Below are 70,548 nucleotides of genomic sequence, written 5' to 3' on the forward strand. Positions count from 1 at the left end.
TATGGCTGTGGGCGGGCGCTATGGCTGTGGGTGGGTGGGCGCTATGGCTGTGGGCGGGCGCTATGGCTGTGGGTGGGTGCTATAGCGGTGGGTCGGCGCGTGCTATGGCGGTGGGTGGGCGCTATGGCTGTGGGTGGGTGTGCGCTATGGCGGTGGGTGGGCGCTATGGCTGTGGGTGCGCGCTATGGCGGTGGGTGTGTGCTATGGCTGTGGGTGGGTGTGTGCTATGGCTGTGGGTGGGTGCGCGCTATGGCTGTGGGTGGGGTGGGCGCTATGGCTGTGGGTGCGCGCTATGGCTGTGGGTGGGTGGGCGCTATGGCTGTGGGTGGGTGGGCGCTATGGCTGTGGGTGAGTGCGTGCTATGGCTGTGGGTGGGTGGGCGCTATGGCTGTGGGCGGGCGCTATGGCTGTGGGTGGGTGTGCGCTATGGCGGTGGGTGGGCGCTATGGCTGTGGGCGGGCGCTATGGCGGTGGGTGAGCGCGCGCTATGGCGGTGGGTGGGCGCTATGGCTGTGGGTGGGCGCTATGGCGGTGGGTGAGCGCGCGCTATGGCGGTGGGTGGGCGCTATGGCTGTGGGTGTGCGCTATGGCTGTGGGTAGGTGCGCGCTATGGCTGTGGGTGGGTGCGCGCTATGACTGTGGGCGGGGTGAGCGCTATGGCAGTCGGTGGGCGCGCGCGCTATGGCGGTGGGTGCACGCTATGGCGGTGGGTGGGCGCGCGCTATGGCTGTGGGTGCGCGCTATGACTGTGGGCGGGTGAGCGCTATGGCAGTGGGTGGGCGCGCGCGCTATGGCTGTGGGTGAGCACGCGCTATGACTGTGGGCGGGTGAGCGCTATGGCAGTGGGTGGGCGCGCGCGCTATGGCGGTGGGTGAGCGCGCGCTATGGCGGTGGGGTGAGCGCGCGCACTATGGCTGTGGGTGCGCGCTACGGGCATGCAGAAGGCAGGTGTTTTAAGTGTGATTTGGAGTTTGGGTTGAGCAGTGGGAGCTGTCCCCAGCCATGAGGACATAGGCCTGACGGGTGGGTGCCACGTGCGCAGTGAGAGACCACTGGACTCTGAACACCCTGAGACGGCAGGAGGGATGTGGCTGGGAAGTGGGGCGGGGGCGTGGGGGATGCCGGGCTGCGGGAGGCTTCAGGCTGGCTCCAGGCCTTGCACACTAGGGAGTGCCCCACATGCCCGGTGACAGGAGCACAAGGCATAACAATGGCCAGCCCCTTGTTCCCACTCTCTCCGAATACCTAAGTAACATGGTCCCTTCCTGGAGGGAGAAGGACGATCCCTCCTGCTGCATGATGGGGCCAATTACATCCTAACCCTTCCCTGGCCAGTGGTGCCCTCTGTTGAGGACAGGATGCGTGTGGGTCTGGGGCCTGTACTGAGGGAGTTAATCCCATTCTGTTCCTTAGCTCTTCTAGTGCCATAAGCCAGACAGTGCTGCCCAGGGGGTTGAAAATCCAGAGGCCGCCTCAGTCCCCGGAAGGGGAGGAAATTTGCTCCCATTGCAGGCACTTCCCCTGCCAAACTTGTGCGGCAGCACCGGGCAATGCATGGCCCCATTTCTCCCAGGCACCTGGGATCCTGCACGTCCGTAACCCTGCGGCTTGGGGCAGATCGTAGGGAGTAACTCCGCATCAATACAAGGGAACCTCAGCTGGGTTAAGCTGCTGCTGTTTGGGCTCAGACTGGGTGGGATTTATTCACCCCCCAGCACGAGGCCTTTCCCCCCTCTAGCTCCGGCACGCTGCAGATCTGGTCGTCACAGCTAGTGCCGGAGAGGAAGGGCAGTCCAGGGGGAGGGGCTGGGGATGTGCATTTGTGCAGAGCAAATCCCTTGTGCAGCCACCGAGGAGAGGCTAGGGGGGCGTGGGGAAGAGGGCAGCCCCCCATCCTAGCCATGGGCTGGGGAGGGGCTGGATACCTCGCCATCCACATGCAGCCCAAATTCATTCCATCCATCCATCCTCCCTATCCAATGTAATCCACTTCCCCACCCACCTGCATGGCCCTCATCTCCACAGCCTCTGCCAAGTCCAGCGCTACGCGACGAAGGGAATTTCACCTACCCCACATCAGAGCACCCGTTCGCTTCCCTGGACTACAGTGACCCCTGCACATTGACACGCAGCGGGGGCCGAAAACGGAGAACCTGCCGCTGGGCTGACGGATGCTCTGTCCCTTCCCTCCCCTTGTTGTGCGGGAAGTCCCAGGCATCGATCAAACCACCAGTTTAATAGGACTCGTAAAACCAAAGAGGCAAAGGCTGTAATGGAACACCGGGCCTTAGGAGCCCACACAAGATTCAGGATGCACTTGAAAGGGAAAAGGCGAATTACGGAGTCAGGAGATATTTCACAGCTGTTCAGAGTATTCATGACTGTTCTCTAGGGCGTGGGGTGTGGGAAGGGAGCCAAATAATCTCGCCACGGCCTCCGAGCCAGAGCTGAGGTGACTGGCGTAGCAGCCCGGCTGGATTTCAAAAGGGCAGAGCAGTGCTCGGGGGAGGACGAAGGGAACGGCTTAGGGCACGTAAGCGGGTTGTGGAAACTGCCATCAAGCTGGCGGGGTGTTCTCCAAGCACTGAGGTAGAGAGAGGCAACTTGGTAAACTGATAGAGTGAAAAGAGCACCCTGGAAACAGGGGAAGGCTGGGAACCAGGGGGCCTGGATTGCAAACGAGCTTCTGGAATGTTCTGTCCCTGCTGGGGGTGCAGAAACTGAGGGCTGCGGAGGGTTTGGCTAGAGCGGGGGGGGGCAAACTTTTTGGCCTGAGGGCCACATTGGGGTTGCAAAACTGTATGGAGAGCCGGGTAGGGAAGGCTGTGCCTGCCCAAACAGCCTGGCCCCTGCCCCCTATCCACCCCCTCCCATTTCCCGCCCCCTGACTGCCCCCCTCAGAATCCCCGACCCATCCACACACCCCGCTCCTTGTCCCCTAACTGCCCCCTCCCGGGACCCCCCTCCCCTAACTGCCCCTGGGACCCCACCCCCCAGCCACCCCTCTGCTCCCAGTCCCCTGACTGCTCTGACCCCTATCCACACCCCAGCCCCTTGACAGGGCCCCTGGGATGCCACGCCTATCCAACCCCCCCCCCCCCCCCCGTTCCCCGTCCCCTGAGCCCCATCCACACCCTTGCCCCCTGACAGGCCCCCCTGGGACTCCCACGCTTATCCAACCCCCCCATTACCTGACTGCCCCCCAGAACCTCCGCCCCATCCAACCGCCTCCTGCTCCCTGTCCCCTGACTGTCCCCCGGGACCCTCCACCCCTTATCATGCTGCTCAGAGCAGCATGTCTGGCAGCCGTGCCGCCCGGCCGGAGCCAGACACGCTGCCACGCTGCTCGGCAGGAGCACGCTACCCATGCGGCAGCATGGCTGCGGGGGAGGGGGGAGGGCAGGGGAGGGGCCGGGGGCTAGCCTCCCTGGCCAGGAGCTCAGGGGCCAGGCAGGACGGTCCCGCGGGCCGTAGTTTGCCCACCTCTGGGCTAGAGTGTAGCCTGTAAGAAACCATTTGATGTGTGGACCGTGCCTAGCCCAGCAGGGTCCAGAGCCCTGACTGGGTCACTGCAGCACAAACAGGAATCATTCTGGGGAAGTCCCAGGGCCTTTGTGATGTGGGAGGGCAGACTAGATGACCCCTGCTGGCCTTAGACTCTACGAACCTATGAAATGAATAGTGATACTAATATGCGACGACCTAGAGAAAGGTGGAAAGTTTGGGGACACCTCTTCACCGCCTGTGTCGTGATCGTTGGGACTCACGCAGCGCCTCTCAATCCGAGGACTCCTTGGTACTTGGATTACAGCTGGACTTGAGAGGCCCCCGCCAAGATGACGATCACCGTGCTAGCTGTTGCACACACACCCAGTAAGACAGCCCCTGCTCTGAAGAGCTGGCAATCTAAGTAGACAAGACAGACACAAGAAGGATTGTTTAGCTCCATTTTGCAGATGGGGAACTGAAGGAGAGAGAGACACATTCAAGGTCACACAGGGAGACCCCCACGGCCTTAACCGCAAGACCATTCTTTCTTTGCTCAGGGCTTTACAGCTGCTCCTTTATAAAATCTCAAGGTCAACCCCTCCCCCTCCCATCCCCGCCCCCTGGATCCTGATCAGCTGAAATTTGGGCATGTCCCCAGAACGCCAAATTCATCCAGGAATGTATTTCATTTACCTAAAACGTCAGTTATTTGGGTGCCCCACCACACATTCCGATAGCTAAGGTTTAGCCAAAGAGCGGTCGTATCATCCAGCGTTGAAAAGCACTCAGCTCTGGGGAGGAACACGGCCACCATTTTAACAGCACACGCTAGTATTAGGCCATAGCTTAGTAGGGGAAGTGAAGCGGAGCCACCATGCCCAGTTTAACATTGCAGCCGAGGGGCAGAAGAGTGGAGTATGGCGAAGACCTTCGGGTGAACACCCCCGTTCCTGTAAAAAAGCGCAATAGAGTCTATGCTGACCGCTAGTCGACAGGACCTCCGTTTTGTCTGAGCTGATGACCAACACTGGAAGCAGTGTGGTCGTGCTGGTGAACGATGTGGCATTTTTTCCCAGCTGTGGTTACAACAAAGTGGGTGACACAATATGTCTCCTGGGAAGAGCTTGTTCCCCTTTTGCTCTTGGGAGGCAGTATGGTGTAGTGGGTAGCACAGCTGACGGGGATTCAGGAGACCTGCGTTCTGTTCCTGGCTCTGCCACTGGCCTGCTGGGTGACCTTGGGCAAGTCACTGCCTCCTGCTGTGTGCCTCAGTTTCCCCATATGTAAAATGGGGGTGATGGTCCTGTCTTCCTTTTGCAAAGGACTTTGGAATGTAGGGATTAAAGTGGTGAGAGCTAGGCATTATTAACAAGAGCTATAGAAAGAGGGTTCAGTAGAGAGGCAAGGGGGGCTAGAAAGGAGGACAGAACAGGACAGCTAGATTCTCCCATGGGAGTTGGGCACCTAACTTGCTTCGACTCCTTTCAAAATTCCCAGGCCAGAATCCAGCTGTGCTGCTGTGGGACCATGGGAGAGTCACTCCATCTGTCGGGGTCGTGGTAAATGCTCCCTCGGTGGAGCAGGGCTAATGAAACAGCATCAACCACAGCTGAGTTCGTTTCTGACAGCTTCACTCTGAGCTTCATGTTTAGCGAGTCCTCAGAGAGCCTCGGACAACGGGCAAAGGAGACGAGGAGCAGCGTGAATTATTCCTGGTGTCAGCAAAAAGGGATTCGGGGGGGGGGGGGGGGGGACAGATCCTCTGCTGGTGTAAATTGTGACAGCTCTATTGATTCCAATGGAGCGATGATGTTTCACACCAGTCTAGGATCTGCCCCGTTGACTGCAGTGGAGCTGGGATATTTTACACCAGCTGGGGACTTGTCCCATTGAGCACAATGGAGCTGGGACATTTTACGCCAGCCGAGGAGCTTTGGAAAGCTCGCAGCAGACACCCAAACTATCAGCTCGACTAGGATGGTACAAGGCAAAGCTTGTCGCAGCCGGTTGTGTGGAAATGATGCCAAAGGCCAAGGCCAGCTTGTGGGAGTTACACCAAACATGAGCCTGTAATGGAAAGCGCGGCTGTAGAGCGGGAGGCCGTGCCAATGGCTCGTATTGTATAGCTGTTTACAAGGTGCAGCCAGGAGCTCTTCAAGGCTGAGACATAAACACAACCCAGTCCTGAGCCATATGTCCCTCCGCCCCCCCCCCCGGTACAATCACTGGGACATTCAGGGCTCAGCGCCTCTGAGGACTTGGGCCCAGATACTCATGTACGTGTTTGGTTTCAGTGAAGTTGGGAGCCTAAATCCTTTTGGGGATCTGGCTTTAGCACTTTGTTCCCAAGTCGGCCTGTGATCGCCAGGTGCCCGGCGTGTTGGGTGCGCCTGGGAATCGGCTTACAGAACTGGGTTCTCATTTCTTTTTCCGGTCCTTTTTACCCTCTCGGAGAGTGCAGAGCTGCAGGGACGCTTGGAAAGGAACGAACCACCGAGCTCTGTTATTCTCTATCCAGGCACTTCCCTTGCGCGCGGCGCTGCAATTCTACACCTTAGGCACATGGCTGTGATGGCAGGTTCTCTGCACGCACCGTGTATGTCCCGCATTTTGAAAAAAACAGTCGTTGGATCAATCTGTTCGTAGCAGACAATCTGAACAGCCCTGACTGCTTACAAGGCCGTGGCCAGATGACTCAGCAGGAACCACAGCCAAGTGGAGTCGGCGTGGGTTTTTCCTTAGCCCCAGAAATCAAACTACCACCTTAACACAAGCAAAACCCCTGGCCTGGGGCTCACCTCACTCCTGGGAGCGGGGCTGTGGGTCCCTGTCTTCCCAAAGGCAGCCTCAGCCCTCTGCCTCCCGCAAGCAACCCATTATAGCCCTGAACATCCGTGCAAGGGGAAGTGGAGCTGAGGTGAACCCCTTGTGCACCAGGGAATGAGTAGCACCACCTGCGTGCATGGCCCCATCCGGCCATAAATGCCCTGCGCGGACAAGGGAAAGCTTCTTCAACAGGACGTGCCTGACGCCGTACTCTACTGCTTCCTAAAATCAGCTTCAGAAGGACACACGAGGGAGCGTAAGTCCCACAGCCAGGGACTTGCTACTGAAAAAACTCTGCCCTGGGCCTCCCAGGATCCGCCACTAGGACCTAGTAGCAGCTCAGCTGATCTCTGCCCAGACACCTGCTCGCGGCGTCAGTGGGAATTCTACCCACGTCCCGCCTCTGCCTAATGGCCACCCAACCACCAGCTGCTGGACGCAACCCTACGTGGCTCTGCAGAGCACTGTAGGGCCTGGCCCTGCTTGCCTCTTCCCGCCCACAGAAGGTCCTGTTGACTCAATGGGGCCAGTCCCATGAGGCAGACGAGCAGGTTTGGGGCCTGAGGACTCAGCAGCATTGTTTCAGTAGCGTCCATCTCAGAAATGACCTCAGGTCACATGGCTCTTGCTGACAAACACACTCAGGGAGGTCGCTCCACAGGCTCCCAGTTTGCTGAAGGCCAATACCTGGAAATCAGGAGGGCAGGAGAAACAAATAGTTTAACTCTGTCTCTCAGTGACTGGCCCTGAGCCTTGGGATAATTCACGCAGGGGCCTCTCTAGCTCTTCCCTCCGCTGCCACAAACCAGTGGGTGATCTCCAGGTGAACTCACTGGCTGAGACCCAGCGCGGCATCATCAAACATCGGCTTTGGGTGTCTCCGGGATCGTTCCCAGCCAGGTGAAGTCTAGCTAGGCGCGCCTCAGCACAGCAGCCGCGCGTTCTGCCCTAAAGGCCGGTTGAAGCCGCCGAGTGGATGCAGATCAAACATTTGCTATCACGTGCACAAGGAGGAACGGGTACGTGTCTCAAGACATTATTCCGAGGGTGCTGCAATGGCAATAAATGAGAACGACCTGGGCACCAACATCCTTCTTTAAGAGAAGAGGCGATGTCCTATAGGGGGGTCGTCCTATAGGGTTTTTGTACAATGTGCATGTGTGCCCAGCGTGTCATTCCTCTGGCTAGTGAGTGGCCTGCTAGGGGTTAACAACCTCCTACTGCTAACAGGGCTAGTCCTTTAGCTCATGCAGTAAAGCCCCAGGCTGAAAATTGTGGATTCAAATCCTGCTAACAGTCCCTAGGGCAAGGGAGGTGTTTATACCTGCCTACCAGTATTATTACAAAACACCCTTTGGTTTACAGTAACAGCGTGACTGGAGCAGTTATTTAAAAGGATATTGTCTATTGATAAGCATTTTTACGTGCCCATCAGCGTAGTATCTGGGCATCAACAACAGTGTAGGAGAATTGGGCCCAATCTTGACGTCTTTACGCCATGATTTCAAATGGCGTTTTGCCGGAATCCTGATGACTAAGTATTAAACTGAGTAAAGATTTCAGGAGTCCGCCTCGTAGTTTAATAACATTGTCTCTTCCCCAGGGCCGTCAAAAGAAACACTCCACGCATATGAAAAATTCCAGAGCTGGGTTACCGAGAGCACTTTTGATTATTCCACAATTGAATTCCTTTTCTGCTCTAGCTGCCGTTTGTTTGTCTATTGTCTCCACTTCGCTCAGCCTGGCCGGTTTGGTTTCTTTTTGATTTCTATTTATAGTCCGTTTCTCTTGCGCATTCTCAGGCACTACTAAGCCAGTGCTGTGGTGTTAGAATTTCCAAGATAGCAGGGGAAGGTTTGACTCTTCAGTCTGTGCCACTCACCAAAACAAAAAAACAAAAATATAGGCAAGACCTGGTTTTGTTGAAACGTTAAGAAAATCCTGACAGTTCCATGTGGATTGTCTATTAGGTTTCATAAAATGGCTTTTAAAATACTCCATTTTGGCACAGTCCCTTTAAACTGGAAATGGACGAAGCTTGTTGTATTTGATATGGGCAATGGCATGAGGCTATGCAGAGCCAGATTCTGAGCTGGAGAACTCTGTGCAGCTCAGTGGGAGAGGTAGCGGCTTTAAGCTGCTTCTGTGCTCCCCCGGTCTGGACTGAACTGAGTTAGGTCTTTCCCAGGCACAAATAAGAGTGGCCCCAGGGCTGCTCTAAATTGCAACGGTTGCCATTGACAGCTGGGGATCTTTGAGACATGGGGATATCCCAGCCATGCCTCCTTTTTCCCCAGCCACTGTCCCTGTATGGCTGCAATGGAGGATATCAGAGCAGCTACACTGGCTCTGTGTCCCTAGAGGATCCCCTTACACATGAGTGATCCTAATGTGGCTGGTTACACCAGCTCTAGGACAGCTTTGTGCCAACGAATCAGTGCAAAGCTCCCTAAACATAGCCCTGGCTCTAGCCCACAGGCCCTAGTCCAATAGTATTTGCCAAATACTGTTCAGCAAAACACTCGAGCACTTCCCTATTCAGCAAAGCCCCTGATTTACGTGCTGAATTAGGCACATGCTTAAAGTGAAGCATGTGCTTAAGTGCTTTCCTAAATCAGTGACAATGGGCTTTATTTTAGCTTTGTGACACATGCACAAACCACTCCCATGGGTTAGGAACATGATTGTCATTTGAAAACATGCAAGGAATCGCTCCAGCAAACAAACAGCAGCCTAAGGCATATAGACGTTCAGGCTTTCTAGCTAGTTACACACGTATCCTGGGCCCAGATCCTCCATGGGAGTGTGAGGGGATCCACTCACTGCTGGTGGCGCCTCCTCCAGGCCATCCTAGGGATTAGTTCTGCCAGGCATCACACCCTCCTCTGGTGGTGTCTTCACCCATTCTGTCGCACCCTGCCGCCCCTCTCGCTCCAGGAACTGCAACCTCCTCTTCGTGACTCAGCCCTCCGGCTAGGTCTCCATATGGATTCCCCTTCCAGAGGTAGCAAAGTTCATCTTGACCACTGGGCTCAGGCAGTCTTCCTGCTCACTGCCTCACCAATGCCACTTCAGCAGCAGCTGGTAGGGGGACCCGGGCTTGCCCTCCTCTCCCCTCCGGTTCTAGCTCAGGGGCCCTCTAGTCAGCAGCCAAGGCCCGCGCTGTCCTACCTTGCTGCTTTCCCCTGAGCCTTCTCCTACCTTTCTGGGTTCACCAACCTCCCACCTCCCTTCTCTAACGGAACAATTGCAGCCTACTTCCGGGCAGCTTCCTTCGGTTGCCTGTTCCTCCTCAGCTGGGCTTCATTTTTCAGCGGCAATTTGGCGGCAGGTCCTTCCCTCTGAGAGGGACCGAGGGATCCGCTGCCGAATTGCCGCCGAAGACCCGGACATGCCGCCCATTTCCGTTGGCCGCCCCAAGCACCTGCTTGTTGCGCTGGTGCCTGGAGCCGGCCCCGTCCCTGGCTTTTCCTCCAGCTGCAGCCTGGGAAGTTAATAGGCCTACCTGGCCACCTTAACCCCTTCCTGTCCTGCATGAGGTGGACACCCCATCACAGGAGTGAAATGCCTAAATACCTTTGAGGCGCTGGGCCCTAGTTGCCTTATCTGTTGACTATGTGTATTCGACCCAGTCAAGCAGACCGGTTTTGAAGCTTGGTGACTCTGAAAAGTCAGGAATTCTCTCTAGTTGCCCTAGAAATTGCCAAACACCCATCACTGACCCCAGCCCAGTATTCATCCAGCAAGACACAAAACCTACTCCCTGTTTTAAGACGAGAAAATATCATCATTATCTTGAAGCTTAAAAGAAACACCGACTGCCGCGTTAAGAAGGATTGTGCTTCTATTCCTTCAACGCTGTGATCCGTTGGATTTTCAGTACCCAGCTCCGTTGCGTACAAGGGAGCTGACTTGCCAAAGATCTTTCCCTTTAATAGTGCCACTGCGCTGCTGACTTCCTGCTTTGTAGCGGGAGCAGTGCGATGTATTCAGAGGTACTTATAGCAGTGAGCAGTGCGTGGCAGGAGCAGGTGGGGTAGAAAAGTTCCTGTTTGTGCCAGAGAAAGTGAGAGCTGGTGAAGGGGGCAGAGTCCTCTGGTGAATCTATTTTGGATAGCTCCATGCAGCTCTGCATTGCTGTATGTGGTGTTCAGGCACTCCAGTGGTAGCAGCTACATTCGAAACAGACTGAGCCTGAGAAAAGAGTGCAGTGAAATACTAGGAAGTGGGCTACCTGGGTTCTATGCCCATCTCTGCCATTTATTTTCTGTGTGGCCATGGTCAAGCCACGTCATCACTCTGTGCCTCAGTTTCCCCCTCTGTTAAATGGTGTACGGATGCTGCTGCGGGAAAGTCGCCTGGGACACGTTGCTCAGGGGAGCGGCGCAGAAGTGCCCTCGGGTTTCTACTTTTCAAACGCATCTTTTTTTGCTATTGCACACCCAGCGGGGCAAGTTCAGCCCTGGAATGAAGTCAGCCCAAACCAGGGCTGGATTTGAGCAGCGCAAGCGTCTTCATATAACAGAACCAAAACCAAAACACTCCCTAGCGACCAGCCCTTTGGATCGAGGGCCACGAAGCTGCAGTAAATGCCATCCCAAGGCAGGTGGGAAGACCAAAAATCTCAGCTCAACTCCCCCCTGGCTGGCCCCTTCTTTGCCTGACACAGCAAGAGAGCGCCCCCTCCTGGCCTCCCAAGTCACTTGCAATGGTTGCTGCCTCTTTCAAGGTGCTGTCAGTTGTAACAGCAGCTAGAAGGTCACTCTCTTTATGGCACTCGGCTGAGCAAAGATTTGAGTCTGAGTCCCGCTCTCCTAAGGGCTGTCCAGGCCAAGCACTGAGTGCCAGCGCTAGCTCCCCTGTTCCCCATGACATTTCTGCACATACTGTTTTTATTCTCTAAAGAGCAAAAGACACAACAGTCCCCTTGAAGGGGACTGGGGAGTCGGGCAGGGCAATCATTGTTGCAGTAATTGGAATTGCCCGAAGAATAAATGAGCCGCATGTTCTAGTAGCCCAAAGAGATGGGCAGAAGGTAGGGTGACCCGCTGTCCGGGCGTTATCCGGACCGTCCCAATATTAGGGGCTTTGTCTTAGAGATGCAACTCTATCCTCCCACCCCTGGGGAAAAAAGTCCTGATTTTTCACACTTGCTATCTGGTCCGCCTAGCAGAAGGGCTCTTATAAACGTGGCCGGCGCTTTGGAAATGTGACTCATTCGGCCGATCGGGGAGAGGTAGTTCAATTGTAGAAAACCTTTTAAGAGGCAGAAGGGATGACACTGTGGAGTGAAGTGCAAGCTTCCTTAGAAGGCTAATGGATCAGCTGCAGTTCTGCAGGGCTCTCTCCCTGGCCCCAGATCCCTGGGGAATAGGAGGGGATCCAGACCTCACTGATTTAAATGGCATTTTACAGTGCTCAGGATCAAGCCCCTAACTTGGCCTGATTCAATTCCCCTCTCAGTCAATAGGTGTAATTCCCATTGATTCCAGTGGCGCTGGATCAAGCCCTAAACCACCCGAGGTCCTTTTCTGCTGCATCTTGAAGCTTTGCGTGGACTGGAGGATACACAGCCTGCTGCCCTGGTTCATTGTAGGCCTGTCCCAGCCTCCCTCTCTTTAAATCACCAACCGCACTTTGCATCAGGGCCCACTGGCATTTTGCAGGCAGGCCTTTTCAGTGCTGAGGGCCATTTGTCAACAGTGCCCCGGCTTCCCCGTCTCATGTCAGCCGGACGGTGAGTTCAGAGTTTCTCCTTCATTCCCGACAGCCAATAATTATCTCCATTTCCTTTTTCTCTTTATCAAAAGAGGCCATTCTTCAGCCAAAAGGGATTACCTGAAACTGTACATCATCCGCTGACATCATGCACAGTGGGGGGAATCTACCCCTCCGGGCAAACAGCCATCACCCGGCACCCAGCAAGTCCCCCTCTAGCCCATAGTGGTGCATAGCCCCCTGCCCAGGGGTGGTTCTCACCCAGTATGCGTGAAGGCTCCCACACAGCCGGCATCCAGGGGCTAGGCCGGGGAGGTCTCCTTGCAAAAGAGCTTCTCCTGGGTGTGCTGCATGCATTCCGGCCACACTGAAATACTGTGATTCATTCAGCAACCGTGCCACTTCCTGTTCCCTCGCCCCAAAATAGGAGCCTAAAAATAGATCCTCTTTATACGTCTGGAGGAGAACTGAGTTGGAAAAGCCCGACATAAAGTGGCCTTTTATTACGCGCTGTTGGAACTGCACAGCCCAGGGACGATACAGTCAGCGTCGCTACTGTGCTGGAAATGAACCGGGTCTGCGAACTGTGTTTCTCCTTGTAAATTAATGAATCTACAGGGTACCTGCAAACCAAATAATGATCCATCCAAAGTACACTGTTATGGAATGGCTCGTCTGTATGGGCACTACTACCCTCTACTGGATAGACTCAGAACTGCTCAACTGTGTGGCACAATCTCTACATTACAAGCAGCAAATGGGGAGTCTCCTTTTGCTCATGTAGTAAAAGTCTGTGATTTTGGAGTTGCGCTCTCAGTAGACTGCGTGTGCAGGGCATCAGTGTGGACAGCTGAACAAAAGCCTCTCTTCCATCTGCAGCAGCAGTGGAAATAAAGCAAGCCAAATGTAGGCTGCATAAAGAATGAGACAGATAATAATACTGTAACAGCAGGTTATAAAGCAATGGGCTGTGCTTGTCTGCAGGGTGTTCAGTTCTGGTCACCGTGTCTCAGAAAGGGTCGAGGAGAAATCCAGGGGTTTCACAGCTGGGAAATGAAAACGACTAGAGGTCTGGATAAACTTCCACTGGCATGAAGAGAGGCTGAAAAGATTGGGGTTGTTTAATTCTGAGAGGAGATGGATAAAGAGGCCCAATGATAAAGGTTTACAAAATAAGGAATGGCACAGAGAAGGCAAATCAGATGCTGCTAATCACCCCCACACACACACACACACTATCAGTTATGAACAAGGGAACATTCAAGACAATTGGAAGGCAGGTCATTTCAAATAATAAAGGAAAATCCATTTTTTGCTCAAGGCACAATGAGCCTGTGGAACTCATTCCCACTGGATATCATTGAGCCTGAAAGCTCAGCAGGATTGAGCAAAAGCGGGGAGGGATAGCTCAGTGGTTTGAGCATTGGCCTGCTAAACCCAGGGTTGTGAGTTCAATCCTTGAGGGGGCCACTTAGGGAGCTGGGGCAAAATCAGTACTTGGTCCTGCCTAGTGAAGGCAGGGGGCTGGACTCAATGACCTTATAAGGTCTCTTCCAGCTCTAGGAGATGGGATATCTCCATTTCTATGAATAATATGAACATTCAGAGGACTTTTTCACAGCAAGTTTGGATGCGCTATAAACCCTCCTGCTTCAGGGCATAAGCCAAGCTCTAAATATCGGAGATCAGGAAGTAACACCCCATTAGGGCAGTTTATCCCAGGTCTGCCTCCTGAAGGCTTTCCTGCACCTTCCTTTGAAGCAGCGGGTGCTGGCTATTGTTGGAGACAAAATCCAGGGTGGGATGGAGCCCAGGTCTGATCTGCTATAGCAGTTCTGTTCCTAGGGAGTTTTTTCCCTAGCTCCCGGGCCAGTGACCGATGTTGGAGCTGACGGCTCTGGGTTCTAGTCCTGGTGTAATTGGCTACTGTTCTGCAACACAGGAGTTTGTTTCACAATGCAGCCGGGGAAAGGCGGGGTGGGAGGCGTCTGGTGTATGCAAAGGTTAGGGCACCGGTGAATCACTGCTGGGAAGGCCTTTGTCTTAGGAGGATCCTGTCAGGGTTGTTTCCTGACCTTTGAGACGTGGAACATACCTGTGCCTGATTTATACCATTAACGGAGATTTCGAAGGCTAATGAAGTCATCTCCACTTCCTCTCGCCTCTTGATTGAGACCAACGCTCCTGCTTAGACCTGTCTCCACAACAGTAATTAAAGGCTTTATTGAGCTGAGGGAGGGAGGGAACCACGGTTCATCCTCAGGGTGTTTCCTGAGTGAAAGGGACAAAGGGGGGTGAGTGGTCTGCTGGATTAGCAGGGACCCACTGGGAAATCCGAAGAATCAGGGGCCCTTTCAAAGAGATTTCCCTTTCCTAGGCATTGCTGCAGCACTAATTAATAGTAACAATCATTTTTATTAATTATTATATCTGAGGAACACTTTGAGCCCACCCCAGCCCCTCTTGGATTTCAGCTGTCCTTCCCCCTGCTGCCAGGCCAGCAGAGAGCACATGAGTATGGCCCTTCGTTATCAGTTTTTCTTTTATTTAATTTTCCCCAGGAATTTATCAGTGTTTATTACAACAAAAAATGGTGAAAATCAGTGCAAAACATTATTTACACTTTTTCTGGGTAAATATCGGGTTTATTTTGGTGGACGGAAAGATGAGGGGTGAGGGGTGGGGGGAAGTCTTCCCTAGATTCATGCTTTGAATCCCGTTCGTCCATGTGGTTTGCTGCGGCACTAAAACAGAGCTCGAAACACAAGGCCACCTCTGAGTTTAAGAAAACAAGATACCGCTAATCCCCAAATCAAACTTGTCATCTGAATAAACAGGTCACTGTTGTAGACTTGGAACTATTAGCCTACAAATATTTACATTTAAGAATCGGGCCACACCGTTTACAGTGCACACATTCAACGTCAACCTTTTCTCCTGGTTTTGTTTCGTTAAAACTTTCACATACGTCCTTGTGTTCTGAACCGTATTCTGGTACAGATGGTCGTTTTCTTCCCATTTTAGCGTGTCAAATCTTTAAACCCTTATCTGCCAACAGCTTGAAATGTGTACGTGGTGGGCGTGAGATTCATCAGTACGTTCAGATGGGCACGCGCTTCAGAGCTTGCGGGCGTGTTTGTTTATTGTGTGTATCTTCTAGCCTAATACATGGCCTTACTTCAACAGGCAGCTTTGCATATGCACACAGACTAATGCATTATCGTAATACATAGAGCTCATGCAATGTATTGCATTTTCCTAATAAAACAAGTGATTGTTTGTATATTCGAATGATACAAAAGTAGGGTGAAAATCAGAAAAAAATGAATACTACTTTTGGTAAAACCCGCACATTTTTCAGTAAAAATCAGTTTAATCTGGAAACGAAGGGGCTTGCACATGAGGCAGTTGTCCCAAGCAACCCGGGCTATCATTCCAGCTCACCGCCTTGGCAAGGTCAGGCTTGACAAAGCCCTGACTGGGATGATTTAGTTGGGGATTAGAATAATAGAATCATAGAATATCAGGGTTGGAAGGGACCTCAGGAGGTCATCTAGTCCAACTCCCTGCTCAAAGCAGGACCAATCCCCAACTAAATCATCCCAGCCAGGGCTTTGTCAAGCCTGACCTTAAAAACATCTAGCCTTAGGTCCTGCTATGAGCAGGGGGTTGGACTAGATGACCTCCTAAGGTCCCTTCCAACCCTGATATTCTATGATTCTAAGATTCCCCATAAGAAAACTTGATCCTAGTAGGGAAGCTCCCAGCCATGGGGCTCTCTGCATTGATAGACTCCTCAGCTCTGGGGCTCCTCACACTGGCATGATTCAGTCACAGGATTCCCCACACAGGCCCTGGAAATGGGGTGCTTCTGGCATCTGAGGGCATCTTCTGGGTGCTGATGGGCCGAGACCACTGCTGACCAATACTGTCTCATTGTTTCCTCATACTGCCCCGTTGGTCTGGATCCATCTGTTGTCTCTTGTCATAGACTTAGATTATACACTCTTTGGAGCCTGTCTGTTTGTTCTGTTTGTACAGCACCTGGCACAAAGGGGCTCCCAAATGCTATGATAATACAAATCATCCTCCTCTAAGGTGGCTGCTGGGACTACCGTCGCAGTTGGATGAACAATCAAAGCGTCGGATAAATGTCTAGCAATTCAGGAGCCTGATTGACCCTGGGTTACTCTGATTTTGTGCCGGCATAACCCCATTGATTTCAATGGAGTTACACCAGTGTAAATCTGGAGCAACACGAGGAATACTTGCTCTGGAATTGCTGTTGGGCAAGTCAGCCTGAAGCCCTTCAGGTTCTGGTTTGGGTTCTCGCTGACCGGAGAACCCTAAATGCATCATGATGTCATCTAATAGGTGTCAGGCAAGGGACCTTGGTCCACAGGGGAAAGTCAGGCCCTGAGTGGCACTGGCACTCAGCATTGGCACTGATGTAGCTATACTGGGGCAAACCACTCCTGTGGTCAGGTTGCACTGGTGTAAAGTGGACCTTGCACCAATGTAATTTACTCCAGTCATTTACAAGAATGAGTTGGGCCACCATGAGCCCCATCTCGCGCCCACACAGCGCGTCTGCTTTCCGGGGTGACCGCCCTGCAGCTGAGTCAGTGCAAACCTCCCCCAGGGCATCGGACCTTGCGTGTCCAAACTGGCCACTGGCAGCCCCAGAGTCCTGGAACAACCACCTCTGCCCCTATGCTGTGGTCGGCTTGGCCATGCCCCAGAACTGGGGACGGACCCTGATAGAATTGGAGGCACCCAATTTGGAGAGTGCATTGGCAAATGTATGCTCGTGGGCTTGATTCTCCTTTGCCCTGTACCTTGGGCCAGTGCCCAGTGGCTGTGAAACACGCCCAGATCCGAAGGGTAGCAGGCCGCACTAGCTTTGCTGCACTGTAAATGACAACACAAGTGGCAGGGCTCCTCCGGATCAGCCCCCCTGGCTTTCCTTTTGCCGTAGCTGGAAAGCAAAGACGCCAGCCTGGCCGCAGCTGTCAGATTTCAAAGCCACTTTTTTACGGTGCTGAAATTTCACAGTGGCTTTCCTACTACTCCTAGCCCAAGCTTTCTGGCCTGTGCTTATGGCCCAGGCCTAGAACCCAATGGATCATAAAGCTTCATTTCCCATAGTTAAGCGCCAGTTAACACATACGTGACAGGACCCTCACTGCTCCGCACTTTATTACGTGTGTGGGGTGGGGACACGCAATTCCTCTTTTATTCAGTCGTTACTTTAGCTTCAAGGGGACATTATTTTCCTCCCCCACTTCCTTTCTCACTTGCAGCATGAAATCAAGATTAAAAACACGACCCAGGGCCTACGGAGAAGGGGCGCTCGCCTAAAAAACACCCCCACACTTTTACAGCCCTTCAAGTGTCCATCATAAAGCAATTGTGGGCTCTAAAAACAGCTCCCCTTGTAAAAAAGCAGCATCCCACCCAGACCTGTCATTTCACTCCAGCAGCAAAGAACCACCTGGCCTCAGCCCCTGGAAGTAGGTAGCAATCATTGGGATAAAAATGGGTTTATTCCTCCCTATAAACCCATCTTGTCATTTTCAGCGGGGAGTGAAATTGACCAGTGATTTTCCTAATTAACCAGAGGTGTCAACTCTCCCTCAGCAGAGAGACCCATTCCTCCTCTTTTCTTATTGTCATGACACTTCCTCCTTCTTGCCCACCATTTGAAAAGAACTCAAATTGAGCTGAAAGGGGAACCAGACAGGACCAAAGGGCTAGATCCATCCAGTCTCAAATTTACTTCTGACTTCAAGGGGAGCAGGATCGGGCCCTTGCTGAGCAGAAAGAGGGAAGGTGACTGGGGGCTGAATCAACGTGCAGGGGCCATCGGGCTGCTGCAGCTGCAGAGACAATGATTAGCACCTGGCAAAGGGGCAGGTGTCGCTGTACTGCCAGGCAGAGGCTCTGAGGGTGGGTTCGGAGATTGCCGGCTGTAGCAGAGACATATTTGAGACAGATAGGAGAACAGACAGGGATGAGAGGAGACAGAGCAGCATACTAGGAAGGGAGAGAGATGCTAGCTGAGGGGGTCAAGGATGAAACAAACAATGAAGGCCAGGTCCTGGATCCTCAAAGGTATTTAGGTCTTTTGAAATCAATGGGAGTTAGGCACCGAAATACCTTTGAGGATCTGGGCCTAAACTCCCCTGTTACGTTGCCAGGCGATGACTGAGACAAGCTGGCCCAGGCAGCAGCCTCTTGCATTGATAGTTACCTGTGCTGGCTTGCTCTCTGGAGAAACAAAGGCCGCCAAGCTCTGGGGCTGTCGCTCCAGCACCTTCCACCCGCCTGACCGTCGCTCTGAATTTCTGAGACGTGGAAAAAGTAAAACGACCGAGGGGAAAACGCTGCAGCCCAAACGTTATGGTCACCGTGACGATCGCTGAATCAGTTCAGATTGAATGGCTCCATGGAAACCACTGGGCTCGCTCTAGGGCTTCTGTGGCTTTTCTCTCATCACAGGTACCGTCAGCGGCAGCGTGTGATGCAAAGCATCTCTTGGTAGCGCAACGGCTCATCCAAGGAGAGGAGGGGAAATCTAGGGCTATGTTCCTCTTTAGCCAGATACCTATAACTACAGCTGCTTTTCAAAGCCAGCACAATTACCAAGCCAGGACTTACCTAGCTTCCTCTCAGGGAGTGAGCCAGTGCGGGCGTGGCGAGCGCAGGGCCTTTGGGGGATCGTGTGCTGGAGAGAGCTTTTCCCCTCAGTGGTTGCCTGTGGAGATTCCACCTGCCAGGCCATCTCCCGAGGGAAATTAAAGAGGTTTGTGTCTGTTTCTGCTACCACACCTCATGCTTGGGGTAGTGGTTTTGGCACTAGCAAAGCACAGGCGCCCGTACAGGGAAACACGTCAGGTGAAATAAAAAAGAGATCAAGAATCTGGATAGATAACTATCTAAAAGGTGCTTACACGGCCCATGTCATGAGCACCTCCCAGTCCATGTATTTATTCTGCCAATACTCCTGTGAGGTAGGGCAGTGCTATTACCCTCATGTCACTGATGGGAAACTGAGGCACGGAGTGACTAAGGGTTAGATCCATAAAGGGATTTAGGCACCTAACTGCCACATTAGGTGACCAAGTTCAACATTTAGACCCTCAAAACCACCCTGTATGTGCCTAGGTACTTACGGTTCTGACAGTAAAGTCACCTAATGAACAGAAAGTTGGGAATCATTAGGAAAGGGAGAGATAATAAGACTGAAAATATCATATTGCCGCTATATAAATCCATGGTATGCCCACATCTTGAACAGTGTGTGCAGATGTGGTCGTCCCGTCTCAAAAAAGATATGTTGGAATTGGAAAAGGTTCAGGAAAGGGCAACAAAAATGATTAGGGGTATGGAACAGCTGCTATATGAGGAGAGATTAATAAGACTTGGACTTTTCAGCTTGGAAAAGAGACAACTAAGGGGGGATATGATAGAGGTCTATAAAATCATGACTGATGTGGAGAAGGAAAATAAGGAAGTATTATTTACTCCTTCTCAAAACACAAGAACTAGGGGCCACCAAATGAAATTAATAGGCAGCAGGTTTAAAACAAACAAAAGGAAGTATTTTTTCACACAACGCACAGTCAACCGGTGGAACTCCTTGCCAGAGGATGCTGTGAAGGCCAAGACTATAACAGGGTTCAAAAAAGAACTAGATAAATTCATGGAAGATAGATCCATCAATGGCTATTAGCCAGGATGGGCAGGGATGGTGTCCCTAGCCTCTGTTTGCCAGAAGCTGGGAATGGGCAACAGGGGATGGATCACTTGATGGTTACCTGTTCTGTTCATTCCCTCTGGGCACCTGGCACTGGCAACTGTCAGAAGACAGGAAACTGGGCTAGATGGACCTTTGCTCTGACCCAGTATGGCCGTTCTTATGATCTTATGTTCTAATGTTTGGCCAGTGATCATGGGCAAAGCTGGCCACAGCCTGACAGCACTGAGCAGTTCAATGTGAGCCTCAGACTAGGGTGTTTGGGAGGAAATAGAGTCTTTGGGTTAAATTCAGACCTAATGTAAACAGGCCCAACTCCATTTCAGTCAGGAAGTCCAGACACTTCCACCTGTCTGCATCAGGTCCCTTGTTTTTAAAAGTCTAGCTGCTTCTGGTGTGTATTTGCCACCTGAAGTTATTGTCCTTAGTGACATCATATTTGGTTACTGTCAAAATTGTAGTGATGTCCCATTAATCATTAAGAGGGTGCATAAACAGCAGGGCCGGCTCCAGGCACCAGCCAACCAAGCACGTGCTTGGGGCGGCACCTGGTGAGGGGCGGCCAATCTTGGGGTGGGGGGGGCAGCGCGGCGCAGCGCTCGGCGGGGGGGGGTTCTGGCGGTGCAGCGCTCGGCGGAGGGTGTTCGGCAGCACGGCGCTCCGCGGGGAGGGGTTCAGCAGCGTGGCGCTCGGCGGGGGGTGTTTGGCGGTGCTCTGCACGGGGGGGGTTTCGGCAGCGCGGCACTCCGCGGGGGTTTCGGCGGCATGGCGCTCCGCGGGGGTGTTCGGCGGCGCTTGGCGGGGGGCGGAGGGGTTTGGCAGCGTGGCTTCAGGTGCGGGGGCGGTTCGGCGGCAGGGGTTTCGGCGGCGTGGCGCTCCGCGGGGGGCGAGAGTGTTCGGCAGCATGGCGCTCAGCGGGGGGGTGTTCGGTGGCGCTCCCTGCGGGGGGGTTCAGGAGCTCGGCGGGGGGCGAAGGGTGTTTAGCAGCACGGCAGGGGGGTGGGGGCTGTTTGGCAGAGCGGCGCTCAGTGGGGTTTTGGCAGCGCGGCGCTCCACGGGGGGCAAGGGTGTTCAGCGGTGCTCCGCGCGGGGGAGGGGAGTGTTTGGCGGCGCTCCCTGCGGGGGGGTTTGGCGGCGCGGCGCTCCGCGGGGGGCGGGGGTGTTCGGCAGCGCTCCGCGCGGGGTGGGGGTGTTCGGCGGCGCTCCCTGCGGGGGGGTTCGGCAGCACAGCGCTCAGCGCAGGGTGTTCGGCAGCGCGGCCAGGGGCAGGGACTGTTCAGCAGCGCAGCGCTCAGCGGGGGTGGGTTAGGCAGCGTGACACTCGGTGGGGGGTGTTTCGGCGTGGCGGGACAGCGCTGGGGGGGGTGTTACGGTGGGGCGGCGCTTTTTTTTGCTGCTTGGGGCGGCAAAAAAGTTAGAGCCAGCCCTGATAAACAGATAGATAGAGCAGAGTAGCAAACTAGGCAACAGGAGACCAGGGTTTGAATCCTGGCTCTGCCACAGACTTACTGCATGGCCTTGGGTAAATTACTTCACCTTGCTGCCTTATTTCCCTCATCTATAAGTGGGAATGGCATGGCAGAAGTACTAGATGGTGCTATTACACATGGTCTTAAAGTCCTTAGTGCGCGAACAAGTTTTCAGTCCATTGAAGAAACGCTGTGTTGTTTTGTTATGAAGTAGTCCTTTGAGAGAAGCTCTGCTTTATTCTCTATAATTGGTGGCAATTCTTGGGCCAGAGTAGTTTCCTGGGAGACGGGGGTGTGGGCTGAGATTTCTGGCAGAAGGGATTTCCTGCATGCTGTTTGTGACCATCTCTGTGCCAGGACTGGTGTATATGTTTACTGAAAACAAGTTAAACTTAGCGTATACTCGCACTCCATGTCACTGGTTTTTCCTCCCCTAGGAAGCCGATCTGAAAACCCCCAGAATTCTGCTGCCGCTCAACAGATGGGTGCCGCTGGTCTTAGCGATGGGATGTTGTGCTCGGACAAAGGGGCAAGCGGGAATAATGAGCGCCACTTCCCAAGGGCTTAGTGAGGCTTAACTCATTCATTTTTGGGGAGTCCTTGGAAAGCCTCCTATGGAAGGCACTGAAATGAGGCCAAATACTGCTACTAATACAGAAAACAGCTGATAAACCAGCACAATCGTCGCTAAATGCAGGGCCAGGAACCTAGCTAGTGTAAATCGGCTTCACTCCAACCCAGCTCTTCACTGGTGTAAATCAGCACAACTCCATTCTAGCCAATGGGGCCAGATCCTCAGCTGGTGTAAATCGGTGTAGCTCCATTCAGGCCAATGGGGCCAGATCCTCAGCTGGTGTAAATCGGTGTAGCTCCATTCAGGCCAATGGGACCAGATCCTCAGCTGGTGTAAATCGGTGTAGCTCCATTCAGGCCAATGGGGCCAGATCCTCAGCGGGTGTAAATCAGCGTAGCTCCATTCAGGCCAATGGGGTCAGATCTCAGCTGGTGTAAATCAGCATTGCTCCATGTGCTGCAATGTAGCATCACTGATTTCAATAGTTACAGCATTTTACATCAGCGGCAGGTTTTCCCCCAGATCACCTGGTTTCCTGTTTGAAGCTCTCTGGCTAATGCCCCCCATTGCTGGATTCTCTGAGCACCTGGTGGGGTTCAGGCGATTGCCCCGGTGGGGGCGGGGAGGGGAAAGCCGTGAAGTTTTTTTCTTTTACGTGCCAATGAGTTTTTTATGCCTTGAGCCCTAGTTGCTGCCCCCATTAACCAAGGCCCCATCTGCACACGTGTCACCACGCAGATGGGCCGTACAATCCTTCACGCCAGCGTAGTTCGAGCTAGGCGGTGTTGGGGGGTGGCCAGGCGGGTTGCACTGGGACTGGACCTGAGCCAGAACGTGGGTATAAGAGGGACGGGCGTGAAACTGGCACCCATTTGGCATTGAGTGGGCCGGGTTCCCTCCTCCGAGCGAGCGCAGCATGGCACACCATGAGGGGAAGTTGGCTTTAAGCCACCTTCATGGTCTTTAGATTCTGGGGCCAGCTGGGGATCAGTCTGAGGCCTGCCCTAATCACAGCTGTCTGCCTATATCCCAAGGGGCAGTTTTGGCAGTTGAGGATCGCTAGAGCACGGAGACAGCCTGGCCATGCCCTTTTCCCCTGGGAATGTCTCCTGTGCTCACTCCTGGAGGCAGTGCAGGGTTTACAATGGCTCCATGGAGCCGGGCCCATGCTCAGAAGGGGCCCCGGCCTGCTCCACTTGCACTGCGCCCCGAGACCCCACTGGTTCCCTCTGCCCACCACTTGCTCCTCTCGGCCTGCCCGCCGGCTGGCTGAGGGCTCTTCTTTGCCCCCTGGCCCCACCCCCTGAAGTTGTGGTGGGGCTGTGGGCAGAGGTGGTGTTGTGCAGGGCACTGTGCATTTGTGGGTGGGTCTGGGGGGGCGCTGGCCATAGTGGGTCCAGGGGGTGGGGGAGCTCTGGCCATAGGGAGTCGGGAGGATGTTGGGCAGGGGGCCTGTGTGGCGTGGCATAGGCCCACCCCCGAGGGAAAGGGGCATGCTGGCAGCACACGGCCGGGCAGGCCACTGTGTGTCTGGCAACTGCCAGTTGGTAAATAGTGCCCTCGCATTGGGCGGAGCAGGGCTGCCCTTGCCATACCATGCCCCATTGCCTCTGGCTGGCCCCTTGCTCCGGGGACTGACCTCCCAGTGCCATGCTCCATTGCCTCCATGGTGGCCCACAGATATGTTTGGCGCCGGCCGGGCCCACAAAAGGGTTAATCTGGCTGCCTGGAGAGCGTGGCTTAGAAGCTGCTCTGTGGCTTTAGACTGCCCACGGATTCCCCTTCTGCCAAGGGAAGCCCCAGCCAGCCAGTGATGCTGGATTTCTGTCTGCTCTGTGCCACCAGAGTGGGGCCCAGTCGCTGTGCCCAGGAGTGCCGCGTCCACCCCCAGGGGCAGAACGGAGGTAACATGAAACATAACCCTCCACCCTGAGAGTGTAAAATAAACGAATGGGTCCTGTCTCCATCTTACACTCCCTGTGCTGGCCACGCCACCACCTTGGCTTCCCCTGGCTCCGGTGTCGCCGTGAGACAAGGGAGGACGCCCGGCATGACAGCGGTGTAACTGAGCGCGGGATTGGCCCCCACTGACTTCGACAGCAAGCCTTGCTGGCTGCAGACTTGACTTAGGCTCAGTCAAATATGTCTGAATTTCTAGATGTTTGTTCCTTATTGTGTTTAAATCCTGTTTTAAAACGGATTTGTCCCATGGGACAGAGACACCTGGGACTGGAACAGGGCTCCCCACTGCTGCAATGCTTCTCCGACAGCCCCGGGGATCAAACACTGATCTTGGGGGTCAGGAGATGGGGGTCTAATCCCAGCTGTGCTCTGGCCAGCCGGGTGCCTTTGGGCAAGTCACTTCTGTGCCTCTGTTCCCCATTTTGGGGATGATGATAATGACCGTCCCTTGCGAAGCACAGTGAGATCCACAGATGGGGAACGCTATGAAGGAGGTAAATGTTGGACTTTCAGCACCGTTATCAAGCCACGTCTGACAGTGCTGCTGCCAGGTAGGCTTGGGCACTTTGTATAGGAACTGAGGAGTCGGCCCTTTGCCGGCGTCCAGACAAAAGGGCTTGGCAGGCCACAAAAGAGGTGACTAGAGACACTTTGTATAGAGCTAATTCCACACCACACCTGCTCCCAGACCAGTGCTTTAATAGATAGGTCCCTCCTAGCCATAAGTAATGGAGCACCTGATCACCTAATTCAGAGGTGAGCAAACTACGGCCCAGGGGCTGCATCTGGCCCTCCAGATGTTTTAACCTGGTCCTCAAGCTCCCGCCAGGGAGCGGGGTCTGGGGCTTGCCCCGCTCCAGCTGGGGAGCAGGGTCAGGGGCTTGCCCCACTCCACGCGGCTCCAAGAAGCAGCAGTATGCCTCCCTCCAGCTCCTATGCATTGGGGCAGCCAGGGGGCTCCGCACACTGCCCAAAGCACGGCCCCTGCAGCTCCCATTGGCCAGGAATCGTGGCCAATAGGAGCTGCAGGGCGGTGCCTGCGGACGGGTGGCACCTGCAGACAGGGCAGCACACAGAGCCGGAAGGGGGAGATGAGGAACTGAGGAGTCGGCCCTTTGCCGGCGTCCAGACAAAAGGGCTTGGCAGGCCACAAAAGAGGTGACTAGAGACACTTTGTATAGAGCTAATTCCACACCACACCTGCTCCCAGACCAGTGCTTTAATAGATAGGTCCCTCCTAGCCATAAGTAATGGAGCACCTGATCACCTAATTCAGAGGTGAGCAAACTACGGCCCAGGGGCTGCATCTGGCCCTCCAGATGTTTTAACCTGGTCCTCAAGCTCCCGCCAGGGAGCGGGGTCTGGGGCTTGCCCCGCTCCAGCTGGGGAGCAGGGTCAGGGGCTTGCCCCACTCCACGCGGCTCCAAGAAGCAGCAGTATGCCTCCCTCCAGCTCCTATGCATTGGGGCAGCCAGGGGGCTCCGCACACTGCCCAAAGCACGGCCCCTGCAGCTCCCATTGGCCAGGAATCGTGGCCAATAGGAGCTGCAGGGCGGTGCCTGCGGACGGGTGGCACCTGCAGACAGGGCAGCACACAGAGCCGGAAGGGGGAGATGCTGCTGCTTCTGGGAGCTGCTTGAGGTAAGCGCTGCCCAGAGCCTGCACCGCTGACCCCCTCCCGTGCCCCAACCCCCTGCCTGAGCCCTGATCCCCCTCCCACCCGCTGAACCCCTCAGTCCCAGCCTGGAGCGCCCTCCTGCATTCCCAACCCCTCATCCCCAGCCCCACCCCAGAGCCCGCACCCCCAGCCGGAGCTCTCACCCCCCCCGACGCATCCCAACCCCCTGCCTCAGCCTGGAGCCCCCTCCCACATCCTGAACTCCTCATTTCTGGCCCCACCCCAGAGCCCTCACCCCCAGCCGGACCCCTCACCCCATCCCGCACCCCAGCCACCAATTTCATGAGCGTTCATGGCCCGCCGTACAATTTCCATACCCAGATGTGGCCCTCGGGCCAAACCGTTTGCCCACCCCTGGCCTAATTGCTTTGATCAAAGTCAATCAGTTCTGCACAGCTGATTGCTCATTACAGCTCCTAACCGTTTTTTTAATTGCCCTAAGTCTTCCCCTGAATGAAAGTGCCACAGTGCTCCAAGAAAGATACTCTGGGCCAGAACCTCAGCTGGGGTAAATTGGCATCGTCCCACTGCGTCTGGCTTCAGTGGCGCTCTGCTGATAGACACCATCTGAGAGACTTAGGGTGACCAGACAGGAAATGTGAAAAATCAGGACAGGGGGTGGGAGGTAATAGGAGCCTATATAAGAAAAAGACCCCAAATCAGGGCTGTCCCTATAAAACCGGGACATCTGGTCACCCTAGAGAGACTCAGCCCACGTCTTAGCACGAAGGGTGCCCCCCAGCGGATTCTGATGTACGCCGAAGGGAGAAAAGTTTACGGGCACCCCCTTTGCACAGAACAGACCCTACCTCCTGCCATCACAAAACGGTGGCGTGGGACTCCCAGGGTGCCCGAGAAGGCCGTTTCTAAGGTAAGCTGGTCCAACAGGCAGGACAAGACCCAACGGCCGGAAGCTGAAGCCAGACAAATTCAAACTGGAAATAAGGCACCAACTTAACAGTGAGCGCGGCTAACCCCAGGAACAAGCTCCCAAGGGCAGTGGTGCATTCCCCAGCTCTTGCTGCCTTCGGATCACGCCGGGCTGCCTTCCCGGGAGGTGACTGGGACTAAAGCACAGGTTAGCATGCTCAGAACAGGGGTAGCCGGGTGGAACACTGCGGCCTGTTACACACAGCAGACTAGATGCTCATCTAAAAGCTTTAAATAACTAAGACCGTGACTAGTTCTCTCTGTACAATCAACCGGCAGCCAGTGCAGTGAGCAGCCCTGAAACGCCCCCTTCTCCCTCTCCTGCCCTTATAACCAACTTCTGCCCATTCCCTTACACCCCAACCAGCCTGCCTCTATGGGAGAGCACAGACCGAGTTCAAGCCTTGAGGGGGCCATTTAGGGATCTGGGGCAAAAATCTGTCTGGGGATTGGTCCTGCTTTGAGTAGGGGGTTGGACTAGATGACCTCCTGAGGTCCCTTCCAACCCTGAGATTCTAGGATTCTGTTCTGGTTGGGTTACACATGCAAGCAGAGCGGAAATGAGGTGTGACAGCGCCACCTACAGGCAATGTGTACACACAGCTAGTCCAGGTAAGAGTATTTTGCCCCAGCTGTGGCAATACCTTCCAAAGGGAGAGCACCACTGAGGGTGGCAAACCAGTCTGCGCCTTTCGAAGCATTGGGCGCTGAATACCTAATTGCTGGTGCTAGCAGTTCAAGTCCCAGCAAGGTCAAGCCAACTCTGTGGAGTGTTCGCGGGGTAGGTAAATTGAGCAGCACGCAGTTTTTCAGTGTTAGAGTCTGTAGGAGGAGACCTGGAGCCGGTGTGGACCTTAATCATCCCAGGCACTTTTTGTAGCTTGATCCCAATGTCTCCTCCCTGTACTGCTCTGCAGTGCCCTCTGTGCTCCACCCTAGAGGTGGGTGCATTTCAGATGCCTTCTAGTTTGCTTAGGAGAGCAAAACACTCCAGTCGGGCACTGCCTGTACCCTCCGCTCAGGCACTAACAGGCAATACAACACAGTCTGTCTCAGCCACGCGACCTGCACGACTGTTCAGGCCATTGGCTCCTCACTGCTATTTCACCACATGTGTGAGCTGTTTCCCTCATCCCTGTGCGTATCCCAGCAGGGCCTAGGGGCCCCAGACTGAGCCCGGCTCTGCTAGGAGCAGTACAGAAACGGAGTGAGAGAGAGGCCCTGCCCCACGAGTTAACAGTCTGAATAGACAAGGCGGACAGGGGGTAAAGGGGATTGTGATGCGGGAGCCACGGTTGCCAGTGGGGATTAATGAATCCTGCACCCTGGGCAACCTGCACAGAGACAGACAGACACATACACACACGCACCCCACTGGCATTCACAGACTCCTTTGTGTGTGGTCTCAGCTGAGAGCCCAATGCCTGACTAAGCCACATGGCCCCTGCAGGGTTCAGGCCTACCTGGGTGGAGGCAAGTCCCCCTTGTCGCCCAGCCCTTTCCAGAGGCCACTGATGAAGTGTGGAGCGGCCAGTCCTGCACTCCTCGGAGGGGCCAGCGGCTGGCATCAAGCTCCCCCTGCTCCGGCTCACTGCCTTTGCCGGCTGGGATGGGCTCCCACGCAAAGCCCCTTCCATGCTGGGAGGAGGCCTATTAATCAGATGGAAACCACTGGAGCCAGACTGGTGGGGCCCAGCATGGCCTTTCCTCTCCCTCCCCTTCCCAGCCAACAATGGGATTCATTTGCAACCCCCCTCCCCCAACTCCTCAGCAACCCCCGCCCCGCTCCCCACCGCCCTGAAAAGGGGTCGCCTTCTTTAATTGACCTCCCCTTATTCTTACACCAACAGGCCTCTCCCCTGCCGCCCCCCGGTCTCAAACTGACTGGATTGAGAAGCCTGGAGGCCGAGGGGGAATCAGGGGCGGGGGGGGGGGCAGATTTATCCCACAAATCAGCTAGTCCCGCCAAACGCAAACGCTCCATGGTGTACTGGGAGTGAGCCAGCCCCACGCGTGGACAGGTGGACAGGTCATAACCAACGGTTAGGAAAGGTTAAAAGCGGGAAATGCACCCTCTTCCCTGGATTAGCGCCTGACTCTGCTAACATTGACCCGAGGGCTTGCTATGGGGCCAGCCGCCAGGACTGCTCGCTGCTGCGGCAGTTCCCCGGAGCACCCGCACTGTGGGAGGGGGGGTCGCCGCGGCCTTCAGTGGGAGCAGGATTAAAGCAGGGGGAAGACGGTGCCCACGCTAAGATCCCTGCCTGGCCTCCCTGAAGCTGGGCTTAATATGTAATAATGGCACCCAGCTCTTAGATAGCAGTAGGGCTCAATGTGCTTTACAAAGGAGGTCAGTGCCATTATCCCCATTTTACAGATGAGGAAACTGAGGCACAAGGCTGAGACATGACTTGCCTGAGATCACCCAGCAGGGCAGTAGCCAAGTAGGACTAGAACCCAGGTCTTCCAAGTCCCAATCTAGGGAGCTACCCCCTAGACCTCTCTCTGGTTGCGTTGAGGGCCGAAGGGAAACTGCCAGCCCCGCATTTAACTGAGAAATTGTAGACGCTAGAGAGACAGTAGAGTTACTAGAGGCTCTAGTCCATGCCCCAGGGGTCCATACAGGATGGGGCCTATGCGCTAAGCAGCCCAGCCTGGGGACTCCACCCCTGCTAGGGGAGGCTAGTGCGCAGCGACTTCTCTAGAGCGCTTCGCCAACATCCAGCCCCAATTCCCCATGGCTTTGGCAACCTGGCAAGGCTAAACATCAACAGTCCTCAGCATCCCCCTCGCTCCGGGGCCTAAGCTTTTCATTGGCTGAGCGAGAGCTGCACCAAAAACTCTCTACATCCACCTGTCCTCCCGCCTCGGGCCTGTATCTTCCTGGCTGCCCAGAACTAGCCGGGCTCTCTCCCATGAGCTCTCTTCTGCCCCTGCCGTGAAGAGAGGACTGCTGGAGGTGGCAGGTTGGACAGGCCGTCTGGACACCACACACGCAACCCAGCTTGCAGGCCCCTATCGCAGCTACAAACAAGGGTCTTGTGGGTTAGCTCATTTCACAACCAGGGGAAAGCCTCAGGCAGTTCAGGGCTTCAGCCAGCTTATGAATGTTACAAAATCATGTAAGGGCACTCGGTGAGTAAGGTGCACAGCAGGGACCAGAATACCAAAGCCTCCTGCCTCCCTATGCCATCTTCTAACCATTATCCTTAGTTACACGTAGGAGGGTAGCACCCAGCCGAGATTTGGGCCCCATTGTGCTAGGTGCTGTACGTATCTGTTGTAAGAGGCAGTCCCTGCCCCGAAGAACTTCCAGTCTGCATAAACACAACACACAAAGGGTGGAAAGGAGCCCCTAGAGATGAATGCCTAGATCAGGGGTCTCCAATGCGGTGCCCGCGGGCGTCATGGCGCCTGCCAGGGCATCTATGTGCGCCCACGTACTGGCCAGCGGACGAGCATCCGCTGAAATGCCACCGAGAAGCAGCGTCATCCAGAGGCATCGCCGCCGAAATGCCACTGAAAATTGGCGGCATTTCAGCGGTGACGCCTATTGACATTGCCGCTTGGCAGTGGCATTTCGGCGGATGCTTGTCCGCCGCCACGGTCCTCCGCAGCTCATCGTCTGGCGCCCGCCAGACAAAAAAGGTTGGGGACCACTAGCCTAGATTCTCAAAGGCATTTAGGCACCTAACTCCCCTTGACTCCAGTGAGAGTTAGGCACCTAAATACTTTTGAGGATCTGGGCTGAAGCGACTTGCCTAAATTCACACAGCTGATACGCGGCAGAGCCCAGCTGTTCTGAGGTTCACCCAGTGCCATTCACTGGCCCATTCTGCCTCTCAGTAGTTGTGGCATTGGCAAGGCGTGTGTCCCTTCTCCTAATGCTTAATTTTTATTCCCCCTTCCCCTTTCTGCCAATTCCAGTGCCGACTGAAGGGGAATGAAAGGCTAGCTGGCCAGGACTACACCCGGCTGCTGTCTACTTGGTTAGCACTGGCCAGGGCGGAATGAGATTAATGGACTCAGTCCAGTTCTAAGTGTAATTGCATGTTTACTTGCAGCACATCATTCAGCCAGTAGGTGTCTGTGCACATTATAAGGTTCATCACCTTATAGGTGGGACCCCTGGTAAACAGAAGAGACCATGCGGAGACACGAGCTTTGCAGAAGCCTGGCTGTAGTTGTAATGGTTTTCTCTGCAAACACGTGTGATTCCATACACCACAGCACCCAGTGGACAAGCTGACTTGGTAACACTGTATGAGGAGCTCCGCTCTGTGTTGTGCAGGATGTTTGACTAAATGATCATTGTGGTCCCATCTGGCCTTAAACTCAAATGGGGAAAAACCACCAGCCCCATTAGGCCCTTCCAGCCTTGCAATCTATGAATTGTGACTAGCTGGCCCTGCCTTGACCAGCTGGGCAAAGAGGCTCCAGCCACGGAATAGCCCTTCTCCCCCTCGGAAGCAGCCCCTTGCATGGCTGCTACCCCACCCTGTGCCTGTTCAGTGGACAAAGAGAGAACTCTGCTTTCCAGGGGCTGTCCACACAGCCTCCTTTCCCCAGCCCTGACTTGACTCAGAGAAACCCTGTGTGGAGTAATGCAAGGACAGGATGCTCCAATGAGCAATAGGTTCCCAGGCAAATTACCGCCCAGTTTCCTAAATGACGCTGAGCGAGGCAAAAGGCAGATGGTTGGCGAGGTCTAAAGATAGAGACAAACACAGCCGGAAAGGCCCCTGCCCTGGTGACCGGGCAGCTGAAGCTCTGGCTTGTTTCAAAGGCCAGGTGTCAGCACAGCTGCCTTCCACATCCCTGCTTCACCTGGGCCTGAGCCAGTTCGCTGCCTCTGCTTAGCGTCCCGCCCCAGCTGCGTTTGATCCTGCAGCTCCCCCTGCAGGAGAGAGCATGGCATGAGCACTTCCACTACTAGCACAAGCTTCGAAGCCAGACCCTAGAGGATATGGACCAGGAGTGTGCGAATTCAGCACTGGGGAAAGACACCAATTGAGCAGATACAGCACTGGTGGCAGCCCAGCTCCCCTTCCCCTCCACCTGGTGCTGCCCGGCCAGCAAACCTCCATCCCCATCCAGCTAGCAACAACAGCTCACTTTCCACGACCCACATGCCCTTTGGCCCCTGGCTGAGACTGCCAAGGAGGGCGAGTTCGGCCCAGTGGAAGGAGAGCTGAGGAGACGTGGACAACGGCCCACTAAGATCCAACAGGCCCCTGAACAGCCATGGGAGGACAACACTCATTCCATTTCCCCTCCTCCCACCAAGCACTCCCAGCCCTTCAGCAGCAGCTGAACAGTAATTAAATTGCAACACACAGAGCACTCGAGTCAGTCCAGCATGAAGCAGCTTTGCTGATTCCTCCCTTCCCAAATTCCCATTGATTTACCCCATTGACCCTCCTCTCCCATCCCATCCCAGCCGTAGTCCTGCCAGCTGAGCCAGGAGCCACTCCCCTCTTCTCAGCCGGCACACACGAGCCCAGCCAGCAAGGGGAAGGAACGGCTAGGACACTGGCTCCCAGTGCTGGAGGAACCAGTACCTCAGGGGGAGCAGCCATCCAGAGGCCAGGAGGTTTTGGAAGCTAGATTTGCACCGGGCAGCTCCCAGGCCAGCGCTGCCACGTCAGTACCATTCACAAGACTGCCCGTCCTTTAGTGGCAAAGCACGCCACAGCGACGGCTCCGCAGCTGGACGTCCCTTATTTGCACCCAGAGCACAGGCAGGTGCCACGCAGGTTCTCCCCACCCCTCTGACGCAGCCAGCAGAGGCGTTCGCTGTCCCTGCCGAGACTGGCTGGTTCCATGACCCAGCCCGTTTCACACCCTGCCCTGGTTTCCTAGCAGGTGATGGTGTCAGCCATATAGTGACCATCTTACACATCCTGGGCAGATGCTCCAGCCCTCATGGAGAATGCCAACCCCGGCCCACTAACAGGCACAAACAAAGTTATCGAGGGCCAGGGACATCGCTCTACACCCAGGAGGTTAGTCTGCAGGCAGGAGGGCCCCTGGGCTCAGCTGTGGACTGCACAGGGCAGAATTGCTGCCGGGCTTCACAGAACTCAGTGGAATTGTGCCAGTATACAACAGCAGAGACTTTAGCCCCACAGAACTACAGAGCAGATATTCTGATCTCTCTTCACATCCAGGGACGGTAGGGTACGGTTAGTATACGTTTGTCCAAATACACGTTTAAGTCTCCAAAACGTCAAGTTCTTTTATTCTTGGGGGGGGGGGGTTTACAAAACTTCCTCTAAGTAAGTTTAAAAAAAATTGGGGAAATTTAAAGGGGAAGTGTCAGGTTAAAAAAAAACCCTTCAGCACGGTAAAAACACACAAGGATAGCAACACCTTTTAGGCTATTAAAGCCGCAACTGTTCATCTCCAGCTGCCTGGTTTTCAGGGACACACTGTTTACTTGCTATGTCACCCTCTGCTTGAAACAGACTAGATTCAATGTCCGTTTTTATTGGTCATGTTCCAGTTGCTTTAACCTTGCTGGTTCTTCTGTGCTAGCACAGCGGGTTGCAGACCTTCACCGCAGGCGATAGTCAAAATCCAAACAAGATCTCTCTTCTATTACAGTCTCTCCCCAAGATTTTCAGTAGAATTCTGATTGAATAGGAGGTTCTGTAGTTGACGCTGGTTTTCTAAAATACCTAACTGGGCACACAAATACCTGATCAACATTCCCAAACAAAGGCCTCCCTTCTGCAAGAGGTTCGCTCCCCGGCATACAGTTATCTCCCTGCCGATACACACGAGGGATCTGTGCACCTGGCTTTGAATCTTTTGTGGGCACAAGACACAGCGGGGCAGGGCAAACTCAGCAGAATCAAAGGAACAGACCAGTGGAGCAGCTGTGGCCAAGCTAAGGGCTAGGCTCCGCTTAAAGGTTTTACCGGGGTACCTGCAATCATACTGGCATAAGAAAGTGCGTTTGCTGGTATAAATGTGTCTACACTAGGGCATCGGTAGCATAGATAAGGGCGTTAAAAAAAAAAAAACCCACATCAACCTCTGGGCGAGATCCTCAGCTGGTGTGAACCGGTGCAGTTCAATGCACTCTCAATCCAGTGACTTCACAGCTGCACTGATTTGTACCAGCGGAGGATCTGGTCCTGTAACTTCCGTTTGGACAGCATCCCTTTAAAACAAGGCCATAGCAGTCCCCGTCTCTCCCGCGCTTCCCTGCAGCTCAGTCATCGGAATCAGTGTCGTGGCGCCGGTTGGCGCGGCGGGCTGGGGGGGACCCTTTGCCGTTTCCCTTGCCCCTGGAGGTCGAGTGCCGGCTGTGGTGGTCCCTGCTGCCGCTCCTGTCATTACTGTGGGCTGGGAGCTGTCGGCGAGGGGGGCTCCCTCCCATGCCCTCACTGCTTGAGGAGTCCATGTCGTGCTGCCGCCCGCCGGGCTGCTTCTGTGCCTCTCGGCCCGGTGATGAATGGCTGTCACGCCAGCCGCCTGCAAGCCGCCGGGAGGATGATGAATGGTCCTTGGGGGGTGGGGCTTCCCTCCTCCTCCTGCAACACAGAAGATGGGTCAGAGTCTGCGGGTGTAAACCCCGCGGCCCCTGAAAGGGGCAGTGAACAGACCCTCGAAGCAGGAATGGAGAGAGACAAGTGATAAGGGACCAGTCCCTGTATGCTGAAAGAACAATGCAGGCAATGCTGAGATACTGCTCCGCACAGGGGAACGTAGCCCAGGGAACAATCCTACCGTCTGCATCTTCGCCTTCCCTCGGGCACAATCCCGCCCCCAGCCTTGGGGCTGAGCTCTGGGGGATCCAATTCTAGGACGACAAAGAACAATGTTCTTCCAAACTAGGGGCCAGGTTCTGCTTTCAATTACACCCAGCTAAACTGCCACGCCCAGTGTCAATGCAGTTAACCCTGGATTTACGCCTCTGACAGACATCAGAGTTTGGCCCTAGAAAAATGCATTCAGGGCGAGTTATTCTCCTGCAAAACCGTTCACGCTCGCTGTGCTGTTAAAACCCAGTTCATTTCAGTCCATGGCCAGGCCTCCAGGCTGTGGTGACAGCAGTGCATTTATAATCAACCATAGGTCACAAGGGCTGCTGGATGCATAGGGGACACCCAGGGAAATCTCCCTGATTTGCACAATGCTTATCAGCATGCCCAATGGTTTGCATATAAAGCTCAGAGCCCCTCAGCCAAGACTTAACAGCTGCTGCTAGGGAGAGGCTGCCTGTTCCCAGGATTTCATTTCTTTTGCCGCAATACACTCCAGGACGTTTACTGCTATCACCGCGTGGGGCTAGCGTACATCATCACCACTACGCTACACCGGCAGATCCAGTGAGGAAGGGTGTGCTGCACTGCCCCTGAATCTCCCCTGTGCTCCCTCACCCAGACATTGGCCAGGGCTCTCCATGGTGCAAGCCAGCAAGGTCGCCCTGGTCACTTGGTTTTGAAAGAGGCAGCGTGGGGGCTCAAGTCAGACCACTGGTTAAGGGACAATCTCCACCTGTCACACACATTAATGGCATGGGTAAGGTGTGTTAAATGACAATCCTCCTCAGAGATCCCACTGAGCCAGTGGGAGGAGAGACAGACTGCTGGAGGTCCCCTTTGGACACGGCCAGTTACTCTGTAGTCTAGAGGGGAAGGAATAAATACAAAAAAAAAAAAAAAAGCCAGCAGGGTTGCCAGGTTTGTTTCTGGGATTCATAGAATCATAGAATATCAGAGTTGGAAGGGACCTCAAGAGGTCATCTAGTCCAACCCCCTGCTCAAAGCAGGACCAATTCCCAGCTAAATCATCCCAGCCAGGGCTTTGTCAAGCCGGGCCTTAAAAACCTCCAAGGAAGGAGACTCCACCACCTCCCTAGGTAACGCATTCCAGTGCTTCACCACCCTCCTAGTGAAATAGTTTTTCCTGATATCCAACCTGGACCTCCCCCACTGCAACTTGAGACCATTGCTCCTTGTTCTGTCATCTGCCACCACTGAGAACAGCCGAGCTCCATTCTCTTTGGAACCCCCCTTCAGGTAGTTGAAGGCTGCTATCAAATCCCCCCTCATTCTTCTCTTCTGGAGACTAAACAATCCCAGTTCCCTCAGCCTCTCCTCATAAGTCATGTGCTCCAGACCCCTAATCATTTTTGTTGCCCTCCGCTGGACTCTTTCCAATTTTTCCACATCCTTCTTGTAGTGTGGGGACCAAAACTGGACACAGTATTCCAGATGAGGCCTCACCAATGTCGAATAAAGGGGAACGATCACGTTCCTCGATCTGCTGGCAATGCCCCTACTTATACAGCCCAAAATGCCGTTAGCCTTCTTGGCAACAAGAGCACACTGTTGACTCATATCCAGCTTCTCGTCCACTGTGACCTCTAGGTCCTTTTCTGCAGAACTGCTACCTAGCCATTCGGTCCCTAGTCTGTAGCAGTGCATGGGATTCTTCCGTCCTAAGTGCAGGACTCTGCACTTGTCCTTGTTGAACCTCATCAGGTTTTTTTCGGCCCAATCCTCTAATTTGTCTAGGTCCCTCTGTATCCGATCCCTACCCTCTAGTGTATCTACCACGCCTCCTAGTTTAGTGTCATCTGCAAACTTGCTGAGAGTGCAGTCCACACCATCCTCCAGATCATTAATAAAGATATTAAACAAAACCGGCCCCAGGACCGACCCTTGGGGCACTCCGCTTGAAACCGGCTGCCAACTAGACATGGAGCCATTGATCACTACCCGTTGAGCCCGACGATCTAGCCAGCTTTCTATCCACCTTACAGTCCATTCATCCAGCCCATACTTCTTTAACTTGGCGGCAAGAATACTGTGGGAGACCGTATCAAAAGCTTTGCTAAAGTCAAGGAATAACACATCCACTGCTTTCCCCTCATCCACAGAGCCAGTTATCTCATCATAGAAGGCAATTAGGTTAGTCAGGCACGACTTCCCCTTCGTGAATCCATGCTGACTGTTCCTGATCACTTTCCTCTCCTCTAAATGTTTCATAATTGATTCCTTGAGGACCTGCTCCATGATTTTTCCAGGATTCCATGAACATGTCCCTTAAATAGAGTGTGGCAGCAATTGGCTCACAGCGCCCTCATGTGATAAGTATTTGCAAATGCATCAAAAAATGTGAATGCACTAAAATGTAACCTTCACACATCAGGTAAGCATGGGCCAAATGAAAACATCCCTTGGGACCCCCAGTTCTGATCTCACACAGCCATTCCCCCTGGGTAATGCCACGATCCTCAACTGAGTTACTCCTGGATTACACTGGCACAAGCGAGAGGAGAATCAGGCCCCTTGTTTATGCTAAGAACTATCTGCACTGACTCCCATATACAGTAACTCCTCGCTTAACGTTGTAGTTCTGTTCCTGAAAAATGCAACTTTAAGCGAAACAATGTTAAGCGAATCCAATTGCCCCTTAAGAATTAATGTAAATGGGGGGTGGGGGGTTAGGTTCCAGGGAAAAAATTTTCACCAGACAAAAGACATTGTGTGTATATGTGTGTGTGTGTGTGTATATTACACACACACACACACACACACAGTATAAGTTTTAAACAAACAATTGAATACTGTACACAGCAATGATGATTGTGAAGCTTGGTTGAGGTGGTGAAGTCAGAGGGTGGGATATTTCCCAGGGAATGCCTTACTGCTAAATGATGAACTAGAACAGCTGAGCCCTCAAGGGTTAACACATTGTTGTTAATGTAGCCTCACATTCTACAAGGCAGCACGAATGGAGGGAGAGGAGACAGCATGGCAGAGAAAGACAGACACACACCGTCTGAGAGAGAGAGATGCGCATTGCCCCTTTAAGTACACTGACCCCACTCTAAGTACATTGCCTTTTTAAGTAGATCAGCAAGGTGAGATAGCAGCTGCTCCTAGCAAGCTCCCTGTCCTGAGCCCTGTCATGTCCCCCAGCTCTATGGAGATGGGGTAAGTGGGGGGGGGGGCAGGAGCAGGGGGGAAGGGGACACCCTGACATTAGCACCCCTCTCCCCCCCGACTCCCGCACAGCAAGCAGGAGGCTCCCGGGAGCAGCTCCAAGGCAGAGGGCAGGAGCAGCACATGGCAGTGGGGGGAGGGACAGCTGAACTGCAGGCAATTGATCGCCTGCTGGGCGGCTGCCGCACAGGGAACTTGGGGGAGCGGGGAGCTGATGGGGGGGGGGGCTGCCTGTCCACCCTGGTTCCAAGCCCCCACCAGCTAGCTGCAAGGGGCTGCTCTTCCTGCAAGCAGTGGACAAAGTAGGCGGCTGCCAAACAAGGTTAGAAGGGAGCATTGCGCAACTTTAAACGAGCACGTTCTCTAATTGATCAGCAACGTACCAATGAAACAACGTTAAGTGAGGAGTTACCATACGATGTATGTGGATTGTGGTAGCGGCTAGGGCAGTGGCTCTCCAACATTTGTACTGGTGACCCCTTTCCCACAGCAAGCCTCTGAGTGCGACCCCCCCGTCTTGTACATTAAAAACACTTTAAAATATTTAACACTATTATAAATGCTTGGAGGTGAAGCGGGTTTTGGGATGGAGGCCGACAGCTCGTGACACCTCTCCCCCCGCCATGTAATAACCTCACGACCCCCAGTTTGAGAACCCCTGGACTAGACAGTCCTAGTCCTGAGCCAAGACCCCATTGTGGGAGGGGCTGTAGTCCCTGCCCCCAAAAGATCTTACAAACTATTCTGTAAGATATTAATATTGAAACATAAAATGTTCTAACTGTGGCTTCTCTCCTGCCATATGGGGTAAAGGTTTCAAACAGTGCGTAGAGAAATATTAAAAAAAAAAAAAAATTTAAGAGCAGGAACTTTTTTTTTTTTTAAAATGAGCTAATAGCTAAATACTAGCTTGACCACCGCCCCAATTACACTGTAAGTTCAGTCAGACCAAAGTCTGTGTCTCTCCCTGATCCGATCATCCTGTAGCCGTGGTTCTCAGTTCAGCACTGGAGATATGCAGGCTGGCTTGCAATAGAGAACTAAAGCAAGAATCCATTCTACCACCACTGATTAAAATCCGAGGGTGTTCTGCCATGGACTCTGGAGTCTGAGATGTGGAACTCCAGGTCGAATGGTCCAAGGAGCAGTGGGCTATAGACTACGTGGAGAGAGAAGTCATTTAGCTCTTAATGGATGGAAGATTTGTACTGGTGCTTGGTTGGGGGCATAACTAATACAGAAGTTAATCAAAAACTGCTGCAGGGGGGGCGGGGGAGAGGATGACGCACTGAGATTGGCAAGAGGCCCAGAAAATACCGACCTGCCGCAACAGAAGAGCGCTCAGCAGGTTACTCCATTGAATGTTTGCATTTCAATCCCCACCGGAGGGGGGGCTGGCTCGGTATGACGGGTCAATCCACCCCACCGATCCCCCCCAATGAGCCTTTTTACTACCCGAGGAGCAAGCAGAGATACTCTCGGGTGGTGCTGCGCAACCACAATTCTCCTCAGCTTGCTGTTGGTGATGGGGTATGGGGGGAGTGTTGTAGGCTTCCCCAGTTGGATCAGACAAGCTACAGACACCACAATCCCCTCGTCCCCTGCTACAATCAACACCTGGAGCAGCTGCTGCACGTGGGCTCAGGGCATTGTACAGGTGCGGCAAAAATCAAGGTGCTGCCTCACCCGATGTTGCTAATGCCAGAGAGTCTTCACACCGGGTGACCTACCCAGGGGAGCAAATCCAACTACCGTGTCGAGCCCCAGCTTTAGGCAGTCGCGGCGAACGCAACACCCCCCCACCCCACGACACACTCTGAACTCCCTTGGCTGGAGAAAGGAGAGAGCACAATGCAGCCGACACACTTGCTGCACAAAGGCTGCGGCAGGGAGAGACTTTACAGGCTGCTTGTTCTCCCCACGCCTTATGCTACGTCTACACTATGCACCTTTAAGTGCCGTTACACGACGAGAACTCTCCCGCCGACAAAAAAAATCCACCCCCAATGGGAAGCAGCAGGAGAGCTCTCCCGCCAACAAAGCGCTGTTCACACCGGTGCTTTTCGTCAGTAAAACTTTTGTTGTTCAGAGAGGTAGGAGGAGGGTGTTTTTTTTTTTTTCACACCCCGAACTACAAAAGTTTTACCAAGGAAAGTGCAGGGTGGACAAAACCTGAGTTTGAGAGCTCCAGGGTCAGGAAGGGGCTCAATACAGGAGTAACTGAGTGAAATTCTCCAGCTACACAGAAGGTCAGAAAGTTGGTCTTGGCGTTAGAGCACTGGAGTCGGATGACGTGGTTTCAATTCCCAGTTCAACTAATATCAACTTCCTCTATGATCTGGAACTCTGTGCCTCAGTTTTGCCATCTGTAAAATGGGGCTATAATACCTAATACACTTCATGGGGCTATAATATCTAACACACTCACAGGTTATACAGGAGGTCAGATGAGACGATTTAATGGTCCCTTCTGGCCTTGGAGTCTATGACTGCCCTTGTGTTTGTACAGTGCCTAGCACAATGGGGTCCTGATCCCTGACTGGGGTCTTTAGTTGGGGTTGGTCCTGCTTTGAGCAGGGGATTGGACTAGATGACCTCCCGAAGTCTCTTCCAACCTTAATCTTCTATGATTTTAGACATTGCCATGAGAGAGAATGATAGCAGGAGCTCTGGTACCTTTCCCCATGATCTGGAGAGGGGGAGGAGGAGGTGGTGGCTGCTTCTTTCTTGTGATGTTTCTCCTTTTCCTTCTCTTTCTTGTGTTTTCTCTTCTTTTTCTTCTTCTTCTCCTTTTTGGATTTCTTGCTGCTCTCGGGCCTGCACGGTTAAAGAAACGGGGAGACATGCAAACGGCACCGGCGCTTCTTTTAAAGCACAGCTGCATTTGCTGTCCAGAGGCAAGTTGCCAGGTCTCAGCCCAGTGCCTGCCCAAAATGACCAACTGCTGTGGATCACTCAATGAATGTTTTGCAAGAACGGATTAAGCCTTGAGTTGCTCACAAGCTGCTGCAACTATCTAATAATCTGTGTGATTGGTTGCTTCACTCACATGGTATTGTTTCTTCCACGCAATCGGTTAGCTCAGTGATTCTCAACCCGCAGGCTGCTTGCTGCCCAATCAGCACACAGTTGCGACACATGTGATAGCCTCAGGGGCATATAGGTAGTATATACATTGTGCGGATGTGGCCCAAACAACACAGAGAGCTGCATGTGTGGCCCACAATGGTAAATACGTTGAGAACCACTGGGTTAGCCTAATCTTTATAAAACCACTTCTGCGCGGAAGGAAGTTAGTTTGGGATTAAATGAATCCCAGCTGCTAGCTCCAAGTTTGCAGATGTCCACACGCGAAAGGCTTTGCCGGCAGGGAGCTCTGTGAAATCAAAGCGGGTGCAGACGCAGCCAGAGGGGAATCTGATTTATAGAGACACCCGGCTGTTGGTGAACAGCGTCTCACGGTAGCCCACCGCAGCTCCAGCTGTGCGTAAAGTACAAGTGGGTTGTTCTTACCATGCCTCTTCTGCCTTCTCTTCCTTGCCCAGTTTTCTCTTCGCACCTGAGGCCTCCGGGCTGCTTGCCACTCTCTGATGCTAGGTTTCCAAAAGACAAAATGATGTACGAGACCGTCAGGCTGAGGGTGCCCATGGTTAACATCACAGAGCAGGTCCCGCTGTTCAGCGCTATTACTGAGCAATACCAAGATTAAACAAGGTGGCAACATAGCTGGGGAGGGGGGGCCCAGGGCTGGCAGCGTGGAGCTCCTTCCTTCTCACTCTGCCGATTCCCTGCTATGTGGCGCCATCCATTGGATGTAAAGATTATACCCCGCAAGTTAGGTAACAGCCGCGACAATGCTGGGGCGACAGCTAGTGCTGACTGGCAGTGCCTCCCTGCAGGAGGGCAAAGTGGTGCTATCTTAGACCCTTGCTCTAGAAATCCTTTTTCTGGGCCCCACCATGACCGTCTCTCACCCTCAAGCTCCTCCCAGCCATGACCTCAGGCTCGCCTTGCATTTCCACTCCCCACATCTACCCATGGGGCGGTCAGGGTTACCACACTAACTTGGCCGCTAGAGCAATCTCCCAATTCCCAATGCTCACAATAAGGGATTTAATATTTTAGTATGTGCCATAGAGCTGAGCTGACCCCAAGTTAAACTCTCCTGAAGGTTGGGGGATGTGTTTGTATCAAGGGATTTGCCCAGTTACAAAGATAGGCACTGGCTGCAAACTTTAGAGTTAGGCTGAAATGCTTCCAGAGTTCAAGGAGGTGGGGGGCCCAGAGAGCCAATTCAGGCTTATTTCTGTTATCCAGGTAATAAAACTATTACCCTCCTGCACAAAATCCTGCTCCCATGACATCAGTGACAAAATTCCCAGATCCATTTGAACAGATGGAGAAAGGATGGTGTCTAGTAAAAACTCTGGCCAGGGGCTGAGAGTTGAGTTCAATTCCTGCTCTGCCACAGACTTCCTGTGAGAGCTTGGGCAACTCACTTAGTCTCTGTTCCTCAGTTCCCCCATCTGTAAAATAGGGCCAATACTTCTGTACCTCACATGGGTGCTGTCAGGATAAAATCCACTAGTGATCATGAGGTACTCAGATATTAGTGAGGAGGGCCACGCCAGCACCTACACAGACATGCGAGTAAGATCAGCCCCTTTAAAAACAAACACACACCCCAATGCAGCCCTCAATGTGGAATGCGAAACTAACCCCAGAAAGTTACACTCTGGAGTTTCGCTTGGACGGTAAAAGTTAGTGTAGACGCAGCAGGGATCAAGCCTCTCCTATGCTCTGCAAAGCACCTAGCACGCAGAACGACTAGCACAGGGATGGAAAGACTTACAGTAAAAACAGAAAGCCCCAGTTTGGCAGCCTCTTTGTCTTCTTTGGAGAGCATCATTCTGCCAGCACCGCCACTGGGGGGAAAATAAAATGTAAAGATACACACACACACGCATACAGCATGATTTTCTCTAGTCACCGTGAGGGCTGAGACGATGACGCTTTTGGAGCAATGTCTACTGGTTATAGCAGGGGACTGGCAGTCACGAATTCCTGAGATCTGTTCCTGCTCTGCTACTGAGTGGCTGCATAATCTTGGGAGAGTCATTTAACTTCTGTGCTGCCTCAGTTTCCTCTTGGGGCATGAAGATTCATCTGTGTTTTGAACGACCTTTGAAAACTCTCCGATGAACACGCTAGACCGGGGCACAGTATTACTGTTATTCCACAATGGCCCTGGACAGGAATCATCGATCTGATCAGGTTCCCTCCGCTTCTTTTCAAAATCCCCTTGCATAAAGCACTGCCTGCTCGTACACATCCTGTGCTTCCTGGACCCAGAACCTAGGTTTCTGTTCCAATCCTTCCTATTAATCCACGTTCAACCTCTACAGAGGAGACCACCACTCACCCGAAAGGTGGACACGTTTCTGCAGGGACTGGACAGATTCCAGCCTGAACAGGGGTTTCAACTTCAGCATATTATATAACAAGCTAGTAAAAATACTCCTCCCATTCGCTCAAGGGGCCAACCCCACTGCCCCACGAGGAAGCTGCTCCAGGGTTGACTTTGGCTAATACGTTATGGTTAGATGGCTTCCTATTTGGAAGATTAATCCCAGTGGCCCATGGTCTGCTCTTGTAGTTGTGTAATGTGGTCCTCTGTACAATGGGAGGTAGTGTGGTCTGGTGGAACCACCACAGGGCCGGAGGGGTCTGAAAACACCCTGTTCTAACCCCAGCTCGCCACTGACTTCCTTTCCCTGGTGGGAGAGAGGAGAACAAGGAAGCAGCATGGAGAGACATGGGGGAAGACTGCCAAGGATGTGGAGGGATGAGCACTGCAGAACGTAAGAACGGCCATACTGGGTCAGACCAATGGTCCATCTAGCCCAGCATCCTGTCTTCTAACAGGGGCTGGTGTCAGATGCTGCAGAGGGAGTTAACAGAACAGGGTAATTATTGAGTGATCCATCCCGTTGTCCACTCCCAGCTTCCAGCAGTCAGAGTTTAGGGGCACCCAGAGCATGGGGTTTTGTCCCTGACCGTCTTGGCTAATAGCCATTGATGGACCTATCTTCCATGAACTTACTTAATTTTGTTGAACCCATTTGTACTTTTGGCCTTCACAACATCCTCTGGCAAGGAGTGCCACAGGTTGAAGTTGCATTGTGTGAAGTAGTACTGCCTTATGTTTGTTTTGTTTTAAACCTGCTACATATTAATTTCATTGGACGATCCCTGGTTCTTGTGTGACGTGATAGGGTAAATAACACTTCCTTATTCATTTTCTCCACACCAGTCATGATTTCATAGACCTCTATCATATCTTTTCCAAACTGAACAGTCCTAGTCTTTAAATCTCTCCTCCTATAGAAGCTGTCCCATACCCCTAACCATTTTTGTTGCCCTTCTCTGTACTATTTTCAATTCTAATATTATATCTCGGAGATGGGGCGACCAGAACGGCACACAGTATTCAAGGTGTGGGCGTACCAGGGATTTCTATAGTGGCATAATGATATTTTCTGTCTTATCAACCCCTTTCCTAATGGTTCCTAACAGTTAGCTTTTTGGACTACAGCTGTGCATTGGGCAGATGCAGAGAACTATCCACAAAAGCTCCAAGATCTCTTTCTTGAGTGGTAACAGCTAATTTAGACCCCATCATGTTTATGTATAGTTGGAATTATATTTTCCTCATGTGCATTAACTTTGCACTTATAAACATTGAATTTCATCTGCCATTTTGTTGCCCAGTCACCCGGTTCTGGGAGAGCCCTTTAACTCTTCGCAGTCTGATTTGGACTTAACCATCTTGAGTAATTTTGTATCATCTGAAAATTTTGCCACCTCGCTGTTTATCCCTTTTTCCCCGTCGTTTGTGGTTTTGGGGTCACCAGATCTCCTGCTTTAGCCACCAGAGGTTCTAAAGAGCAGGGAAAAGCACTGGAGTTCTTATGCTAGTGGAAAATAGCCCCATACCTGGAACTCCCCAGCCCCAAGACTCGGTCTGTATCCTTCTCATCACGCTCTGCTCCATCACGCTTACAGACCTCAGCGAGATCCTAGGAAGGAACAGGTTAGAAGGAGCAGTAAGTCCATGGAGCTGACCAGTTAACCGCATCCGTGCATTAGAAGAACTGGAGGCACTGAATTCTTCAACACTGTATTTTCCATAGTCAGGAGCACCCCTTCCATAGTCAGGGGACACACAGGGAAGCACGATGGTAATCAGAGCGATGTGATTTTTCTTTTTTTTTTTTTTTTTAATTAAGAACTGATACTTCATGACCCAGCAGAGCTGGGAACATTTTGGAAGCAGCAGTAGAAATTCTTTATGGACCAAGTGAATCCAGGCTCCGAAATAAGAAAGCGTTAAATGTTAATAGGCTCACGAGGCAAACCCAGATAACCTGGCAGGGAGCGTGCCTGTGGCCCTGTTAAGCATCGCTTCCCGCTCCCTCCCCTGAATCTCTCGCACAAAGGCCCCACATATCTCACACTCGGACGCCTAACTTACCTCTTTGCTCAGGCCCGTGGGCTGTTTCTTCACATTCTTGTAGCCCCTGGAAAAAGTAAAATCCAGACAAGTGACAAAAGCAAGCGATGGCTGAATCACCCGTTCGGGGAGAGGGGCTGGGAGAAAGGGAGCGAGACGCCAAGACTGCTTCTCCATCGGTTGAATTGTTTGAAGATCACCGAGTCACTAGACGCAGAGTTGCTATTACCACAAGACTGCAGGGAAGCTCAGGCTCAATTGGGATGTTTACCCAGTCTAACCTGTTTGGAGCTCACAAATGCATTTGTATGTGGTTCTCAGACACCACGGTGATGGGCACCCTAGAAATATCAGACAGAGCAGGTTGCCTACAATCCCACAACACTGGCTGAATTATTTGCACTAGGACAGTCCCCAGAGGCCCTAACCAAGATCACGGCCCCGTCGCGCCAGGTGCTGTACAAACACACACAGTAAGAGATCAAAGAATTTACTAGCTAGGTAGCCACAACAGAGAAATGGTGGGAGAGGAAGCAGAGCTGACTTGCCCAGTTGTGACTAGAGATTTCAGGTCAGATGAACCAAACTCCAAGGTGCTTTTTAAACTGTGGTTCTCAATATGTCATAGGCCTTGGAGAGGTCACCTGTTAGACCCATTCGCCACGGACTTACAGAGCCGTCATCATGGCCTCCTGCTCGGCCAGCCGGACTGCAGCCAGCTCGGCTTCTCGGGAGATCTGCACGTCGCCTTGCTTCCCCTTTGCGTACCAGGTGAGGTCTTTGCCCTTCTGCCACCTGCCCACCGGAGCCATCAGGGAGTTGCCTGCCAGTTAGAACAAGAGAAGCCTTCAAGAGACCTAAAGCGTTAGGCCAGTATGAAACGTCACTTCTAAAACAATATAACCAGCCTAACGATAGATCACGCAGGGCACAGCGTTGGGTGTCAGGACACCCAGGTCTTCCACTAACCTGCGGTGTGACTGCGGACAAGGCACTTCACTGTCCGTGCCTCAGTGTCCCCATCTGTAAAATGGGACTACTGATCCTGAACTCCTTTGTAAAGTGCTTTGAGGTGAAGAGTGCTATATAATAGCTAAGCATTATTCTTGACAAGGTCCAGGATGTGATTCAAAGGCTCTTGTATAGGTCTAGGGGCCGATCATTTATTCTGAGGGGAAAAGACAGCATTTGGGCCAATTTGTCCCAGCCATTCAGCTTCCACTAACAGCGAACAATAACATCTTACATTTCTATAGCACTTTTCATCCTCGGGGATCCAAAAGGGCTTTGTAACTCTATATGCATCGCTGCACTGAAAAGCGGCCATCTCTGGGGTGGAGGGTGGCAGCCAAACAGCACACAGCACTATGCACAACTAGGGGAGGGAGGCTGGCCAGACCCCAGGGCAAACCACAAAGCCTATAAGAGTGCCATTTAATGAACGTACTGGGCAAATAGGACCTCAGGTTTTTATATCACTACAACTCCCAAAGTGCTTTAGCAGCAATGCTGACTGTATGAATAGGGTTCACTTTGCCCAGCAGTGAAATTCAGTCAACTCTTGGTTGCTTGCTAAGGGAGGTGGTAAATTCTCCATCAAGCAGTCTCTTTAAATGGAGACTGGCCATCTTTTTAGAAACAAGCTGCTTTAATTCCACCCCAAATAATTGGGTTTCCCATCGGAATCACTTGGTGAGGTTACGTAGGAGGCCAGATTAGATGGTCAGAATGGTCCCTTCTGGCCTTAAAAAAAAAAAAAATCTATGAAACACAGTAGTGTTTAAGATCAACACCATGACACAGCTTTTAGGACACGAAGCAAAGAGCAACACCATCTCCATGTGAATAATATTAACACCAATATTCCCGTGTGCCAGTTCCTAGTTACCACATGGACAGGACATAAAATAACTGTCACAGCTGGTCCCCCTGCGTCGGCAGTCTCAGCAGAAAGACCAAATCCTCCTGTTAGCTCCAGAAGTGGTGCTCTCAGGTCAGGATTGGTGCTCACAGGGGGATGGCAGCAGGGAAGGGGAAGGCATGGTGCCCATGCCGTATGCATCCTGTAGGCATAAAAAGGACATCAGCCTCCAGCGTTGCCTGTCAGACGCCTTTCGCAAGAGCTGAATTCACACAAGACACTTCATACAATGACAAGATCAACTCTTACCCAGGTAATTTTCCCTCTGTTTATCCGTCTTCACATCCTCCCAGTTGAACTGGTCCTGCCCACCTCTCACGCCTCCCCTGGATGAGCCGAACATGGTGCGGGAAGAAACAGCCGGCGGCGCTCGAAGTGAAATCAATCACCACGAGGTGCTCAGATCTCTGCCCCAAATTGTCCAGATCTAGAAAACAGAGCAGGACAATCCCAAGGGTTACAGACCACATCTTACAGCCAACCAGCTTCCGCCAGACCCACATCATGCCAGAGGGGGAAGATCTGCAAACCATGACCGGACTGTGGCAAAGGACTGATTTTCCTAGGAGGGACACTGACTGCTAGAATCTGCACTAATCCCTGCAGCTGGCACAGGATGCTGTGAATGGCAGCTTCCCGTGTTAGTCTGCCCCCATAATACCTCTGTGGGGATTCACCCCACAGAGTGAGCCAGTGGCATTTCAGTTGTAGGTGCCTACTCTTGTCTGGCTGGGGTTCTACAGGGGATAAAACGAGAATGCACCCTTTGGGCACCCCCTTTTTGGCCCCAGGAGGCAGTGGCTAAGGCTGTTTTCTGCCGGTATGACCTTCCCACTGGTGAGCCTTCCTCCGCCCCTGGGTTTACACTAGCAGAGAGTGGTGGAAAGCTGAGCTGAATCCATCCCATTGTCCACACAGTGTGCTAGGTGGCACCATCCTAGCCCTACAGAAGAGCAAGAATAGGTGGCCTGAGGCAGATTCCTTCAGGCATCCATTCCCTTTGCAGGCTCTCCCAAGGCACATGGGGCAAAAGCGGACAAAGGTCACACCTAGGAGAACACAGGAGTTGCATGCCAGGGCAGACCCTCAGTTCTTTAGGGGCAGCATCCTGACACAGGCAGTGCAGTGATTCAGAGGAAGGCAAAACACGCCCATAGTGCCCCTGGCAGCATAGGCGTGCGCACGGGGTGTGCCGGGTGTGCCCAGGCACACCCTAATGCAGGGGTGGGCAAATGGCTCCACTCTCCAGGTGCAGCAAGCCGCCGGCCTCTCCCCCGCCTTCCCGGGCCGGCCCCCACGGGTCTACCCCCCTTCCCCGCCTGCCACACCCCCACGGGTCTCCCCCCTCCCCGGAGCGTCCCTGCCTGAAAGAAAACAGCACGGGCCTCTCCCATGCCTGCTTGTGCTGCTGCTGTAGCACATTCCTGCTCAACTGCTGTCCCAGGGTCCTAGTGCCCCCCATCCCCAAATGGCAGGGCAGGCTGCCCTTACCCTGCTCTTCCGCCCTAGCCCTGAGCCTCTCCAACCCCGCAAACCCCTCAACCCCAACCCTCATCCCCCACACCCTAATCCTCTGCCCCAGCCCTGAGCCCCCTCCTGCATTGTGAACCCCTCATCCTCAGCCCCACAGCCCTCACCCCTGCACCCCATCTTATTCCCAAATTCCCTCCCAGAGCGTGCACCCCCTCCCCCTTCACCCCCTCCTGCCCCCAAACTCCCTCCCAGAGCCTGCACCCCTCACCCCGTCCTGCACACCCACCCCGTGCCCCAGCCCAGAGCCTGCACCCAGCACCCAAACTCCAACCCAGAGCCTGCACCCCAGACCCCCTCCCCCACCCAAACTCCATCCCAGAGCCTTGGGCAGGTGGGGGGGGGAGCACAGAGTTAAATAAATAAATTAATTAATTAATGGAGATATCCCATCTCCTAGAACTGGAAGGGACCTTGAAAGGTCATCGAGTCCAGCCCCCTGCCTTCACTAGCAGGACCAAGTACTGATTTTGCCCCAAATCCCTAAGTGGCCCCCTCAAGGATTGAACTCACAACCCTGGATTTAGCAGGCCAATGCTCAAACCACTGAGCTATCCCTCCCACCAGTTGGGGGAGGGGCAGGTTCTGGGCACCACCAAAATTTCTAGAAACCTGCCGCCCATGCGTAGGACAGCATGTCTGGCTCTGCGCAGAGCAAAACATGCTGCTAGGAGCCTCATGGTAAGGTGTCTGGGGTCGGGGGGTTGGATAAGGGGTGGGGGCAGTCAGGGGACAGGGAGCGGGGGGTTGGATGGGGCATGGGAGTCCCAGGGTCTGTCAGGGGGCGGGGGATGGATAGGGGTCAGGGCAGTCAGGAGACAGGGAGCAAGGAGGGTTCTGGGGGGGGCAGTTAGGGTGGGGGGGTCTCTGGAGGGGGTGGTCAGGGGACAAGGAGCTGGGGGGGATTGGATGAGTTGGGAGTTCTGGGGGGGCCTCTCAGGAGGCAGGGGTGTGGAGAGGGGTTGGGGCAGGCAGGGAGCAGGGGAGGTTGTATGGGTCGGGAGTTCTTGGGGTTGTCAGGGGGTGGGGAGTGGCTGGATAGGTGTGGGAGTCCCAGGGGCCTGTCTGGGGGTAGGGGTGTGGATAAGGGTCAGGGCAGTCAGGGGACAGGTAGGGTCCTAGGGGGGCAGTCAGGGGAAAAGGAGCAGGGAGGCTTGGATAGGGGATGGAGTCCTGGGGGGCAGTTAGGGGCAGGGGTCCCAGGAGATGGTAGTCAGGAGACAAGGAGCAGGGGGGGTTGAGGGTTCTGAGGGGGGCAGTCAGGGGGCGGGAAGTAGGAGGGAGTGGGTGGGGGCAGGGCTCCCTGGGTATACACCCTAATGAAATGTGCTGCGCATGCCTATGCCTGGCAGATTTTTCACAGTTGTATAGGAGGAAGAGGAGGAGAAGCTTTTCCTGACCCCCATGGAATCCGATGTGCCCTGAAGCATGACCTTTGATCTACCCCATCTCTTAGCATGTATAACTATTGGTATTTTTATACTGTGCCCCCCCCCCCCTCACACACAGACACACACACACACACACCTTTGCAGACTCGTGCAAACACGAGTTCCTCCCAGCAGAGACCTCACAGGAGATAGAAGCAACACAACCTGTTTTCCCCACCGTAACAAGGAACAAAACCGGGTGTTTCTTTGCATCTCTGCTTTAGGCCCCAACCCGGCCAGCTCACACTCTCAGCCACACTGACCTGCAGGATGAGGGGGTGGGGGTGGTCTTAGGGCTGTTTATTTTTGCGGAGCATGTTGTCAGCACAGCAATCAACCCTAACAGCGACCGACAGATGTTATCACTGCGCCTGGAAGTTGCCCGGCCTCTCTCTATAGCCGGCTACAGCGTGCAAACATTCCTGCAGAGACAGCAAACCGAATTCATTCTCTCCGGCCTTCCTAAAGGCGCCCTACGATTAGTGCCTTCCCTCTGCAGGTAGCAGAGTTCCTTTTACCAGGAATTTCAACCCAAACGCGCCTGGCTTTAAGGCCGGATGCCAACCCCCCACCCGCCAAGCCAGTGCCGAATTACCAGGAGATGTTGCGTGCAGCATTCAAAGGCTCAATGCCCACTTCATGCTCCGACGGCCCTGCTGGGCCCCCTCGCTCCAGTTTAGCTGCAGGCTCCAGGGCCTCTATCCCTGCAGCTGGGCCCTGCCTTGCAATACCCTAAGGTAGTGCAAGCAAAGGAAACCCCCAGGTGCCTTCCCCTCGGGCCGGGGCTGAGCAGCTTCCAGGCCGCGGCAAGGCTAGCCCCGCGCGAGACCCTCCCCCGCCAGGTGCCAGCCCCCGGGGCAGCAATTTGCAAGAAGCGGGACTAGAACCTACCCCCAGCTCCTTCCTCCTGCAGCAGCAGCCCCATGCCTAGGGAGCTACCACTGCGATGGGCAGCCGGGGGGGGAGGGAGGAGAGCACAAGCTGTACCAAGTGGCTGCACGGGCGGGGGTGCACATGCAGCCACTTGGTGCCTTCGGGTTTAGAAGGGAGGCAATCGCGCTGCTTTGGTTGACGTCACAGGCACAGAGGCCGCGCGAGCCTGCAAAGGCTGTGCGCACGCGCGCAAGTGACTTCATGCCCCTGGAGTTCCAGGGGTTGCTCCCATGAGCAAAGGGATGTGTGTGTGGAGCTGAGTCTACATTAACACCCCCAGGGGAGTTTTAACCCCCCTGCATTTGCCACGTGTGGACACAAAGCAGTAACAGCCAGGTCTCTTCTGAGTCCCACATGATGTTTGTAAAGCACTGAGAAAATGCAAAACACACGTATTAATTAATTTGTTATGGAAGCCCCTCATAAAATAAGCCAGATAGATAGGAAAGGCCCTATAAAATTTGAATATATAAGACCCTATACAAATAAACCAGATGCATATAAAAGGCCCTATGAAACATATGTTAATATATAAGACCCTATAAAATAAACTGGATGCATACCAAGGGCCCTATGAAATATATAATATATGAATATAAGACCCTATAAAATAAGCTAGATGTATATGCATGGCCCTATGTAATATATGATATGAGACCCTATAAAATAAACAAGGTGCATATGAATGGCCCTATGAAATATATAATATATAGGACCCTATAAAATAAATCAGAAAGATACATACAAAAATTAATTCAGTTCTGAACATTTTAGATTTGGAATTTTTTTTTATGATTTTTTTTTTTTTTTTTTTTTAAGAAAATGTGTCAGAGTATGATGAGAACAACTCTGGGTTCCAAAAGGGGGAGAACCCCTCGCCTGTTCTAAATCCCCAAAAGTCCAGGCCCGTCAAAATAATTGAGCTTATATTGACAAAGTGAGGAAGCTTTCGGTTGGTCAGAAGGCCTTTCCCAAAATGGAGACGTGTTATTCGTTTGAACTATCCAGTCCTTCTCAAGCACACTTAGTTGAGATGACTTGTTTCTATAAGACCGGGGAGTGAGGCTATGACCACATGGCACTTTTGTTGGCAGAGGTGCCAACTTGGGGGCTGGAGCACCCAAGGAAAAAAACTAGTGGAAGCTCAGCACCCATCAGCAGCCCCCGCACCCATCAGCTCCTCCCTCTCCCCCCAGAGTCTCGTGCCCACTAGTGGGCCCCACCCATCAGACCTTCCCCCTCCCTCTCAGCACCTCCCACCCACTGCAATCAGCCGTTCAGCAGCGTTCAGCAGGTGCTAGGGGGAGGAGTGAGGGCGGGGTGTGCACAGGGGAGTGGGTGGAATGGGGCGGGGCAGGGGCAGGAAGAGGCTGGGGAGGAACAGGGGTGGGAAGTGGTGGCGTGGGGGATTGGAGTGGGGATGGGGCCTGGGGTGAAGTGGGGGGTCGATCACCCCCCGGCAACTCATAAAGACTCTTCTATTCCTGGTTCAGTGTGGCCAGGAGCATTTCCCTTAAGCTGGGATTTTCAAAGGAGCCTAAGGGAATTAGGTGCTTAATCCCTACTGAGTCACAGCCTTAAATGCCCTATACCTCACTTTTCGTAACAGCTAAAATAAGGACAATAATATGGGCAGGGAGGGTTATAAGACGTCATTCCTTAGTGTTTGTAAAACATTTTGAGATCCTCAGAGGAGAAGGGCTATGGCTGTGCTTGTTATTGGTTGCTAATAATAAAAACACTGTTATAGAACACTTGTCATCCATAGATCTCAAAGCCCTTTACAAAGGAGGTTAGTGTCATGTTCTAGGCCAGTGCACTATCCATTTGACCACACTGCCTCCCTACAGCCATTGGGCTGTGAAGGTACATTACTGAATGCTTGTTGGAACATCAGGGTCTTTACTAATTCCACACTTCTCATCTCAGGGTACGTCTACACTACCTGCCGGATTGGCAGGTAGCAATCAATTTATCGGGGATTGATTTATCGCGTGTAGTGTAGATGCGATAAATCGACCCCCAATCGCTCTCCCGTCGACTGCTGAACTCCAGCTTGGCGAGAAGCGGAAGCAAAGTCGATGGGGGAGCGGTGGTCGTCGATCCCGCGCCGCAAGGACGCCAAGTAAGTGATTTTAATTCGATCTAAGATACGTCGACTTTAGCTACGCTATTCTCGTAACTGAAGTTGCGTATCTTAGATCGATCCCCCTCTCCCCCCAGTGTAGACCAGGCCCAGGCCTCATCCCCGGGAGTCTGATGTAGCTCCCTGATCAAATCAGTGAAAAGACTCCTATTGGCTTCAGTGGAAGTTGGATCAGGCTCCAGAACCTTTATTTCACCATCTGAACAAAAGCCATTTGTGACCGGGGTCCCAGGGGAGCCAACTGAGGTCACTCAATTAGGGTGAACTGCAAAGATTGGGGCAGGCAATCCCCAAAGCTGGTGGATATTCTAATACTTAGATTTACCAAGCCAGCACAAAACAGCTTCTATAACACCTCACTGGTCACCCGGAAGCCAACAACACAGTTCTCTTAAACCAACCCAGCCTTAGGCCTCCCCCCAGACACCCAAGTCAAATACACTGAGGATTACTGAAAATCGTATTCATCGTATAAAGAAGTTCTACCAATCCCAAAGGATCGGATACATTAACTCCCAGGTTAATGGATATTCCAGATTTTACCCAAATACATGCTTACAGCCAATCCTTATTAACTAAACTAAAATGTATTAAAAAAGAAAAGAGAGAGAGAGTATTGGTTAAAAGATCAGTATACATACAGACATGAGTACAGTTCTTGAGATTCAGATTCATAGCAGAGATGGTGAGCTTTATAGTTGAAAAGAGTTCTTTCAGAAATTTAAAAATGTTATTAAAGTGAATGTTTAAAATTAAATATACACGAGTTAAGAGGGAAGGTACTGTACATCTGGGGTCAGGCTTGAGTTATGAGGGATTACAGGTATCGGTTGCAAGGTGAAGAGATACATACATCTCACATAACCGGCATAGACTCAGATTGGGGTTCAGGAGTTTTTAAAGTGTCAGTGGATAAGTGGGGTCGGGTACGCCACCCATGGAATGAATAAGGAGTCCCAGTCAGTATCGGTGTGGCGGATAAGTACATGGGTGGGGTGCGTCCCTTGGTCCATCAGGGAAGGAAGTGGGTTATTTCCCTGGTCGGCAGTCTCGGTTACTCAGTGTGGTATTGACATTGTCCTGTGATGTGTTCCGTATAGATGTCTCTGGACCACCTGATGGTGTCAGACACCATGAGCTGTCTCATGAGCCGGGCCTAGCGTCGACCGACTCCGCACGCTCTCAGAACCGGCTCGTTGTGGGGGTCCCATGAGCCCAGGGCTCCCACGATCGGGGCGTGTATCTGGACCTCGTAGCCCTGGGCTCTCAAGGTCTCGGCCAGCGGGGTGTACTTCGACATCTTCCGTGCTCGGGCCTCGTGGAGAGCCGGTGACCAGTTTTCAAAAGGCACCGTGACGTCTACGATGAGGACCTTCTTCTTTTCTGCGTCCGTTACGACGATGTCGGGTCGCAGTCTGCTGTCTGTCCCGGGGATGGCGGCGTCGAGGACGGCGGGATGGCTTTCACCAGCCGGTTCTGGATGGCGTTGTGGTGTTCCAGATTAGGACTGGGATCTTAGCCTTATGACTTAAGCTTCTCCTGCATGAAGCATCAAGCAGCTTGGAGTCCTTAGCTGAACAATAGGCACTCATGGGGACTTTGAAGTGGACTCATTTCCTAAGCATCATCAATAATTATCTACACAGATTAACATAAAGCAATTGCCCGTTTTTCATCATTCTCATGTGATTTTTTTATACATTTCAAAGACAGATGAACACAGCGATATTTTATGTTTACAGTTTCATTTAAATGTTAATATTCCCGATTTGATCTCTGAATCAGTAGCTATACTGACAGACAGGAACTGTCCGTTTACATAGATAATCATTAAACAAGATATAAGTAAACACATACAATTAGTATCACCTTTAATTTCTAACAATATAGGTTTGCATTTCAAAGTTCTAGTCTATCTAACATGGAATGGCCCTAATTGCCATTCACATACTTTATAACTTGTCTTTAAAGGTTGACTCTGAGCTATTTGGCCTGCAAGCTGCTTAACCCTTTCTGGCCATGTGTCAAACTTTGTATAAGATCCATTGCAATTATATAACAATGGTTTGCATGGTCATATTTTAATCTGACAACGTCACACCATTGCGTCAAGCTTCTGTCTGTAACTGATCATCATAATATCATTGATTTTGTTTTAACTCTTAGTTTTACAGTAATGGTAAAAGGGTCATGAAAATTGTTGCATTTGAATAAGGACTGACCAACCAGAAAAGACTGAGATATGCTAATCTGTGCCCTTAAATTCCTAGATTTGTTTCTTAAACATGTACCTCCAGTAGGTAATATGGCCCAGATCCTTAATGGTATTTAGGCACCTAACCCACATTGATTCATTGGGAGTTATGTGCCTGAACACCTTTAAGGATCTGGGCCTATGTTCTTTGACCAGGAATTGTCATAAGAACATAAGAACAGCCATACTGGGTCAGAGCAATGGTCCACCTAGCCCAGATCCTGTCACTAACAATGGCCAGGGCAATTTCAAGTGATCCATCCCCTGTCGTCCAGTTCCAGCTTCTGACAGTCAAAGGTTTAGAGACACCCAGAGCATGGAGTTGCAAACCCTGACTATCTTGGCTAATAGCCATTGATGGACTACTGATCCTCCATGAACTTATCTCACACTTTTTTGAACCCAATTATATTTTTGGCCTTCACAACAAGCCCCGGCAATGAGTTTCCCAAGCTGACTTTGCTTTGTGTGAAGAAATACTTCAATTGCTGTCGATTAATTTCATCGGGTGAACCCCAGTTCTTGAGTTATGTGAAGAGTTAAATAACACTTCCTTATTCACATTCTCCACACCATTCATGACTGTACAGCCCTCTGTCATATCCCCCTTTAGTTGTCTCTTTTCTAAAATGCACTGCCCCGGTCTTTATAATCTCTCCCCTTTCAATCAGTTATAACAAAGGCTAAGATTATGCCACAAATTATGGCGTGGAATCCGTGAGTTCCAAAGATCTCCGTGACATTTTCCGCTTTAGCCCCAGTGGAGCCCCCACAGCTCCCTGCTGCCGTGGGTGGCGGGGGACCCTGCTGTTCCCAGCCACCGCAGCCAGCAGGGGACCCCAGAGCTTTCAGCCGCTGTGGGTGGCAGGGGGACCCCGCAGCTTCAAGGCACCGTGGGTGGTGGGGGGACCCCACAGCTCCCAGCTGTAGGCCCCACAGCTTCAAGCTGCTGAGAGGGTGGGGGAGGAGAGGAGAAGACCCATCAGTGGGTGCTGGACTCCCCTCCCCTCCCCATTTTGTCAGTTATTTTTAGTAAAAGTCAGGACAGGTCATAGGCTTCCATGAATTTTTGTTTATTGCCTGTGACCTGTCCCTGATTTTTACTAAAAATAACTGTGACAAAATCTTAGCCTTCGTTATAACCAGCACTGGGGCCAAGCATTCTTTCTGCAGCTTTTAGGAACACAGGAATTGTCATATTGGAACAGACTCGTGGTCTATCCAGTCCAGTGTCCTGTCACCAACAGTAGCCAGCACCAACTGCTGCAAAGGAAGGTTCAAGAAGCCTCCTAGTGGATAATTATCCTGCCCACAGGGGAACATTTAAGTTCACTAAACTTTTATACCATAAAGTTGTTCTCCTCACCGCCATCATGGAATGCTGGTGCAGACAGACACCGCTGTGTCTGGCCCAAGAGCGCCAAAGAGCCAGCTCCCATTCGCCAGTCTCTGGGCAGAACACACAATGCCCTTTAGTGGCAGAGGCGGGGAGTACTGCTGGGGCAGGTCAGGGAGTGCCTCTTATTAGAGACCACTTCTGGGGTGGTGTGATGGGGTGCCCACCCTACACAAGGCTGGAAGGGGTTAAAACAGCCAGGCAGGACAATTAACTCCACAGGCTGCACCTGGAAGAGGAGCTAGGGAGCAGGGAACTACGCCTCTACCTCGATATAACGCTGTCCTCGGGAGCCAAAAAAACCTTACCGCGTTATAGGTGAAACCGCGTTATATTGAACTGGCTTTGATCCACCGGAGTGCACAGCCCCGCCCCCACAGAGCACTGCTTTACCGCGTTATATCCAAAGTCGTGTTATATCAGGTGGTGTTATATTGAGGTAGCGGTGTAATTGGAAGCAGGCTTAGATGGGGAGGAGCAGATGGGGGTCTGTATAAAGCCAGGTAGCTGGCAACAGAAGAAAGGTGCAGTGAAGTAGGCTCCAGTCACTCCCTAAGTGGATGGAGTTGGGAGGCTGGCAAACCCAGAGAGGAGGGAAGCCAGAAAGGTAGGAGACGGCTCAGGGGAATAACAGCAAGGAATGGGAGTGTAGACCTTGGCTGCTGACCAGAGGGCCCCTGAGCTGGCATTAGGAGTAGAGGGCGGGCCCAGGTTCCCCTACCAGCCACGGGGAACGTGGCACAGTTGGAGCAGTAAATGGAAGCCTGCATTTCCTATGGAGGGACTTTCATACCCTGCAAAGGGGGAATATGTATCGTGACCTGGCCGGAGGGATGAGTCCTGAAGAAGAGCATGTGGTTCTTGGAATAAGAGGAGTCTGCAGGGTGAGAGGACGGGAGAGATGCTGACAGGGGAGGGCACAACGCCCGTCCAGAGCTAATCCCCAGGACGGCCAGGAGGAGGTGCCACCTACGGTGAGTGGACCCTGTGACAGGCAGTGTTGACTAGGTGTGGAAGGAACTTCATCCTGCATTGCTCAGCCTCAGATACCATGCCCGAAAGTGACGGGGTGGGAAAGGAGTTAAAGGGGAGGGGAAAATAGGATACCTGCCCCATGCTCCCCCCCCCCCACTCCCCACAAACTCATTTTAAAAGCACTCATGAAAGTTACAAGGAAGCCAAAGGGTTAAATGGCAAAGCTACCAAGCTCCTCTTTGGACTGATCTTAAAATAGCCCATTAATCTCACAGTTTAAAGCCTATTTGCATTAAATGCCATCCCAAAGGAATTCAAGGTCTGTTTCTTGTCAGAGATAATTAGATCTACAGCCTTAACCTTGTGCAGCGATGGCCCCCATGGATCCACACCTGCACACGCTGTGTGCATCAAATTATTTATCCTTTATTCAGCACCACAATTTTTACAAATATTAAAGCTCAAGCCCTGCCCCAGGGACGTTACAGTGGTAGCCCCCGGTCCAACAAACACACACACCTTTCACTTTCCTCAGCCCCATTGAAATCAATGGGAAGACTACCCACGTGACGCGAGTCAAATTAAACATGTGCGTAAGTTTTTGCTTGATCAGCACTTCAGTTGAACATGGGGAGTAGCAACTGACTAAGGGAGAAAGGTAGAAGGAAATGGCTGAGCAAGGGATACAGCGTGAAAAATCATAAGATTGATCGTTGTAGATGCGGCATAGCTGTTTCCCTCTCAATTTTAGTTTTGCAGCTTATCTGCTGAACTGTTTACAATTGCTGTGTATTTTGTGCGATGGATAGGAGGCTTCCTGCTTCTGATGTACTTAGAACATTTTTGCTATTACTTTTTGGGTCTTTGGCTAACTGTTCTTCACATTCTTTTTTGGCCTCCCTAGTTATATTTTTACACTTCATTTGCCAGAGTTTATGCTCCTTTCTATTTTCCTCACTAGGATTTAACTTCCACTTTTTAAAGGATGCCTTTTTGTCTCTCACGGCTTCTTTTACTCTGTCAAGTATCAGAGGGGTAGCCGTGTTAGTCTGAATCTGTAAAAAGCAACAGAGGGTCCTGTGGCACCTTTAAGACTAACAGAAGTATTGGGAGCATAAGCTTTTGTGGGTAAGAACCGCATCTGAAGAAGTGAGGTTCTTACCCACGAAAGCTTATGCTCCCAATACTTCTGTTAGTCTTAAAGGTGCCACAGGACCCTCTGTTGCTTCTTTTACTCTGTTGTTTAGCCACGGTGGCACTTTTTTGGTTCTCTTACTATGTTTTTTTAATTTGGGGTATATATTTAAGTTGAGCCTCTATTCTGGTATCTTTAAAAGGTTTCCATGCAGCTTGCAGGGATTTCACGTTTGGCACTATACCTTTTAATTTCTCTTTAACTAACCTCGTTTTTGTGTAGTTCCCCTTTCTGAAATTAAATGCTACAGTGTTGGGCTGCTGTGGTGTTTTCCCTGCCACAGGGATGTTAAATTTAATTATATTTTGGTCACTATTACCAAGTGGTCCAGCTATATTCACCTTTTGGACCAGATCCTGTGCGGCACTTAGGACTAAATCAAGAATTGCTTCTCCTTATGTGGGTTCCAGGACCAGCTGCTCTAAGAAGCAGTCATTTAAGGTGTCAAGAAACTTTATCTCTGCATCCCATCCTGAGGTAACATGTACCCAGTCAATATGGGGATAGTTGAAATCCCCCATTATTATTGATTTGTTTTTATAGCCTCTCCAATCTCCCTGATCATTTCACAATCACTATCATCATCCTGGGACGGTGGTTGGTAATATATCCCTACTGCTATATTCTTATTATTAGATCATGGAATTACTATCCATAGAGATTCTACGTACAGTTTAGTTCATTTAAGATTTTTACATCATTTGATTCTATGCTTTCTTTCACATATAGTGCCACTCCAACAGCATAACCTGTTCTCTCCTTCCAATATACAGGGGTCTCTCCTTCCAATATACAATGTACCCTGATATTACTATGTCCCATTGATTATCCTCATTCCTCCAAGTTTCCGTGATGCCTATTATATCAATATCCTCATTTCATACACTATACACTCAAGGACAATAAGGCCATTGCAGAGAAACTAAATGAATTCTTTCCATCTGTCTTTACGGCTGAGGATCTAAGTTCCCCGTAAGCTGCAAGGCAGCACAGCAGCCTTCCTAGTGCTGCACAGGCACTCAGGGAACCTGCCTGGGGACCTGCCCTTCCCCCAGCCCCAACCTAGCCCAGCTCCCAACCTGCCACACCTGGGGCACCCCTACCCCAGCCTGAACCCAGCCACAGCCGGGGTGGCCTAGCCCACCCCAACCCTGACCTGGCCGCGGCTGCCCAGTACCAGTGCTCAGACAGGCTAGAGCCCTCCAATGCCAGGCGGGGCTTAGCAGGGCTCCAGGGCAGAGCCCTTCTGTGGGGCTGCTCCCATGTAGTCAAGTGCCATAGGCTCAGTGGCACAGGATCGGGCTCTTTCTGATGGGGGGGGGGTGTGTGTGTGTGTGGAGGGGAGGCTGTGGCAGCTTATCTGACCTATGCACTACGCTACAGACTGGGGCAATCAGCTCCTAGTGCCCTGGCTCCCCACCCTGCTGGGGAACGATGGGTCTCTGCTGGCCTTTCATTTGCCCTTGGACCCCTTGGCTAGCTGGGAGCTAGTGGAGAGCAGAGGCAGCAGGAGGCTGTGGGCTTGGAGCTGGGCCTGCCTGGCTGCCGAGAGCAGCCATCCCATTTCACAGAGCCCCGTTCGCCCTGATTCAGGGCCCACCAGTGACAGCTCCCAATTGCCAGCCAAGGAGGGCACCGTGCGGCTGGGCTCCAGAGGAAGTGCAGCAGGTCACTGGTGGGGGACACACAGAGCGAGCCGAGGAGGTCAGCAGCTTGGGAAGAGCCAGAGCATGGATCCCAGCTGGAAAGGGCCCTGGCCTGTCGCTGCTGATCACTGGCTCATATGCACAAACGATTGACACCAGCTGAGGTCCCTCCCCCAGCCTGAACCCAGCCCTGGCCCAGACCTGCTAGGGAAAGCGCCTATCCTGCGCTCCAGCCCCAGAGCTGCTTGGGGGGGTGGGAGAAGAGAACCGAACCTCTCCCCTTCCTGTAGCCCCAGAGCACCCTTCTGAACCCCGGACCCACCCCAGAGCCCTTACCCCCTGCCCCCAACCCTCTGCCCCAGGCCTGAGCCCATCTGTGGCCCCACCCCCATCTGGAGCCCTCACACCCCTGCACCTCAACCCTCAACTCCTCATCACCAGCCCCCACCTCACAGCCTACACTCCCAGCCAGAGCCCTCATACCCCTGCACACCAATCCTCTACCCCAGCTCTGAGCCCCCTCCCACACTTCTAACCCCTTGGCCCCACCCTCATGAATTTTGTTATATGCACCAATATGGAGGTGATGTCTCACATATCACCTCCATATCATTGCACATAACAAAATTCATTCCACACATGGGTGGGAAAATTTAGAGGGAACACTGCTGAGGATGTGAGGGAAATTCCCAAACCTGAGCAATTCTTTTTAGGTGACAAATCTGAGGAACTGTTCCAGATTGAGGTGTCATTAGAGGAGGTTTTGGAACAAATTGATAAACTAAACAGTAGTAAGTCACCAGGTCCAGATGATATTCACCCAAGAGTTCTGAAGGAACTCAAATGTGAAATTGCAGAACTACTAACTGTAGTTCATAACCTATCATTTAAATCAGCTTCTGTACCAAATGACTGGGGGACAGCAAATCTGATGCCAATTTTTAAAAAGGGCTCCAGAGGTGATCCTGGCAATTACAGCTCAGTACGCCTGACTTCAGTACCGGGCAAACTGGCTGAAATGATAGTAAAGAACAAAATTGTCAGACTCAGAGGAACATAATTTGTTGGGAAAAAGTCGTAATGGTTTTTGTAAAGGGAAATCATGCCTTCCCAATCTACTAGAATTCTGATGGGGGTCAACAAGCATGTGGACAAGGGGGATCCAGTAGATATAGTGTACTTAGATTTTTCAGAAAGTCTTTCACAAGGTCTCTCACCAAAAAGGCTCTTAAGTAAGATGTCATGGGATAAGAGGGAAGATCGTCTCACGAATTGGTAACTGGTTAAAAGACAGGAAACAAAGGGTAGGAATAAAGGGTCAGTTTTCAGAATGGAGAGAGGTAAATACTAGTGTCCCCCAGGGGTCTGTACTGGGAATATTCAACATTCATAAATGATCTGGAAAAAGGGGTAAACAGTGAGGTGGCAAAATTTGCAGATGATACAAAACTACTCAAGATAGTTAGATCCCAGGCAGACTACAAAGAGCTACAAAAGGATCTCTCAAAACTGGGCGACTGGGCAAGAAAAATGGCAGATGAAATTCAATATTGATAAATGCAAAGCCTCTATTTGCCAGGGGCTCAGAGTGGGTGATAAGGAATGGATCACTTGATGATTACCTGTTCTGTTCATTCCCTCTGGGGCACCTGGCATTGGCCACTATTGGAAGACCAGATACTGGGCTAGATGGACCTTTGGTCTGACCCAGTACGGACGTTTATATGTTCATACAAACATAGGACTGGAAGAGACCTCGAGATGTCATCTAGTCCAGTCCCCTGCACTCATGACAGGACTAAGTATTATCTAGACCATGAGATGATCACAGTTTAGGTATTTTTGATGAGTCGGACTGGAGGATCTTGCATGCCAGTGCCCATACTGTATCTGAGTAGTGGATAAACAGAGCCTTCAGTCTCCAGGACTATCAATCCAGTAGCTTTCACCAACACTAAATAACACATACATACAAAATGAAACAGGTGCACAGAAGAGAAAGAAAATCTTTACTCAGCTACGAACTTTCTCCTTATAACAGTAAGTTAGTCTCCTTCTCTGCAGGCCCGGGTTGCCAAATCTTCCCTTTACACTTCCACAGATCCTCAGAACAAATTCATTTCTTCTTCCAAAATTTTCTGTAATCGTCCAAATTAAAATCATCCAACACTTCCTCCTGTTTGCTCTTAAGCCTCCTGGAATCGCGTTTCCGTAACCTCGCTCTTCTTTCGGCCTCGGAAAGAGTGTTAATGTCTACAGGCATCTGTGGAGGGGAACAAAAATTAATAATCAGTCAAAGGCATCTTATTCAAATACCTCAGTGTTCAAAAGGAGAGGAGTTTGCTGCAAAATAAAAATCCCAATAGAGGTTAATCAAATGGGAATCATTTTATTAATTACAATTCTCTTACTGATTGCTGGGGTTTCACTGGTTTGGGGGCAGATTCAGAAGTTATTCTGCATTCATCTGTTATCCCGAGGCTGTATGATGCAGTAGTGAAAGGTCATCAGAACACAAGCATCTAACCTTCCAACAGGGGTTGACTGGGCAATGGGAAAAGTACTGTGGTATGTAGAGGTAGCAGTTATTAACACTGTGCAAAATAATCTGAAAAAATAATGAATAAGTGGGAGGAGGGATTGGATTTCTTTTCAATTAGGAAGATTGCATTTTTAAGTGGATTTATTACTGGAGAAAAGTGTTGGGCAAACAGCTCTGTGAAATGTAGTCCTGTGCTTATCCACACTAGAGATACAGCACTGGCTACTTCTCACCCCACCAGCCATGGTGCATCAACCCTGACTTGGATGGACCACATCTAGGCATGCAATGATAATTCAATTGGACTCATTCAGTACTAGGCCAATAAGAACCATTTGTGGTGGTGGTGTTGGGTTTTGTGCTGTGGGCACCTACCCACTGGGAGCTGACCCAAGACCCAGTAAACTTGTATGTAAGATCCATCAGATGGCAATGACTTAGTTTTGGGACTTGTTTTGTGCTGGTGACCTAAAGGTGAAAGGCATTTTATCCTATTACTAATCCCCTGAACCATCCAGACTCTGACCCACCTGCTCTTGTATTCAAGTGACTTTCCAAGGAGTAAAGGGGTTTGGTTCCTGGAATCACCACATTCCCCCCCAAAAGGGCCTGTATCTCAGAGACCTGTCTTTGGCCAGAGGAGGCGGAGATCAGCGGGAAGGAGGGGGGCAGGGGTTGCCTGAAAAATGCCCGGAGCATGAGGTGGCTTCTGAACTGTAACCACCCACAGGACACAGACAGGGCATTCATTACATTTCTAGGGTAGGGGAGATTTCAGCCCCATATTCTTATAAATGGGTGAGGGGAAAATAAAAAACTCTGAAGATTAGCCCCCTCCATCTTCAGTAATCCATCTGAAGGGAAGGGAGCACCCTTCATCATTCAGGTCACCACCTGGGGCAACGTTAACAGGCTCTAAAGGGAGATGCAGCCTGCCCTCAACAAGCAGGGATTAATGAATGTAACTTGGCACTCTCAGGGTGGAGGCGGCTGGGGAAGCAAACTAGGAAGAAATTGGGATAGAGCTGAACACAACTTTCCAAAAATCCAATGTGATTGCTAATTAGTACTACTTCTACAGCTTTACAAAGTATTTATGATGTAGGAACACTGGAACAGCCACCCCAACGGTATCTAATGATCCGCCTAGCCTGATGTCCTGTTGAAGAGATGACCATTAAAAATACTGGAGGCTCTACCTCCTTGGAGGAAGTTAATTGAACCTCGTGTTTCAGGATATGGAGACAACTCTGCCCCCGGACAAATGGACAAGCGCATTTGGAAGTTTATCACCTTTCTCTACAGCATCAAAGTGGTCCATCCAGTCTAATATCCTGACCACCAATGATTTGATCCAATATGGCAAATCCTACGTGTGCATCAGTGACTGATACAGGATGCTTCAGAGGAAGTTGTAACTCCATCCTTCTCATTATGCAATATTGTGCAATACTCATATCTATTTGTGCAATACTCAATACAACCTCCATCCCAGCAATTCTATTAAAAAATAGATTTTGCTCAATATTTCTTACTGTAAGTATCCGCCTTGGCTCCTTATAGCGGATGTGAATAGTAGATCCATCAGGCCTGACCAAGAGCACTGGGTAGGACCTGCCGTATGTCTGCCTCTGAATGCGGGCGATGGACGTCCTGTTGGAGTTATATTGGCTGAGGGATGTATGCAGATGGCAAGCAATGGGTAGTAACCTGTGCATTGCATCCTGACGCAACAAACTAAAGGGAATTCAAACAGGCCAGGGTTAGTTATTCTTCCCCTCCATTCCACAGGCAGGCAGAGAAAAAGGTAGTCAAGTTCAGTAGACTAACATCAGGGCCAGCTCCAGCTTTTTTGCCGCCCCAAGCGGCGAAGAGAAAAAAAATAAATAAAAAAGATAAAGCCGCGATCAGCGGCTGCTCTACCGTGCCGCTTCATTCTTCGGCAGCAATTTGGCGGCCAGTCTTTCCCTCTGAGAGGGACTGAGGGACCCGCCGCCAAAGACCTGGATGTGCCGCCCCTTTCCATTGGCCACCCCAAGCACCTGCTTCCTGCGCTGGTGCCTGGAGCCAGCCCTGACTAACATACATGACTACGGTCTTACCAAATTCATGGTCCATTTTGGTCAATTTCACAGCCAGAGGGTTTTAAAATCTGTCAGTTTCACTATTTCAGCTGTTTAGATCTGAAATTTCAAGGTATTTTAACCATGGGGTTCCCGACCCAAAAGATGATCGTGGGGTGCAGGGGGGAGAGTTGCTGTTGTAGGGGGGCCAGGGGATTGCCACCTTCACTTCTGTGATGCCTTCACAGCCGGGCAGCAGCCCTGGAGCTTCCTGCAGCAGGGAAAGAGGCTCCCAGAGTTGGAGGTGAATCTGATCTCCCTGTGCTGCTGGGAGTGCCCTGCCGGGGGCTCCTAGCTGCTAGCCCCAGCCAATGGTGGATAAACGCATGGGCACTCCAGGAGCCGTTGGGGGCAGAAGCCCCACGCCCAGGCAGCCTGAGGGGTGGAAGCCCCGAGCTCAGCTCCGGGGCTGCTGTAGTGCAGAAGTGAGGGTGTACCACCCTCACTTCTGTGCTACCTCTGCAGGCAGGTCTGATCTCCCCACCAAGAGCGGCCGTGCAGGGGAAGGACAAGTCCTGTCCCTCCCCAGCTCAGCCCAGACTAGCAGCTAGGAGCTCCCAGCTGGGGCACTCCCAGCAACACGGGTAGATCAGATTTCACAGGGAAGGGTTTATTTTGTGGTCTGTGACATGTTTTTCACAGCTGTGAAACTGGTAGGGCCTTATACATGACACCATGTCCAAGAACATGGACTAGAGCTGGAAGAAATTTATAGTCCTCCACCCAGGCTACTTTTAAATGTCCCAAGCAAAGAAGCTTCCACCACAACCCTGGTAATATTAATGATGATGAGCATTTACATAACATTTACCTTCAAAGTGTTTTACAAATATTAAGTAATCATATTAGCAACAACAATACTTTTTGCTTATACTACAATTTTACACAGGATGTAAGGCATTTTTCAAAAGAAGGCAAATGTTTAATGGGGAAAAACAACAATCAAGGAAATTGAACTACACAGTATTTAAGTGGCTTGGGAGGATTAGAACTCAGGAGTTCTGTGCACAGATGAACAGACCAAGCCCCTGTTTCATATCCCACAATCGGACAGATCTCATCTGCAAATCCTTGGTCCTGTAGTACAGCCTGACATTTTAATGATCAGTTTTTCTTCCTTCAAATAAATAAGTCATTTGTTGATGACAGGCCTCCAGGACGGATTGCACTAGGCCAGTGGTTCCCAAACTTTAACAACCTGGGAACCCCTTTCACTAAAATGTCAAGTCTCGCAAACCCCCTCCTAAAAATGAATATTCCCAGGGATTTTCTCCTTTACCTGAGTATAAATCATAAAAGCAGTGATCTTGGAAATATAAAATTTGTTTTTATGACATGTTTATTACACACTATTATTATTATTTATAATTACACTATTTTTATTACATTATGAAAACGGCAACACTCTTCCAAGATTTTACTTCCGTAGCTTGTATCACTTTGAATAAGCCTGTTATAAGACAAGGCTCCTATGTTTCATCAAGGAGTATCAGATATGAAACAGCATGAAGGTATTTAAGAAGCTAACTCAGCGTTCCTCCTACATAAGCATTCAGGTCTTGAGCAGTCCAGGAAAACAACGCACATTACAACAAAGCTTAAACTCGTTCTTCATAATAATTTTAAAAACAACACTGACGTTATGCAGTCTATATGGTTTTATAAAAACATGATAAGTGAATATAATGTAACTGGGATAGTTTTAGAAAAATATGGTAAAAAGTGAATATAACATAACTGGGATATGCTTCATGCAAAAGGTCTCTTGTAAGGTATCATTACAAAGCTTATAATCTACTGAGTGTGATCATCTGATTTGTATAAATGTACCACTCTTGTATCTAAAACTAGAAATATAAAATATAACTCTGAGGGCCTATTGTAATTATGTAAAGTGTGGGCCATTAATGATGGTTTGGAATCTTGATGACTCCCATTGTCTGCAGATGGCTGTGTTTACCTGTGAGTCTTCCTGTATATGTGTGTGCTGGCAAGTGAGTAATGAAGTCTTGCAGTGACATGTGATCATGTCACCTGAACTGAAATCCATCTTTAACCTGGTGCTTTTCCGGGGGGGTAGGGAGGGTGGAAACCCAGAGGGACAAAGGGTTCCCGCCTTATGCGAAAGATATATAAAGGGGTGGAAGAGAACAAAGGGGAGAGAGGAGACATCATGAAGAATCCCCTAGCTATCACCTGAGCTGCAACAAGAGCTATACCAGGGGAAAGAATTGGTTCCAGGCCTGGAAGGTGTCCAGTCTGAGAAAAACTTACTGAAACATCTCTGAGGGTGAGATTATCTGTATTTAGTTTGATTAGACATAAATTTGCGCATTTTATTTTATTTTGCTTGGTGACTTACTTTGTTCTGTCTGTTACTACTTGGAACCACTTAAATCCTACTGTCTGTATTTAATAAAATCACTTTTTATTTAGTAATTTACTCAGAGTATGTATTAATACCTGGGGGAGCAAACAGCTGTGCATATCTCTCTATCAGTGTTATAGAGGGCGAACAATTTATGAGTTTGCCCTGCATAAGCTTTATACAGGGTAAAACAGATTTATCTGGGTTTAGACCCCATTGGGAGTTGGGCATCTGATGCTAGAGACAAACACATTTCTGTAAGCGGTTTTCAGGTAAACTTGCAGCTTTGGGGCAAGTGATTCAGACCCTGGGTCTGTGTTAAAGCAGACGGGAGTGTCTGGCTCAGCAAGACAGGGTGCTGGAGTCCTGAGCTGGCAGGGAAAACAGGAGCAGAGGTAGTCTTTGCACATCAGGTGGCAGCTCCCAAGGGAATTTCGGTGATCCAACCCATCACAAACACTAGCTGCCTATTTAATTTTAAAAACAGCAAAAAATATCCACCTTCCTTTCCATTTCTTATAAGGAGTCTTGGAGTTTAAATCTCCTCAGTGTGATAGATGTGCTTGCTTTGATCTGCGTAGCTCTTGGAAGTCCAGGGGCTCCAGGCTGCTGGCCCTGTGCTGTCCGGGGTCCTTAGGGACAGCTCTGTCCACCATTAGGGAATTTTTTCCCCCCCAAGAACCCCCCAGTTTGGGAACCATTGCACTAGGCTAATTTCTATCATGTGACTAGAGTTCACAGGGCCCTGGATCACCAATCTTCACTGAAAAGCAAAGTGGAAATCGTGTGAACAGCAAAAGTAGGAGGGTACAGACAGGCAAGGAAAATGGTTAGAGCCATGGAAAATCTTCCTCATTAAGAGGCAGTGTAAAGATCAGACTTTTTAGTTTAGAGAGAAGAGGAGCATGAGGGGACACAATAGAGGCACATGAGATCTGGTTGCATTGGTCCTGGAACTCTTAATTCAAGTGAACGATACCACTATGACATTCCCCAGAGTGCCATCTGGAGTGCTGTGTCCCCTTAGCTCTCCAGCCTGGCATGCCTTTTACACTGTTTTGCTGACGAACAGCAGCCCCTCCAGGCTCTCCTCACTCACAGCCACCAGCATGCAAAGTCACTCCCAGCTGAATACATGAATGCTGTGCCCAGCCATCCATGAATTACATACAGGAGGACCCCATGCATACCCCTCAGCCCCAACCTTGCTCCCCAGAAACGTGCATCTTATGCTGTTCAAGACCCTCCCCCGGACAGTATAAGCTCATAGATAGATAGGCTTCATTCCAACAATGGGTAATGAATATGCACTAGGCTTGTTGACCTAAGATTCTCAAGCACTTCAACCAAAACACACAGTTTAGATAAATCAATAAAACAAACAAGTTTATCTAGAGAAAGACAGATTTTAAGTGATGAGAAGTATAATTGAGTATAACTCAGGATTGGTTACAAAAGAAATAAAAAAAGATAAAACTACAAGCTAATTCCCAAATTTTACCAAGGCTAATAGCCTGAGCTGGAATACATTTCACAGGCTGCATCCCTTTCCAGCATGGGACCACTCCCCACCTTTCTTCAGTTCTTTGAGACTCATCATTGTCATGAGCAGAGAGATGGAAGGAGGAGAAAAATGGCTATGGATATTTTTCATCCCTTCCTATACCCCAATCCCTTGCTGGGTCATGGGGTCAGGCAGTTCCATTGCCTACATGAGCTCCAAACTGCCCTTCAGATGAATTGTAAATTTCTTGTTTACAACTCCCGCCCTGCTGGAGAAGGTCTGATTGAGCCGGTAATGGCTCTTTAGCCCTTTGCTGATGTGTCTCTGAGAAATTGGTTTGTGGGTGTTACCAAGAACTACAAGTTTCAGTAACAATCATATAATAAAATCTCAATTTTACATGCAGTGTTGTTACACACATTCCTGGGGGAATTCTGTGCCAAAAAATTAAAAATTCTGCATATAACATTTTAAAATTCGGCAAATTTTATTTGTCAAAACAACACTACATAATCACACCACTTTCAATTATTTTGGTAATTTATTTTAAAATACCTGTCAACAGGTATGTCTGTAACAATACAGACACACAAAAATTCCCCCAGGAGTTAAAAAAAACCCTATGACAACCTAGTTCCTCTCCCACTCCACAGAACCCACAACCCTTCCCGAGTCCAGCCACGGTGCTCTTCCAGCCAATATACCTGAATCCCTCCCCCAGAGCCCAGCCATGGGGGCCTCCCTAGCCCAGATACCCACATCCCCTCCACTCCAGAGCCTAGCCGTGGCCCCACCAACCACACCCACCCCCCTACTGCCCAGGGATCCAGAAAGAGAAACAGCCTGTTGCTGGGTTCCAGCCAGGCTTGTGTGGAGTTTCCTGCGTGCCACTATCTCCTTCCCTCAGGGCGTATAGGGAACTACAACTGCTAGGAACTCTCTACTCCAGGGGTGGGCAAACTTTTTGGGCTGAGGGCCACATCTGTGCGGGAAAATTGTATGCAGGGCCGTGGCAGAGGGTTGGGGTACAAGAGGGAGTGCGTCATGTGGGAGGGGGTGCGGTGTGCAGGAAGGGGCTCAGGGCAAGGGATTGGAGCAGAGGAGGGGTGCAAGGTGCAAGCAGGGGGCTTAGGGCAGGGTGTTGGGGGGGGGTGGAGTACAGGAGGGGTTCTGGTTCCGGCCCGGCGCCGCTTACCTCAAGCGGCACTGGGGTGGCAGCGGCGTGCACCGGGGCCAGGGCAGGCTACCTGCACCGCTCCCGGAAGCGCTGCGGCCCCTGGGGGCCCTCTGCGTGCACTGCCCTTGCCGCGCCTCCAGGTACCTCCCCCGAAGCTCCCATTGGCTGCAGTTCCCCATTCCCGGCCAATGGGAGCTGCAGGGGGCAGTGCCTGGAGCAAGGGCAACGCATGGAGCCCTCAGCCCCCCTGCCCAGGGGCCGCAGGGATATGGTGCCAGTGGTGCCACGGGCCAGATCCAAAGCCCCAAGGGGCTGGATCCAGCCCGTGGGCCGTAGTTTGCCCTCCCCTGCTCTACTCTCTCCCCTGGCCCAGTGTCTTCTATGTGCAAGCTGAGCTCTGCCAGATCCAGTGGCCTATAGTGGCGGCCAGCAGCACTGCAATCCACTTCTGTGGGGGAAAGGAAATTCTGTGCAAAAAACATTAATTTCTGCAAAATTCTGCATTGCGCAATCTCACAGAATTCCT

At 51.7% G+C, this 70,548-nt stretch overlaps 2 protein-coding genes across 13 annotated transcripts in view; both read right to left on the reverse strand.

Moving 5' to 3' along the window:
- Window positions 1-32,630: 32,630 nt before the first annotated feature.
- C2H1orf35 (chromosome 2 C1orf35 homolog) lies at window positions 32,631-50,847 on the reverse strand. Of its 5 annotated transcripts, none has more exons than XM_005286287.4 (10): window positions 50,655-50,847; window positions 50,027-50,185; window positions 47,053-47,230; window positions 45,555-45,705; window positions 44,904-44,949; window positions 44,366-44,448; window positions 42,222-42,294; window positions 40,883-40,962; window positions 40,046-40,186; window positions 32,631-33,946 (listed from the first exon to the last, which is right to left on the reverse strand). In XM_005286287.4, exons 3-10 carry the CDS (start codon window positions 47,144-47,146, stop codon window positions 33,625-33,627), a joined length of 990 nt encoding a protein of 329 aa, XP_005286344.2. In that variant the 5' UTR covers window positions 47,147-47,230; window positions 50,027-50,185; window positions 50,655-50,847; the 3' UTR covers window positions 32,631-33,624. The 5 variants fall into 5 exon arrangements, with proteins under 5 accessions (XP_005286344.2, XP_065438650.1, XP_005286343.2 ...); XM_065582578.1 differs by having other exon boundaries at window positions 49,861-50,185; window positions 50,655-50,793; XM_005286286.5 differs by having other exon boundaries at window positions 50,359-50,711.
- An 11,449-nt stretch (window positions 50,848-62,296) lies between these two features.
- Window positions 62,297-70,548, reverse strand: part of MRPL55 (mitochondrial ribosomal protein L55) — a 13,747-nt gene continuing 5,495 nt past the window's right edge. For all 8 annotated transcript variants that reach the window (XM_065582588.1, XM_065582584.1, XM_065582590.1 and 5 more), the window contains exons 3-4: window positions 64,386-64,587; window positions 62,297-62,571 (exon numbers count right to left, since the gene is read on the reverse strand). In XM_065582588.1, coding sequence (XP_065438660.1) covers window positions 62,425-62,571; window positions 64,386-64,587 — 349 coding nt within the window. In that variant the 3' untranslated portion in view covers window positions 62,297-62,424. The remainder of the gene's footprint in view (window positions 62,572-64,385; window positions 64,588-70,548) is intronic.

Source organism: Chrysemys picta, chromosome 2 (assembly GCF_011386835.1).
Source record: "Chrysemys picta bellii isolate R12L10 chromosome 2, ASM1138683v2, whole genome shotgun sequence".
Classification (NCBI taxonomy): Eukaryota; Metazoa; Chordata; order Testudines; family Emydidae; genus Chrysemys; species Chrysemys picta.

Coding starts and splice junctions, on each gene's coding strand:
- C2H1orf35 (XM_005286287.4), bottom strand. CDS start 47,146: ATGTTCGGCTCATCCAGGGGAGGCGTGAGAGGTGGGCAGGACCAGTTC. Junction 44,950..45,554: donor GAGGCCATGATGACGGCTCT/GTAAGTCCGTGG, acceptor TACTTTTTCCAG/GGGCTACAAGAATGTGAAGA. Junction 33,947..40,045: donor TCTCCAGATCATGGGGAAAG/GTACCAGAGCTC, acceptor TCTGTGTTGCAG/GAGGAGGAGGGAAGCCCCAC.